Source organism: Gopherus evgoodei, unplaced genomic scaffold (assembly GCF_007399415.2).
Source record: "Gopherus evgoodei ecotype Sinaloan lineage unplaced genomic scaffold, rGopEvg1_v1.p scaffold_31_arrow_ctg1, whole genome shotgun sequence".
NCBI classification, from domain to species: domain Eukaryota; kingdom Metazoa; phylum Chordata; order Testudines; family Testudinidae; genus Gopherus; species Gopherus evgoodei.
The window spans coordinates 4,911,056-4,972,115 of record NW_022059983.1 but is presented as its reverse complement, the minus strand read 5'-3'; the positions used below and the strand labels follow the sequence as shown (position 1 = coordinate 4,972,115).

The 61,060-nt window shown below is 49.3% G+C and overlaps 1 protein-coding gene and 1 long non-coding RNA gene across 2 annotated transcripts; both read left to right on the top strand.

The window, feature by feature from the left end:
• Positions 1-7,320: 7,320 nt before the first annotated feature.
• LOC115640505 (uncharacterized PPE family protein PPE10-like) lies at positions 7,321-27,044 on the top strand. Its single transcript, XM_030543331.1, has 12 exons — positions 7,321-7,460; positions 10,225-10,248; positions 10,699-10,755; positions 11,836-11,859; positions 12,312-12,368; positions 13,471-13,494; positions 13,946-14,002; positions 14,507-14,530; positions 14,976-15,029; positions 16,990-17,019; positions 23,865-23,894; positions 26,752-27,044. Exons 1-12 carry the CDS (start codon positions 7,341-7,343, stop codon positions 26,761-26,763), a joined length of 513 nt encoding a protein of 170 aa, XP_030399191.1. The 5' UTR covers positions 7,321-7,340; the 3' UTR covers positions 26,764-27,044.
• A 23,266-nt stretch (positions 27,045-50,310) lies between these two features.
• LOC115640513 lies at positions 50,311-52,117 on the top strand. The gene is made up of 3 exons (XR_003997889.1): positions 50,311-50,481; positions 50,950-51,015; positions 51,899-52,117. It is a non-coding gene; the product is annotated as an uncharacterized LOC115640513 (long non-coding RNA).
• The last annotated feature ends 8,943 nt before the right edge of the window (positions 52,118-61,060 follow it).

The following is a 61,060-nucleotide window of genomic DNA, read 5'->3' as shown; positions in this document are numbered from 1 at the left end:
CTGCCCAGAGGGGCTGTGGGAGCCCCAGGGAGAGCTGGATGGGAGCTGGGCCTGAACCAGGGGATGGGTGGCATGTGGCTCCGTGACCTTTCTGCAGTAATATCGCTGGGTGTCAGCATAGGGCAGTGGGACTCAGGCATCTCATCCAGAAGAAACATTGCAGAGAATTCCCGCTTCCCCCCAGGCTGCCCAGGTCAGAGGCAGAGGGGGTCTCTGAGACTGAGGGGTCCTCCGTGAGCTGAGAGAAGACACCCGCTCTCTGCTCATCGCCAGAAGCTCTGTGATCGGTGAGGTCAGTGCAGTCTCCATACCCTGCCCAGGTGTGAGGTCAGGTAGACGAGGCAAAGGGCAGCAGAGGGTAGAGCTTGCCAGTCAGCGAGCTGCAGCCTTGTTCCTCCCCCTGCCCAAGAGAGGCCGGCACAGACCAGGCTGCAGGGGCCAGATCATCGGAATCCAGGACGAGTCTCTGGAGACTGGGTCTAGCCATTGCTCAACGGTGGTGCCAGGGCCAGGTGCTCACGGTGCCTCTTGCCCTTGCCCTAACGCTCTTCCTTAGCACGGCCGATGCCTGCTTATGCCTAACCCCAGCTGTGAACAGGACCAGGCCCAGCTGTCAGAGCTGTGTGGGGAACAGTAATTCCACTGCAGGGAGGAGTCACTAGCTCAAAATGTAGCTTGGTTCCCATTTAGGACAGAACCTGAAATTGATGAAATTTGCCATGTAGGGGAAGGTCGGGGGGTCCATGAGACTGGAGCTGCCCTAGAGCCCTGGCGTCCATAACTCGGGGGCTGTGTGACGAAGCAGTGGGTTTTCTTGTTGTTTTCAATGGTTTACATGCAGAGGGTGTGGGACTCAGTTTCCCTGTGGGTTACTGGTTTAAGAAGGTGATGGGAGTGGGAGTTTGTTGTTATAGAGGGCCAGCGAATGGCCTGGAGAATGGATACCCCAGCGACTAGTGACCTGGTAACTGGGAGGCCCAACTCGGGAGTCACAGCTGGTTCTGGCCAGGAGGACAATGGCCTGGGGAGAGAGGACCCTGGTGACCTGACCAGCTGGTTCCAGCCAGAGAGGAACAAAGGACAAATGAGAGGAGAGGCTGAGAGAAGAGGAGGCCAAGGCAGCCTGTCTACCTGGACGAAAGACAAAAGACAGAGGCAGGACTTGGGAGATGGTGATATCAGATGCTCAGCTGGAAGGAGGAGGTTTTCTGGGCTAGGAGGAGAGAGCACCTAGAGCCCACCTGGAGGCAGGACAGACCTAGATGTATGGTGCTGAGGGAGGCCAGGCCTGAGGCCCTGAGAGTTTCCTGTGCTGTGTTCAGATGCTCAGTAAACCTTCCTGTTTTAAACTGTCTGAGAATCGCTCTGGTCTAGAGAACAGGGTGGCATTATTCCCTCTGGGAGCGGAGGCCCTGGGTGTCCAGAGCAGGTGGACTCCCTGACGGGGCCCACAGCGAAAGACAATCATGCTGAAGGCTCAGATTGGGGCAGTTCCAAGAGTCAGAGGGCCCATGGCTTAATCCCAAGAGAGAGTGGATCCCCGAGAAGGGTGTCATACTGAAGAGGGTGACTCCAAGGGACTATGCAGAGCCGAGAGAGCACGAGTCCTGTGAGTTCGTGACAGGCTGCCCTAGAGAAGAGACCCTGTGTGCCCTGGGCTCCATAGATACCAACTTTCTCCAGTGACATTGGGTGCCCGTTCCCCCCCTGCACCTGGCCCTGCCCCAACTCAACCTTTTTTCCCACCTTGGCCCCGCCCCCATTCCGGCCCCATCCCCAAAGTCCCTGCCCTAACTTCGTCCCCTCCCTGCCCCTATTGGATCCCTTCCCCAAATCCCTACTCCGGCCCAGCCTCTTCCCCCAGCCCACCCCGTTCCCCCTCCCTCCCTGCTCCTTGAATCAGCTGCTTTGCAGCGCAAAGGCTGAGAGGGAGGGAGGAGAAGTAGGATGCAGTGGCACAATCACAGCAGAGGTGGAGGTGAGCTAGGGCAGGGGCAGGGTGCAGACTTGCCACTGGGTGCTAAGCACCCAACAATATTTTCCAGGGGTGCTCAAGCCCTGGAGCACCCACAGGGTTGGCACCAATGCTGGGCTCAGTGACTCTGAGGCTGTCCACCTGTCACGGTGCCCTGGAGGCCAGAGCCTGTAGGCCCAGGGTGCTATAGGGCTGCAAGCCTAGGAACCATGGCCAGTGCTGCCAGGGGAATTCTGGGCACATCGAGGGGTTTGGGGCCCTGGCAGGCAGAGGAGAGACTTCCCCATTTTATACCTCCCCTGTTGCACAGCAGCAGAGCGGGAAGGGGCATCTCGAACTCCGGGAGCTGAAGCAGCCTAGAAACATCGTGTATTGGAGCAGTGAGGCCATCTCCTTTCCAAGAGCAACATCCCACATTCCCCAGAAGGGAGTGGTTTTATAACTGCCAAGGCACAGATGGTTTAGAGTGTCCGGGTGCAGTTCCTCAGAGCTCTCAGAGGGGTGGGAGCAAAATCCCTTGGCACATTACACAGCTCGGTTCTGTCCCTCCCTCTCGCTCAGTTCCAGGGAATTCTGCAGGTGACTCAGCAGGTGACCTGGCCATGAAAGGAATCCAGAGTCGCACACAGCCTGTGGGTGATGCATATTCTGCCTCCTTCACGCAGAGGACTTCACAGCCTCCCACGGACACTTCCTGAGCAAATGGGACCCTACTTGCCCCTTCTGCATCCTCAGCAGATGCCCAGGGGCAGGGGCTCTGGTACAGTCCAGGTCCTGGGGGCTACTCTGTCTCATGGACTCGTGGTGTCTCTCGGGTCATTGACCCAGATCCACACTGAGGCACTTGGTGCTGCCTGCCCACCACTCCGGTTGCTTCCTCTGCAGCTGCCGAACTAGATGTGCTCTGAGCAGGGCTGTCCCTGCCCCTGCCCCTGCTGGCTGCCTGCTGTGTGGCAGGGAAGGGCAGTGGGGAGTTGTGTTGACCCGTTGCTTGCTGCCCGGTGGGGCTGTGGGAGCCCAGGGAGAGCTGGATGGGAGCTGGGCCTGAGCCAGGGGATGGGTAACATGTGGCACATGGCCCTGTGACCTTTCTGCAATATTAACTCCTTTGTTTTGACCCCTAGATGAAGTAGCAAAAGACAGAAAATTAACTGCCAATTTATGATGGACAGATTCTGTTCACAGAGCCCGGCTTGCACAGTGTCCACAGAATTTTTTAATCCCTTTGTGCACCATGATAGAGGCTTAGACACAGATCCTCCTGCCTTTCTGGAGAAGGCTCTCAACCCAGGCATGTGTTTGCAGTTTTGGTGAGGAAAGGGTGCACCACAACCATGTCTGCCCTTGGCCCCTCCCTCTAGAATTTCTTTGGGTTGGACACCACTCCCTTATGAAGCTTCCCAAATGCAACGTTTTTCTTTCTCCAGCCCTGAAGAGGCAGTCTTATCTTTTACAAGGGTAGCAAGAACAACATTTTTAATGGTGTGCTTTGGACTGGTAAGATCCCCTCGGTTATCCCACTCTCTGTTCCCAAAAGGTCAGCTGGGAGAACTCTCCCCTCCAGGAGATCTTACTCCCAGTCTTCCCTTAAAACCTGACCCACAGGTGAGGGGTCTGGCATTTAAATGCAGATTCTTCACCCTCCTTCTGGGGAAAGGCCTCCCTACAAAAGGTGGGCAGACCCTCCTGTCTCCCCTCATCTTCCATCTGTACTTTCCTTTCTGTGCTCCCCTCTGACACAGACACCCCTGTGTCCTCCAAAAGGGAAGGTGACCCTGATCCAGCTGTGGGCTCACAGCTACCAGCTATGACAGACCCTTCATAGGCCAGCAAAATCCCTCCTGTTCACTCAGGTTGGGCTTGCTTCCAGCTACAGTGCCCTTCCCACCACAGAGGTCACCAGGACCCCAACTTCCATCTCCGGGATACATGTCTGTGTGCACCCCAGGGCAGAGCCTGTCCCCTGCTGACCTGCAACTTCCTGGCAGTCAGCAGTTGGGACGCCCTCCCTCCTATAAGGAGGAACATTCCCCTTCCTCCAAGGAGAGGATCACAGAAAGGAGCTGGCTGTATCCAGCCCTTCCTGCAGGGACCTGCCTTGAGCCCCAGGGCTGCAGGAACTGCTTACGACCATCCGTGCTGCTACCGAGGAATTAAAGAAACACTCTACTATTCCCCCAGCAGCACCTGTGACTTTACCCTCCCCTCGGGGATTTTCAGCACAAGATTCATTCTCGCTGCTAACAAATCCTGGGACAGATTCTGCCACATCAAAAACATCATTCCCCAGTAGAAACGGTACAAAAATGTGTGCCACCGCTGCAGCAGTCAGTTCAGCCTGCTGATTACCAGTGTCCATGCGCACCTTAGCTAAAGGTGCAAGGACTCTGTAACCTCCCACCAGTTCTAATTCTCCCATTTGTCCTGGTAACAAATCCTTCTCCTGGATCAGGTCCCTCCTGACCACAGAAATTTCTGCACAAGTCTCTCTCCATCCGTGGAGCACTTTCCATCAAGCTTAACAGCATGCATATGCTCACTGCTTGGCTGTGTAGAAGCAACCTTTACAAATCCTGCCTGGAAAGAGGCAGTAGCCCAGGATACCCCTGTGCTCTGGGAAGCAGCAGCTTCATGTGTTACCTGCTGCCTGTTCCCACTTAGCCTCAGACATTTATTCCTCAGGTGCTCAGTGGACTTACAATGATAGCACCTCTTGGGCTTCTCTGCTTGTAGAGGAGACTTGGAACGAGTAACAGGGGAATGGAGGAGGTGAACGTCCAGCCTCCTTTTTCCCGGGGTGAAATGGTAATTCTACTTTCCACCAATCCTCTACCCCTCTGCCAGTGGTTTATGTTTAATTGCAGTTTGTGACTGCTTGTAAGAGTCTGCAAACTCAGCTATTTCCCCCACTGCACCCACCTTTTTCTCCCACAAATATTGTTTTACATCATCACTGCACATATTCAGGAACCATTCCTAAGTATCAAAATCACACATTCTTCAAAGCTTGTGATGCCTTTTCCCTTTACCTACTTGTCTAACAAATCTCTCATTTCATTTAAATAGGCCACATTACTTAATACAGATCCCCTCTTAAGACTCCTGAATTTAACCCTGTAGGTTTCAGGTGTAATCTGAAACTGTTCCAAAACCAGTTCCCGAAATTTACCATAGTTCGAAGCGTCTGCAATAGGCATCTTATTGAATATGTCCAGAGCTCTCCCAGTCAATTTTGCAATTCAAGTAGTCATTTTTGATCTTCAGGAATCACATGGAGAGTGCACGGTCTCTCAAAGGTGATGAAATATTCAGCAATATCACTGCATTCATCATACTGCAGGCATAATCGTTCCCAGTGGTGGATTTTGGGGGGAAGCAGAGCCAGCTGCTGAAGGGTACGTCTCTTCACCTCCATTACAGACAGTTCATGCTTCTGGGTCTCAATTTGGGCCTGTAGTTCTCTGTCTTTTAGCTCCAGGGCTAGCTGCCTCTCTTTCCTTCTCCTCCTGAGCATGTTGCCTCTCCCTTTCCTTTTCCTCCTGGGCAGCTTACTGTGCCTCAATTTCCTTGTCTTTTAAGCCCATGGCTCTTTTGTGAGCAGCTTCCTCCCTGGCTGCCTCTACTTCTTTTTAGCCTCATTTGAAACTCACAGTCCTTTGCCTTCTCTTCCGCTTCCAGTCTGGCCAGCTCTAGTTTTGTAGCTGTCTCACTGGTAGTCGTTTTCTTGTGCTTATTTCACTTACAAGAAATAAATAAACCGAAAATAATAAACCAGTAACCACTTTGTTTGTTCTCCAGCCACCACACTCAAAACTCACTTACAATCACTACCAGTATCTCAAAGTAATCAGCTGTGCACAGATCCTGCCGACTATGTCACTGTCTCCTTGGGACTGTCTCCTGATGTGCTGAGACTACCTCTGAGCCCATTTTCCCTGTCAGTTCAGGCCTCCAGAACCCTGCCTTGTTGAGTCAGACATGCTACCCTGCTGGAACACAGACCCAGGGTCTGAACAACACCTCCAAAGCTGCAGACTTAACTGAAAACGGCTTAAGAAGGGCTCCTGTCTCCAGCACCCAGACACTCAGCTACCAAGGGGATCCAAACCCCAAATACATCTGTTTTACTCTGTATAAAGTTTATACAGGGTACACTCAAACTGTCCACACTCTATAACACTGATAGAGACACATGCACAGCTGTTTGCTCCCCCAGGTATTAATTACTTACTCTGGGATAATTAATAAACAAAGGTGATTTCATTAAGTATAAAAAGTAGGATTTAAGTGGTTTCAAGTAATAACAGACAGAGCAAAGTAAGCTACCAAGCATAATAAAACAAAATATTCAAGGCTAACTTAATACACTAAGGCTCTAGTTACAAATACTAACTTCTCATTCTAGATGTCATCTCAGGTACAAGCCTTTTGAGGCCAACGTTGTAGTTTATTGCCTGTATCCAGCAATCACTCACACACCCGTACTTGCAGTCCTTTTTTCTAGTTTCTTTCAGGCATCTCTTTGGGGCGGAGAGGCCGTGTCTTGAATCAGCTGAAGACAGAAATGGAAAGGCTTCCAGGGCCTTTTATATTCTCTCTCTTGTGAACGGAAATCCCTTTGTTCTTTTGTGCAAGACCACAGCAACAAAATGGAGTTTGTAGCCACCTGGGCAAGTCACATGTCCATGAATGATTCAGCGTTTTGCAGACTGACGCCACTGTTTACATATTAGGTTGAACGTTCCCAGGAAATCTCAGATATTGATTGGCATCTCTCCAAGTTCATTGTTTGTTAAGCACTCCCAATACTTGAATTGTCCCTTCACAACATGTTGGCCAAACCTCCCTTATGTATACCCTAGAGCAAACACTACAAATACAAGCATGGAGCCAACACTCCTAACTTCAGAAACAAAAACGATACATACCTACAAATAGGAAGAATATAGTCAGTAGATCATAACCTTTGCAAAGTTGTACCACTTCAGTTATATCAACACGAAGTGCCTGGGTGCCTTAAAAACCTACCTCCCATTTTCAGATGTCTGCTCCAGGCCAACGACCACTGGGGTTGTGACTTGTTTCCTACGGCCTGACCTAGCTCAGCCTCTTTTGAGTCACAAAAACCTGAGATTGCTGCAGAGTGAAAAAGTGAGTATGAAAATCTGGGCTACAGAAGGATGTGATGGAGGAAAGGGTATGAGGATGTGATAAGAAGGAGGAATGGGAGGGTCTAGAGGAGGAGAAGGAAGCAATTGGCTCTCACTGCAATCATGTTATCAGGGCTTCGAACAACGAAGTGTGCAGTGCCCAGCCCAGCATACAATATAAATACAGTGCTCAGCCTTGCCATCTCCCACAGAGCATGCCAGACCAGAAACAACTCCGCAACAGAGTGAGTAAAGACGCAAAGATGAAGGTGTTGTACGTGGCCACTTTCCTCATCGGGCTCCTCTCCCTGGAGAGCACCAGAGCAGCTCCGTTGGTGAGATGATGTACCTATTATTTATATTACAGTAGCACTTAGAGAGTCCATCTAAAATCAGGACCCCATTTTGCTGGGCGCTGCCCTGACACAGGAGAGACAGTCCCTGCCCACACTCTGGTGAGGATTTATTCTGCTGGGTGTTCAACAGACAGAGAGCGAGGGACAAACGTGGACCCAACTGGAATCAAGGCCCCTTATGCCGGGTGCTGCAGAGACACACCATGAGAGTAGCATTGCAAAACTGGCCCATGTAAGAGGCAGGATACCAGACTAGAGGGGCCCATTCCTGTTTCAGCCTCGGCAGTATATCAGGCTACGCTGGCCCATCGGTCTCATCTAGAGCAACAGTTCTTAAATTACTGCATGACGTGACCTCTGGTAGCCTGGTGGGGGCTGAACAGCATGCACTCCTAACTTTTCTTTCTCTTGTTAAAGAAAAACCAGTTGCGGTCTGTGGTGAGTATCAGCTGTCCTCTTTGCTATCAGAGTTTCTTGCTTTGCCTCAGCAGTATCCTACATCGCTGCTCACTAACAGCACAACCATATTCTGGGAAAACCTTCTAGGCAACTGCCTTCCTGCCCTGCTTTATCCATTAATCTGGTTTGGTGAAACAAATTATGCTGCCTTGGGATGTCTGGGGTTTTTTTCGGAAGATCATCTCTAGATTTCCAGGAGTGGATGGAATGATGTTGGGAGCAGGGCCAAGCTGTTGTAAATGCCCCATAGACCTATTGGAGTCAATGTGACCAGCTCCCCCAGATGATATAAATTGTCTGTAGCTCCATTTGGTCAATGGATAATCAGGAGGGGGCCTCTAGAAGTTACCATAAAACACATAGAATCATAGAATATCAGGGTTGGAAGGGACCTCAGGAGGTATCTAGTCCAACCCCCTGCTCAAAAGCAGGACCAATTCCCAACTAAATCATCCCAGCCAGGACTTTGTCAAGCCTGACCTTAAAAATCTCTAAGGAAGGAGATTCCACCACCTCCCTAGTTAACCCATTTCAGTGCTTCACCACTCTCTGAGTGAAAAAGTTTTTCCTAATATCCAACCTAAACCTCCCCACTGCAACTTGAGACCATTACTCCTTGTTCTGTCATCAGGTACCACTGAGAACAGTCTAGATTCATCCTCTTTGGAACCCCCTTTCAGGTAGTTGAAAGCAGCTATCAAATCCCCCCCTCATTCTTCTCTTCTGCAGACTAAACAATCCCAGTTCCCTCAGCCTCTCCTCATAAGTCATGTGCTACAGGCCCCTGATCATTTTTGTTGCCCTCCGCTGGACTCGTTCCAATTTTTTCATCTCCTTCTTGTAGTGTGGGGCCCAAAACTGGACACAGTACTCCAGATGAGGCCTCACCAATGTCAAATAGAGGGGAATGATCACATCTCTCGATCTGCTGGCAACGCCCCTACTTATACAGCCCAAAATGCCGTTAGCCTTCTTGGCAACAAGGGCACACAGTTGACTCATATCCAGCTTCTCATCCACTGTAACCCCTAGGTCCTTTTCTGCAGAACTGCTTTCTAGCTATTCGGTCCCTAGTGCGTAACAGTGAATGGGATTCTTCCGTCCTAAGTGCAGGGCTCTGCACTTGTCCTTGTTGAACCTCATCAGGTTTCTTTTGGCCCAGTCCTCTAATTTGTCTAGGTCCCTCAGTATCCTATACCTACCCTCCAGTGTATCTACTACTCCTCCAAGTTTAGTGTCATCTGCAAACTTGCTGAGAGTGCAGTCCACACCATCCTCCAGATCATTAATGAAGATATTGAACAAAACCAGCCCCAGGACTGACCCTTGGGGCACTCCACTTGAAACTGTCTGCCAACTAGACATGGAGCCATTGATCACTACATGTTGAGCCCGACGATCTAGTCAGCTTTCTATCCACCTTACAGTCCAATCATCCAGCCCATACTTCTTTAATTTGCTGGCAAGAATACTGTGGGAGACCGTATAAAAAGCTTGCTAAAGTCAAAGAATAATACATCCACTGCTTTCCCCTCATCCACAGACCCAGTTATCTCCTCATAGAAGGCGATTAGATTAGTCAGTCATGACTTGCCCTTGGTGAATCCATGCTGACTGTTCCTGATCACTATCCCAAGAGTTTGGAGATACATGTTCATACCCACTGGGCACCTCACGAGAATTTCCCATGACTTCATGGGAAGATGATTTCTTCTACAAGTTCACTGGAGAGGCATGAAGTATCCCACAGTTCCTTTGGGTACCCACTAAATATCTCACAAGAGATCCTTCCAAAATTCCACGGAATGCACTGCTCTTGCCAACAGTCCTAGGAACTCAGGGTCAATTGTGTCCTGTCAAGGATACCTAGATTAACTCATTCCCTATTAGATTAATTTTGCCTCATGTCATCTGAGTGGGAATAACACGTGGCTTGTCTCTTGCAGAAGAAAAGAGGAGACTCAGATAAGAAATGAATAAGAAATGTACTTAGCTGTGAGGGGATCTAAGCATAGCATAAGAGTTAAAGTGCTAGATTAGCACCAAGGAGATATTATCTCTGTCTATAGCATTCATGAGGTTAGCAGTGGAATACAGGGCCTTTTAGGAGATAAGATTGGGGGGGGGGTCATTCCTCTGCTCCAGCTGGGGGAGGGACATCAGGGTAGATTGGCCTATTGGTCTAATCAGGTGTGGCTATTCTGAAGTCACTAGATGGTACAACGTCTGCTACCCTGGCGGGGAACTGAACAGTGTGCATTCCTAACTTCTCTTTCTGTTGTAGAAAAAAAACCAATTCTGGTCAGTGGTGAGTATCAGCAGTTATCTTTCCTATTGGACTAACACGCTTTGACTCAATAGCATTCTGTGTTGCTGCTCACTAACAGCCCAGCGCTTTGCTGGCAAAGCTCCCCACGCAACTGCGATCCTGAACCTTTTTATCCCATCAATCCAGCCTGGTATAACCAATTTACAGGCTTGGAATGTCAGAGCTTTACCAAGGATTCTCTCTTAGTTTCCACCAGTGGACGAGAATAATGTTGGGGTAGATCCTCAGTTCATGTAAATTTGCTGTTGTTTCATAGGAATCAACTGGTCCAGGTTCCCAGTGGTGTAAATTGTCCAGAGAAGCACTGGAATCAATACACCACATCCCCAGAAAATATAAATTCTTCATGGCCCACTGAGTTGATGGACTATCTGTTAGAGCCCTATAGGTGTTACACAATAAACATAATAAACATTCCCCATCTTTCAGGGCTCCGGTAGCATAAAGACTGGCAACGTGGGCAACGACAGCTTTAATGACAACAGCGTAAGTAGCAGAGATTCCCTCTCCATGCTATGTAGCTTCACATACAACAGTGAATGGACCCCGTTTCAGCTAGTTTGATGTCTGGTAACGTTTGTCTTCAAGGAGCATTGGCTGCATTTGCCCATGTTGCGAAGGCAGCATGGAAAGTCCTCCCACTCCACAGTGCTTATGAAAATCACCAGAGCCTGATACCAGGTTGACCTCCCTCTCCCACAGTACCTGTGTTAATAATGACAGATGCCAGATGAGGCTTTTTGATATCACTCAGAAGGCACTACTTCTGGGAGTTACCGCAGGTATGCACATATTTGGGATGCTAATATGAGATTGTCAGGTTTGATGGAACGTTGTCCTCACCACAATTCCTTTGGGCACCCATGAAATATCTTGCAAGAGGGTCTTTGACATCACCCACAATGCATTGCACCTGGGAGATATCCCAAGAGTTCTGGGATACCTCCCCATCCCAATTCGGGGTCTCATGGGAATTTCCCATGACTTCATGGGAGAATGATCTCTTCTCCTGCAAGTTCACTGGAGAGGCATGAAGTATCCCACAATTCCTTTGGGCACCCACTAAATGTCTCAGAAGAGATCCTTCTGAAATCACATGGACTGCAGTGCTCTTGGCAACAGTCCTAGAAACTCATGGTAAATTGTGTTCTATCACAGCTACCTAAGATGACTCCTTTGTTATTAAATTTGCCTCATGTCATCTGACTCAGAATAACATGTTTGTTTCTTGGGGAATAAAGGAGACCTAGATATCTATGAATAAGAAATGTACTTAGCTGTGAGGGGATCTAAGCATAGCATAAGAGTAAAAGTGCTAAATTAGCACCAAGGAGATATTATCTCTCTCTATAGCATTGATGAGGTCAGCACTGGAAAACTGGGCCTTTTAGGAGATAGGTCTCCAGGTGCTCATTCCTCTACTCCAGCCCTGGGAGGGACATCAGGGTAGACTGGCCTACTGGTCTGATCTGGTGTGGCTATTCTGAAGTTACTAGCTGGCACCACCTCTGCTACACTGGTGGAGAGTTGAACAGTGTGCATTCTCAACTTCTCTTTCTGTTGTAGAAAAATAACCTATTCTCGGCAGTGGTGAGTATAAGCAGTTATTTTTCCTATTGGACTATCATGCTTTGCCTCAATAATATTCTGTATCACTCCTCACTAACAGCCCAACCCTTTTCTGGCAAAGCTCCCTACACAATTGCCATCCTGAACACTTTTATCCCATCAGTAAGGCTTCGTATAACAAATTTACAGTCTTGGGACGTCAAAGGTTTACCAAGGATTATCTCTTGATTTCCTCCAGTGGCTGAGAATGATGTTGGGGCAGATCCCAAGTTCAAGTAAATTTGCCGATGCCTCATAGAAATCAATAGGGCCAGGTTCCCACTGGTGTAAATTGTCCACAGAAGCACTGGAATTATTATATCACATCCCCAGATACTATAAATTGTCCATGGCTCCACTGGGTTGATGGAATATCTGTTCAAGCCCTACAGGTGTTACCACAATACACATAATAAACATTCACCATCTTGCAGGGCTCCTGTAGGATAAAGATCGGTAATGTGGGTGATGGCAGTTTTGACAACAACAATGTAAGTACCAGAGATTACCTCTCCATGCTATGCAGTTTTACACACAACAGCGAATGGACCCTTTTTAAGCTACTTTGATGTCTGGTAACGTTTGCCTGCGAGGAGCATAGGCTGCGTTTGTCCATGTTGCAAAGGCAGCATGGAAACTCCTCCCACTCCACAGGGCGTATAAATATCTCCAGAGGCTTATAGGCGGTTGACCTCATCTCCCACAGTCTTCAGGGTAACAGTCAAGCATGCCAGAAGAAGCTTTCTGATATCACTCAGAAGGCACTTCTGCTGGGAGATTCATCAGAGGGTCCCCAAGAGAACACATATTTTGAAGGCTTATGTGAGATTGTCAGGGTTGATACAAGATTGTCCTCTCCACAATTTATTTGGGCACCCATGGAATATCTTGAAAGAGGGTCTTTGACATCACCCACAATGCACTGTACCTGGGAAATATCCCAAGAGTTTTTGCAATCATGCCTAGCCCCATTGGGGACCTCATGAGAATTTCCCATGCCCTCATGGGAAGATGATCTCTTCTTCTACAAGTCCAGTGGACAAGTATGAAGTGTCCCACAGTTCCTTTGGGCACCCACTAAATATCTCACAAGAGATCCTTCCGAAATCACATGGAATGCACTGATCTTGGCAACAGCCCTAGGAACTCAGGGTCAATTGTGTTCTGTCAAGGATACCTAGGTTGAATCCTTTGCTATTAGATTAATTTTGCCTCCTGTCATCTGAGTGGGAATAACCCAAGGACTTGTTTCTTGCAGAACAAAAGAGGAGACCCAGATATCTATGAATAAGAAACCTACTTAGCTGTGTGGGGATCTCAGCATAGTATAATAGCTGAAGTGTTAGAGGAGCACCAAGGAGATATTACCTATGTCTACGGCATTGATGAGGCCAGCACTGGAATGCAAGGCCTTTTAGAAGTTAGGACTAGTGTTGCTCATTCCACTCTTCCAGCCCGGGGAGGGTCATCAGGGTAGATTGGCCTATTGGTCTGATCTGGTGTGGCTATTCTGAAAGTACTACATGGTATAACCTCTGCTACCTTGCTGGGGAATTGAACAGTATGCATTCCTAACTTATCTTTCTGTTGTAGAAAAACAACCAATTCTGGTCAGTGGTGAGTATCCATAGTTATCTTTGCTATCAGACTATCATGCTTTGTCACAATAGTATTCTATATCGCTACTCACTAACAGCCCAATCCTTTGCTGGCTAAAATCTCTATGAATTGCTGTCCTGAACCCTTCTATCCCACCAGCCAAGCTTTGTATAACAAATTTACTGCCTTGGAATGTCAGAACTTTTCCAAGGATTATCTCTTGGTTTCTGAAAGATGATGAGAATGATGTTAGGGCAGATCCCCAGTTCATGTAAATTTGCTGCAGTTTCATAGGAATAAACGGGGCCAAATTTCCACTGGTGTAAATTGTCCAGAGAAGCGCTGGAATCACCATGCAACATCCCCAGATTCTACAAATTGTCCATGGCCCCACTGAGTTGATGGAATATCCATTAGAGCCCTATAGGTGTTACTACAATAAATATAAGAAACATTCCCCATCTTGCAGGGCTCTGGTAGCGTACAGATCGGAAATGTGGGCAATGGCAGATTAAACGACAACAACGTAAGTAGCAGAGATTACTTCTCCATGTGATGTAGCATCACACACAACTGTCCAAGGAACTGAGGGGAAATTGTGTCCTATTACAGTTACCTTGACTGACTCCTTTGCTATTAGAATAAATTTGCATCACGTCATCTGCGTGGGATTAACATGTGTCTTGTTTCTTGTGGAACAATAAAGAAGACTCAGATATCTGTGAATAAGAAACCTACTTAGCTGTAAGGGGATCTAAGTATAGCATAAGAGTTAAAAATGTTCAAGTAGCAGGAAGGAAATATTACCTTTGTCTATCACATTGATGAGGCCAGCACTGGAATACTGGGCCTTTTTGGGAGATAGGACTAGGGGCACCCATTCTTGTGTTCCAGCCCAGGGAGGATCAGGCAAGATTGGCCTCTTGGTCTGATCTGGCATGGCTATTCTGAAAGTACTACATGGTACAACCTCTGCTACCTTGCTTAGGAATTGAACAGTGTGCATTCCTAACTTCTATTTCTGTTGCAGCAAAACAAACAATTCTGGGCTGTGGTGAGTAGCAGCAGTTATCTTTCCTATCGGACTATTATGCTTTGCCTCAATAAATTCTGTATCGCTGCTCATTAACAGCCCAACCCTTTGTTAGCAAAGCCCTCTACACAACTGCCATCTTGAACCCTTTTATGTCATCAGTCGGGCTGGGTATAACAGATTTGAAATCTTGAGATGTCAGAGCTTTACCAAGGTTTATCTCTTGGTTTCCACCAGTGGATGAGAATGATGTTGGGTCCAGATCCCCAGTTCATGTTAATTTGTCGTAGCGAATCAACGGGTCTAGGTTCCCACTGGTGTAAATTGTCTAGAGAAGCACTGGAATCAATACACCCCATCCTGAGATTCTGTAAATTGTTCATGGCCCCTAAGGGTAGATAGAATATCCATTGGAGCCCTATAGCTGTTACCACAATACATATAATAAATATTCCCCATCTTGCAGTGCTCCGGTAGCGTAAACTCCGGCAACGTGAGCGATGGCATCTTTGACATCAGCGTAAGTACCAGAGCTTACCTCTCTATGCCACGTAGCTTCACACAAATCAGGTGAACGGATCCTGTTTCAGCTAGTTTGATGTGTGTCAACATTTGCACGCAAGGAACATTGGCTGTGTTTTTCCATGTTACAAAGGGAGCATGAAAAGTCCTCCCGTTCCACAGGGTTTATCAAAATCTCCAGAGGCTTATAGCAGATTGACCTCCTCTTCCACAGTCCGCAGGGTAGTAATGAGAGATGCCAGAAGAGGCTTTTTGATAATACTCAGAAGGCACTTCTGCTAGGAGTTACCTCAGAGGATCCTCAGGTGAGCACATAATCAGAACAACCCATAAACTGCACCTCAGTCTTGCTTCTCCAAAGGACACGGGTAAAGGGACACATTTATAAAAGGGCTTAGAATAAAATAAGCTATATTGAGCTCCAACCCCTTCCATTGGTTTGCCACCCTCATCCACCCCTCTGGCCTACCTCTGACTATCACCATCTATCCTTCCCATGAGACACTGAATCTTTTCCCCAAAAGACATTAAGGCTGCAATTTCTCAAAGTAGTTAGTGGATCTGGACCCCTACTTCACAGCCCCTTTGAAAATCACTGCAATAGAACAATGTGTTTTGCAAACAGATGGGTGCAGGGCTGCTCTTTTGGATTATTTTAATAGGAGCAATATCAAACACTATCAGAAATACATGTGGTAGCTGCTTCCTGAACCCCCTTCCTGAAGCGTAGGATGCTAGATGACCGTGAATGCAGAAGCAGTGCTCTCATACTACTTTTTAAGTAGCCACAACAAAATTTTGCCGGAAAAGCTGAGGTCCATCATAAAAATGTAAAGAAAATGCAGATGTGATTCACACTTAGGGTGACCAGATGTCCCGATTTTATAGGGACAGTCCCAATACTTAGGGCCGAAGACAACAGAACAGCAGCAGTTTACACCAGAATAGAATTGGGCCCACTTGAAAAAGAGTTTCCTAACATGGCAGATAACGAAGCATGCAAGTGGGGACATCTATGAGATATTTCAGTACAGGGTGTCATAGGGGGATATCCCAGACGGGGGTGTCAGAGTTAATCCAGGTGTTCTTTGCAGTGTCAGTTCTCCCATTACCCAAGTAGCCAGTTTGTTGGGCTTCTGTAGGCTCTCTTCTTTACAACCATGATAAGAACCACTTCCCAGCGGAGTCAGACACACTGGCAGCTACGATTTCACTGGAAATCCTCATTCTGCACATCTGGACATCACAGACAATCATATACATGGTCTCAACTACACCAGGGAGCAGCTCCCCAGAAGATGTAAATTGGTCACGCGCCACTAAAGTCAATTGAGAAATGTCAGTTTACATCAGACTAGAATAAACCCCATTTGAAAAAAGGGGTTTCCTAACATAGAAGCTAGTGAAGCAGGCGGAGATGTAGAAGATATTTTAATAGAAAGGACAGTGGAAATCAACCAGGAAGCTGGGAAATTTCCCATCCCAGGAGCTGCTTGGCTGAGCCACTGTCATAAAACCAGCACCATTTCAATGATATTGGAGAAAGAGCAGCACTAAATAACTCCTGCCTTTGTCTGCCTAGTGGTTTGGGGGCACATTGAGCCCTGCTGGTGGTGCTCTCCAAAGACAGTTGACTCAGAGTTTGAAAAGTGATTCTGGTGCATTTGGCTGTGACCGATCAGACTAAATGAAGGAAGGCAAAGAGAAGAAAGAAAGGCACAGAGAGGAGAAGCAACACATCTAAAGTTACTGGGAAAGTCAGCAGCAGAGCCCAGAACAGATCCCCGAGCTCATCTCCCAGCCCAGCTCCCTTTTTACCAGACCACACTGGCTCCCATTTCCCAACCAGCAGCCGTTTGAGTCCAGTTCCTTTCAGGACATCATTTTCATTTTACCGCTCCCAGAGAAAGAGCAGCAACAAGTAATTAAGGTTTTAGTAACTTATTTTTTTCCTGTAGGTTGATGGAAGACTGGGAGGAGGCATGTCTGTGAGTATTCATAATTTACTCTCCTTTGGAGCTTTTACATTAGCCTAGTACCTGTAAATCAGATTTTAAATCAGATTAAACATAGGAAGGCCATTGGCCTCCAGAGGTGGGCTCAGAGGTTAGGCTAGCTGAGAGAGCCCGGGGAGTCCAAAAAGAAGAAGCACAATCTATTTAGTTTACAACAGAGACAGTTAAGAGGTGACTTAATCCTGGTATACACGTATCTGCAGGGGGAAAAGATTTCTGATGGGAGATGGCTCTTTAATCAAACAAAGGAAGATGAGATTCAATAATCTAAAACTGAAGCAAGCTAGATAAGTTGAATCAAGAAATCAGGTGCAAATGTTAACAGTATTTATTAACCACTGGAACAATTATTCTAGGAGGTGGCGGAATCTCTGACTATGTCTACATTAGAGAGCTTACAGCGGCACAGCTGTACCGATGCAGCTGTGCCACTGTAAGATCTCTCGTGTAGCCGTTCTATGCCAACAGGAGAGAGCTGTCTCACTGATGTAATTAAATCACCCTCAATGAGCGGCGGTAGTAATGTCAGTGGGAGAAGCTCCCTGAAAATCTTTAAATCTAGATGGAACACCTTTTTTTAAAGTATGCACTAAATAAAACAGAAGTTATGGTCTGGATGCAGCAAACACTGGGTGAGAGTCTGTGCTCCGTTATGCAGGAAGTCAGTCTAGATGATTCCAATGACCCCTTCTGGCCTTAAGATCTAGGACAGGGGTCGGCAACCTTTCAGAAGTGGTGTGCCAAGTCTTCATTTATTCACTCTAATTTAAGGTTTCGCAGGCCAGCAATACATTTTAATGTTTGTAGAAGGTCTCTTTCTATAATTATAGAATATAGAACTAAACCATTGTTGTATGTAAAGTAAATAAGGTTTTTAAAATGTTTAAGAAGCTTCATTTAAAATTAAATTAAAATGCAGAGCCCCCAGGACCGGTGGCCAGGACCCAAGCAGTGTGAGTGCCACTGAAAATCAGCTTGTGTGCCACCTTCGGCACATGTGCCATAGGTTGCCTACCCCTGATCTAGGACTATTATTTCTCACCATGGGATGTCAGATTAAATAAAAGAGATCTAGTTCTCATAGATTCTAGCACTTAATTCTGATGGGAAGAATAATGGGAAGGTGGAATGTTTCTAAAACCAAAGTTTCCTGCCTGCACTGGGAGGAAATTAGCTTTGTTTGGATGATAATGCAGAAAGAGCAGGATCACTTCATTCTGGCTTGATTTCCTGTCAGATAGTAGGGATATCCTTAGTGCCCTGCCAGTGATTATTAAGAAATTACTTCGCTGTCAGGAATATTATATTATCGTGCTGTCTCTAAGAAGCCCAAATCTTGAACCCAGTGTTTGGCTAGAGTAACCTGGGCAGTCAGTTATTATCTGTATGACAGTACTGCCTGTACAGCTCTCCTGACTCATGATCCACTGACCTAGCCACTGAACGACACTGCCCCCGAGGAGTGCTGGGTGCATAACTGCTCACTGTGTTTTTCAAAATCTCCTCCTAGCCTATGCGAGAGTCCAGGAAAGACCCTCATCTCTCCTCAGGAGAAATAAGGTTCAATAAAAGAGCTTCTGTCATAAACAGATAAGTAAGAGTTAATAGAACAGAAGTACTTCATGTCTCTTTTGCCTGTAAAGGGTTAACAAGATCAGTGAGCCTGGTTGTCACCTGACCAGAGGACCAATCAGGGGACAGGATACTTTCAAATCTTGAGGGAGGGAAGTTTTTGTGTGTGCTGTTAGTGTTTGGTTGTTGTTCTCTCTGGGGGCTCAGAGGACCAGACATGCAACTAGGTTTCTCTCCAATCTCTCCGATACAGGCTCTTATAAGGTTAGAATAGTAAGTACTAGGTAGATAAGGTGAGTTAGGTTTATGGTTGTTTTCTTTATTTGCAAATGTGTATTTGGCTGGGAGGAGTTCAAATTGGTATTTTGCTGAAAAGTTTTTAATTTGTACTTGTATACTTAGGCTGGGAGGGTATTCCCAGTGTGTAAAACTGAAAGACCCTGTAACATATTCCATCTTAAATTTACAAAGATAATTTTTACTGTTTTTCTTTCTTTAATTAAAAGCTTTTCTTGTTTAAGAACCGGATTGTTTTTTAATTCTGATGAGACCCCAAGGGACTGGATCTGGATCCACCAGGGAATTGGTGGGGAGAAAGGAGGGAAGGGGGAGAGAGAGGCTAAATTCTCTCTGTGTTAGGATTACTTTCTCTCTCAGGGAGAGTCTGGGAGGGGAGAGAGAAGGAGGGGGGAAGGTGGATTTTCCTCTGTTTCAAGATTCAAGGAGTTTAAATCACAGTGATCTTCCAAGGGTAACCCAGGGAAGGGAAGCCTGGGAGAGGCAACGGTGACAAAAAGGGTTTACTTTCCTTGTGTTAAGATCCAGAGGGACTGGGTCTTGGGGGTCCCCGGGCAAGGTTTTGGGGCGACCAGAGTGTACTAGGCACTGGAATTCCTAGTTGGTGGCAGCGCTACAAGTACTAAGCTGGTAATTGAGCTTAGAGGAATTCATGCTGGTACCCCATCTTTTGGAAGCTAAGGCTCAGAGTGGGGAATTATACCATGGCAGCTTCTAAATTCATCTTTTTCTTCTAGTTTTAAAAATAGCCCAGAGAATGTTATTGGTTTCTTGACTGAAAAAGGGAACCATCCAGTTTTGGTTTTCAAAAACATTTTGAGAGTTTCAGTAAAAATATTTAGTTTTGGAAAACCAAAAACAACATTTTTCACCTAATTTTTTTAGATTCTTAATTTTTCATCTAAAATTTTTTTCTAAAAAACCTTGGCTGAAAAACAACTTTTAAGTTGAAAAAATATTTTGATGAAAAAATTTCAACCAGCTCTAGTGAACCAAACATATTTTTTGGTCAATATGAAAAGTTTCATGGAAAAATTTGTGTCTTCCAATTTCTTCTGATTTTAACACAAAGAATGAAAACCAAAACACGGCGAAAGCTTTGGTTTTAGATGTCCCGCCCTTGTCAGTGGAAAAGTAAAGGGGGAAAATTTTCAGTTTTTTATTAAAAAAACAGAGTTCCAAAAAAATTTTCATAAATGCTGAAATTCACCATTATTTTTTAATTTCTAAAAACAAACAACATTTTCCGAGCACCTCCAGAAAAAAGGAAATAATGGGTGAAACGAAAAGGGGGAGTGAGAATCATAAATGAAAAATCTGCAAACAATTTTCATTTCTGAGTTTGTCCAAAGAATGAAAAAAATTGAAAAAACAATGGACAATATATTTATAAAAATTAATTTGGAAAAATTTCAACCAGCTCTAGTTCTTATTTTGAAGACTAGGGAAACTGCCAAACTCTACAGGTTAATCCCAGCACTGGGAGAGAATGGCAGTGGGAATATTGACTATCTGAGGCCTTATCTACATACAGACTTCTGCTGGCATAGCGGTGTTGGTCTGAGGTGTGAAGATGTTTGATCTCTGACCGACACGGATGTGCTGGCAAAAGCCCCCAGACACAGTTATAGCAGCAAAACTCTGCTTGTGCCCATACATTTAGTTCAGAATGCACTGGAGTAACCTACAATTACAAAAGCGCGCTAGTGCACTGGGATAGCTACACTGACAGGGTGCTCCTAGTGTGGCCATGGTGGGGTTATGCTATTGACAGTGGGAGGGAAATAGCTATAGTTTGATGATACTGGAGAAAGCGTAGCATCAAGTAACTCCTAGCTTTTTCGTTGCAGGCTGTGGGGGGCATAGATAGGAGAGTTCCTGGGGTGAGCGTTCCAAATTTGATTTGCTGTCAGGCTATCTTATATTACCACAGGACCTTTTAGCATGCCCAAATCCCGAGCCAGTGATAAGTTGGAACAGTCTGGACAGATGTGGAAGGATTGGGGCAAAAGACAAAGGATGGTTTTCTAAATCCTAAAGGGGAGTGTCAGCAGTGGTGCAGATAAGCCAGTACGGTCAGGTACACCGTACCAGTAAGACAGTTTTTGCCAGTACACCGTACTGGAAAGACATTTTCAGAACCGCAGGGCTCTCCCGGGAACCACAGTGGTGAAAGGAGGGCCATGGGGCCACCACTCCCAGGACATCTTCCCCAGGGTCCTGGGTGCAGGGACGGCCAGGGACTCTGTATGCTGTCCCCAGCATGAGTGCCAGCTCTGCAGCTCCCACTGGCCGGGAACCATGGCCAATGGGAGCTGCAGGGGCGGCGCCTGCAGGTGGAGGTAGCAGCAGGGCACAGAGCCGCCTGCCTTACCACACCTCCGCCTAGTACCCAGAGGGAAATGTCGCTGCTTCTGGGGAGCCGCCCGAGGTAAGCGCCGCCTGGATCCCACACCCCCTCCCACAACCAAACCCCCAACCCCAGCTCTGAACCTGAACCTTGCAGTGGGGTCTGCAGCTTTTTTTTGGAAAAGATTCGGCTTTGATTGAACATCCATTTTTCAACTGAAATCTTATTTTGATGACAAAATTTCTATCAGCTTTAGTCAACCAAAAATTTTTTTTTGTTCAAAATGAAGATTTTCATGGGAAAAAAATGTTCTTCCAATTTTTTTCTGATTTTTTAATCCAAAAAATCAAAAATAAAAAAAGGAAAGGAGATTTAGTTTTTGATCCGCTGCCCTTCCTTTCTTTCCCTTTTCCCTCCTTTATCAGTGGGAAAGTAAAGGGGGAAATTTTAGTTTTTCCTTAAAAAAAAAAAGTTTAAAAAAAACCTAAAATACGGACACCCACAAATGTATTTATTTATTTTGGATAATTTCACCAAAACCAATCATTATTCAAAAACATCTGCAGAAAAGGGAAATAAGGCATGAAGTGAAAAGAAGGAGCTGGGAAGTATAAATGAAAATCCTGCAAACATTTTTCATGTCTGATTTTGTCCAAAAAGGGAAAAAATTGAAAAACAAGGGGTTTATCAGAATTAATCCAGACATTTTTTGCAGTTTCATTTCTCCTATTATAATAGTAGCTGGTTTGTTACATCTCTGTGGGCCTGTTCTTTATAACCATTTTAAAAACCACTATCCAGTGGAGTCATACATACTGGGAGCTGTGATTCGCTGGGAATCCTGTTCTGCACCTTTGGAGTGGGAATAATAGTATCACCACAGACAGTCATATACATGGACTCAGTTACATGAGGGAGCAGTAAGGAAATCACTAAACTCTGGAAGTTAATCCCAGCACTGAGAAAGAAGGGCAGTGGGAATGCTGCCCCCCACAGAGCTGTCTGGAGACATGTCTACACTACAGACGTCTCCTGGCATAGCAGTGTGGGTCTGAGGCGTGAAGACATTTGGTCCCTAGCTGACATGTTTATGCTGGCAAAAGCCCCTAATGTAGACACAGTTAAACTAGCAAAACTGTTCTTTTGCTTTCATAACTTATGTTTCTCAGGGGGGAATAGAATAAGCTACAGCAACAAAAGTGCACCAGAATAGCTATATTGACAAGGTGCTCCTAGTGTAGCCATGGTGTGGTTCAGCTATGGACAATCTGAGTGATTTAGTTAAATTTTGATGGTACTGGAGAAAGAGGAGAATCAAGTAGCTCTCAGCAATTTCCTTTCAGGCTTCTGGGAGTGTATCCAGAAGCGTCTCTGGGATGAGTATTCAAAGTTGCTTTGTGGTCCAGCTGTCTTACATTATTGCAGTGCCTCTTCTCAAGCCCCAGCGCTGAGCCCAGTGGTCAGCTGGAAGAGCTGAGGCAGATGTGAAAGGATTAAGGCAAAAGACAGAGCAATGGGCTTCTAAATCCAAAAAGGGGGTGTCAGAGTTAATCCAGTATCAGAGGGGTAGCCGTGTTAGTCTGGATCTGTAAAAAGCAACAGAGTCCTGTGGCACCTTATAGACTAACAGACACATTGGAGCATAAGCTTTCATGGGTGAATGCCCACTTCATCAGATGCATGTTAATCCAGGTGTTCTTTGCAATTGCAGTTGCCCCATTATCCAAGTAGCCAGTTTGTTGGTTCTCTGTGGGCTCTGTTCTTTACAGCCATGATAAGAACCACTTCCAGTGGAGTCAGACACACTGGGAGCTGTAATTCAGTGGGAATCCTCTCATTCCACACCTTTGGACTGGGGATAATATCAACATGGACAACCATAGACATGGTCTCATCTACATGAGGGAGCAGTTCCCCGGCAGATGTAAATCAGCCTTGCATCACTGAAGTCAATAGAGAAATACTAGTTTACACCAGAATAAAATTTAGCCCAGGTGAAAAGGGGTTTCCTAACATGGAAGCCAATGAAGAACATGGAGATCTAAGAAGTATTTCAATACAAGAGAGAGTGGAAATTGACCAGATGGCTGGGAAATTTCCCACCCCAGGAGCTGCCTGGCTCAGCCACTGCCATGAAACTAGTCTGATTTCAACGATATCAGAGAAAGAGCAGCACTAAATAACGCATATCTTTTTCCTTCTAACATTTGGGGGCATGTTGAGCCCTGCTGGTGGTGCTCTGTCCATAGATACTCCAGAGGCAGTTGACTCTGAGAGTCTATAAAGTGATTCTGGTGCATTTAACAGTGACCAATAAGACTAAATGAAGGAAGGCCAAGAGAAGAAGAAAGGAAAGCACAGAGAAGGGAAGCGACTCATCTATCACTCGGCAGTTCAACAGCAGAGCCCAAAACAGATCCCTGAACTCTTATCTCCCAGCCCAGCTCCCTTTTTACCCGACCACACTGGCTCCCATTTCCCAACCAGCAGGAGTTTGAGTCCAGTTCCTTTCAGGACATCATTTTCATTTCACTGCTCCCAGAGAAAGAGCAGCAGCAAGTAATTGATGTTTTATCAACTGTTTTCCTTTTTCTTGTAGGCTGATGGAAGCCTTGCAGGCAATGTGTCTGTGAGTATTCAGAATTTACTCTCCTTTGTGCTTTTACATTAGAATTTAGGATTAAATTAAGCAAAGAAAGCCCATTGGCCTCCAGAGGTGAGCTCAGAGGTTAGGCTAGCTGAGAGATCCTGGGAAGTCCAAAGACAAGAAGTGCAATCTATTTAATTTACCACAGAGACAGTTAAGAGGTGACTTGATCCTGGTATACATGTAACTGCAGGGGGGAAGAGATTTCTGATAGGAGATGGCTTTTTAATCAATCAAGGGAAGATGAGATCCAATAATCTAAAATTGAAGCTAGCTAGACAAATTGAATCAAGAAATAAGGTGCAAATTTAAATAGTATTAATTAACCACTGGAACAATTAACCTAGGATGTGATGGAGTCTCTGGTTACATCTACACTAGAGAGTTTAGTTGAGAGGTTAGTTGGAATAGCCTGGACAGATGTGCAAGGATTGGGGCAAAAGACAAAGAAACGGGTTTCTAACTCCCAAAGCTGTGTCAGAATCAATCCAGATGTTTTTACAGTGTCAATTTTTCTATTATACTAGTAGCCATTTTGCGGGGAATCTGGGGTCTGTTCATTATACCTATGTTAAGAACCACTCCCTAGTGCAGTGGTTTTCAAACTTTTTTTCTGGTGACCTACTTGAAGAAAATTATTGATGCCCGCGACCCAACAGAGCTGAGGATGAGCGGTTTGAGATGTGGGAGGGGGCTCTGGGATCAGAAGGGGGTCAGGGTTCTGGGCGGAGAGTACAGGCTCTGGGGTGGAGCCAGGGATGAGGGGTTTGGGGTGCAGGAAGAGGTTCTGGTTTGGGGGGGTTCAGGGCTGGGGCAGGGGTTTGGGACACGGGGTTACCTCTGGCAACCCGTGGTCAGCGGCACAGGCAAGGTGCAAGGCAGGCTTCCCACCTGTCCTGGCAAGTGGACTGCACTGCACACCGGAAGCGGCCAGCAGCAGGTGTGGCTCCTAGGCAGAGGTGTGCAAACAGCTCCAGGCAGTTCTTACCTGCAGGCACCACCCCCAACCCCGGCGCTTATTGGACAGTTCCCAGCCAGTGGGAGTGCAGAGCCGGTGCTCAGGGTAGGGGAAGTGTGCGGAGTCCCGTGGCCCCCCTGCCTAGAAGCCAGGCCCGCTGCTGGCCACTTCCAGGGTGCAGCACGGTGCTAGGCAGCACTGCCGACGGGACTTTTAACCTCCTGGGGACGGTGCTGACCAGAGTAACCCAGTACATTACATGCCATGACCCAATACTGGGTCACTGGTCGAACTTTGAAAAATGCTGCCCTAGTGGGATCATACACACTAGGAGCTGTGATTTGCTGCAAATTCTGCACCTTTGGAGTGAAGAGAATAGTATCACCATGGACAATCATATACATGGTTTCACCTACACTCCTGGTCCACTAACCCAGCCACTAAACGACACTGTCCCCTACAGTGCTGGGTACATAAGTGTCCATTGCGCTTTTGAATCTCCTGCTAACCTAAGTGAGAGTTCAGAAAATATCCTCATCTCTTCTGAGGATGTGTCATAAGACTCAGTAAAACAGCTTCCAGTTCTTCTTTTTCTTCTAGTTTTAAAAATAGACCAGGCCTTTTTTTTCCCTTTGGAAAAAACATTGTTGTTAAATTTTTGAGGTGCTGACTTTCTAATGCGCCAGGGGTTGCTCAACCCTCAGCTTTGCCCCAGTCGCTGCCCAGGACTGGCGCTACAGTTTTTCACGCCCTAGGCGCATGGCCATTTCGCCGCCCCATGTGCCGCTCACGCAGCTCCGGTGGAGCTGCCGCAGCCATCTCTGCGGAGGGTCCGTTGGTCCACAGCTCCGGTGGAGCTGCAGCACCCGTGCCTGTGGGAGGTCCACCGGAGCCGCACGGGACTGTCCACAGCGGACTGTCCACAGGCATGCCTGCGGCCAGGGCTGGCGCTACTATTTAGGCAGCCTAGGCAATCACCTAGGGCGCCAGAATAATTGGTGTGCACCGTTTTGCCGGAGGGGGTGGCAGGCGTCTCCAGTGGAGCTGCCACAGTGGTGCCTGCGGAGAGTCCGGTGCTCCGTGGCTCCGGTGGAGCTGCCACAGTGGTGCCTGTGGATGGTCGGCTGCCCACGCGACTCCGGTGGACCACCTGCAGGCATCACTGCCGCAGCTCCACCGGAGCCACGGAGCACCGGACCCTCCACAGGCACCACTGTGGCAGCTCCAGCGGAGCTGCGGGACCAGCACGCGGGACAGCGAAATTGCCATCCGCCTAGGGCGCTCAAACCCCTAGCGCCGGTCCTGCCTGTGGCAGCTCCACCAGAGCTGCGGACCAACAGACCCTCTGCAGGCATGACTGCGGCAGGTCCACCGGAGTCGCCTGCCGCCCCCCCTGGCAAAATGCTGCCCCCCCAAAATCCTGGCGCCCTAGACGATTGCCTAGTTCGCCTCAATGGAAGCGCCAGCCCTGTCCCTACCCCCATTCGACACCTTCCCCCAAGGCCCCACCCCCACTCTGCCTCTTCCTGCCCCCTCCCTGCCTCTTCCTGCCCCTGCTCCGCCCCACCTCTTGCTGCCCCATTCCACCTCTTCCCCCAAGCGTGCACCACCCTCGCTCCCACCCCCTCACCCCCAGCACCTCCTGCACACTGCTGCACACTGCTGTGGGCAGAGGGGAGGAGCTGATCGGCGGGGCTCTGACTCCCTTTTCCAGTCTATCAATAACACAGTTTGCAAAGGGCACTGATATAAAATGCACCCAGCTGGACAGGAATAGAAAGGGATGGAATTCCTTCAGGATATAGGGGAGGGTACTTGTCTAATTCCCAGTGGATTAGTGGGACCATAATTGCTGTTTGCCATCTCTCCCTGGCCCTGCAGACCCTGGAATGATTAATTAATAAGAGAGACGCTGATGAAACCACATTTGCTGAACACGGCGAGGATGCCTGCCATTACGCTTCCTGTGCTGCTGCCTCTCACCTCTCCTGACCAATCAAATGCCACGAGAATCATCAATCGGACTGATTGGGATTCTAACGGATTACTGTGCTGTTCATTGATTGTGGTGTCTCTCGATGTAACAGAGGGCAAAGAGCTCTGTCCCTCTGTTGCCCTGGGGAATGGCAAGAGCTTTGCAAAAATACAAATAAATGGAACTGCACAAAAAACTTCGGGATTGTTTCTTTTTTAAATGTTTCTCAGTAAATTAATTTGGCTTCCGGACTGGTGCAGGATTTGCTCCATTCTAAGGGCATGTCTACACTTCAGCCCTAAGTTGACCTATGTTAATAATTATAGTGGAGGCTGATGTCCACACTACTCAACTTCTGTCTGTGATGCGTGTTCTCACCAGGAGTGCTTCCACAGACTAAAGAGGGGCAGCGTGGGAGGCTCAGAGCCAAAGCTCTCAGTTCCCTGCAGCTCCTCTCCAGGAGATCACCTGCCTCCTGTCCTCCCTTTCTCTCCCGTCCCTGCTACTGCCAGCTCCCCAGTGGGATCGGGGTCCAGCTGCCCGAGGTTCTTGACTCCCTGAATGGGAAACGGGGAGCCTCCAGGCAGCAGTCTGGCTGGGAGTGGGGAACTGGGGGTAAGCATGCTCAAGACAGGAAACAGCCGATGTAAGTAACACAGTGTTTGCACAGACACTGTGTCACCCTAACTACACCAACAGAAGTGCTGCGCCTCTCGTGGGGTTATGATGTCGCTGTAGTAGGGCCCTTTCATCAGCAGGACAAGGCTGCAGTGTGGACACTGACATAATGAGGTTGAGGTGAACTGCCTCACGTTTAGACCAGGCCCAAGTCCTGTCATTTCTGTTCAGCAATTCTGAACTTTGTGCAGGTGAGGCAGGGGGAACAGGTTGTGCTCTCCAGTATCCTTCCCTCTCCCTCAGTTGGGAAGCACCGAGAAAAAATAAATAATCGAGCAACTCACAAATCCAATCAAGCAGGAAGGAAAAGGGTCTGTAAATGGAGCTCCAGAGCGACAGTTCCCAGGGCAGTGACTGGGAGAACAAGTGGCAATTTTCCTTTCAGGGTAGATGTTCCAGCACATACTCCCCAGAGGTCTGGAGATGTCTCCCTGCACTCCGTAAAACAAATCCTTTCCTGAACAATTACACTCTTTTGGCCTGAACATCACACAGGTATTCGCTGCCATCAAAACAACCCATAAACTGCACCTCAGTTTTGCTTCTTCAAAGGACACAAGTTATGGCACAAACTTATGAGAAGGTTTAATTTGTTCTAAATTGTTTTGGGATTCAGCCCCTTCCACTGGCTTCTCAGCCTCATCCACTCCCTCTCTCTACGCCAGGACCGGCACTATTCATCCTCCACAGGAAAAACAAAATCTTTTCAGAGAAAAAAAAAAGACATTAGGGTGGAATTTTTCAAAGGAGACTAAAGGAGTTAAAGGACCTGGCCACCTAACTTCCTTAGACCAATCTGAAAATCCCAGTCTAAAACAGTAGAACAATATGTTTTGCAAAATACATGGATGCAAGGCTGCTGTTTGGATCATTTCAGGACGGGCTCTGTCGAACACTATTAGGAAAAAAGTGGTAGCTCCTTCCAGAGCCCCTCTCCTCACTCTTCTGGATTGTGACAGAACAAGCAGCAACAGCCACACAACCTGTTAGGAAGCAGTGGCACAGTTCGGATTGAGCACCCCCTCTTGGCCACTCACCAGACTGCTATAGGGAGACCCAGCAGCTACCTTCCATATTTTAAGCCTCCAGAGTCTGAACAGAGCCCAGGCACTGCCCATCTTGAGGTCCCTATGCCTGCTCTTGAGGTGCTAATCCTCTATCTAGCACCCCCTGTTGAGAGTTGCAATGCAGTTCAACCCCCAACCCCCCCATCAGTGGTGCCCCCTTTACTTACGCTGCATCTTAAATACACCTTCTCCCAGAATCCCACTGAACACACAACACAAGCCTTACAATTTAACTCTCTCAGGGGGCCCAAGATAAGATGTAGCACATCACAAGAGTGATTAAAGGATTAAAACGCAGGCCTTATAGTGCAAGACTCAGGGAACTCAATATACTTTGGTTACCAAAGAGAAGGTTAAAGGATGACATAATGACAGATAAGTACCTACAAGGGGAACAAATATTTAACAACGAGCTCTTCAATCTAGCAGAGAAAGGTATAACATGATCCAACGGCTAGAAATTGGCACTAGACAAATTCAGATCGGAAACAAGGCATACATTTTTAATAGTGGAAGTAATTATCCACTGGAACAATTTTTCAAGGGTCATGGTGGATTCTCCATATCAGACAAATTTTAAATCAAGATTGGATATTTTTCTGAGAGATTTGCTTTGGTAATTATTTTGGAGGAGTTTTATGGCATGGGCTATATAGGTGGTCAAACTAGATGATTACAATAGTCCCCTCTGGCCATATATATAACAGACAGACTTGGCATAGGATTCTAACACACTATTGCCCTTTACTTGAGCAGGAAAAATACACAGAGCAAGCAGATTATATAGAAAACCTCCAACATCCTGAACACGATGACCCTCACTCTGGCGCATCCCCATTGTGGGAGTCCTTTGGGGACCATCTGTGTTCAGCTAGGCAGAGTTGCCCCTGCCTTGTCAGGCTCCTGCAGCAGCCCCCCTTGGCTTGATCTGGTGACAACGGCCAAAGACCCCAAACGGATCAGCTCCTGCCTTCCATTCCCCCTGTCAGGTGACTCCTGGATCTGCCTCCTTGAGTGGCAAGTGAGCACTCCCCTGACAAACTGGTTCTCCTAACTGGGAGCCAGTCCACTCTCTAGAATGTTTGTGTTTGAATACAGGCCAATCCCAAATTAACAACACTCTAGGGCAGGGGTCCCCAAACTTTTTGATGAGCCATGGAGGACCATGGTGGTGGACGAGCATCCGCCGAAATTCTGCCAACAAGCAACAACATCAATAGGTGTCGCTGCCGAAATGCTGCCCACAAGCAGTGTCATCCAGAGGCGTCACTGCCGAAATACCGCCGAAAATCAGTGGCATTTCGGCAGCGACGCCTCTGGATGACGCAGCTTGTCGGCAGCATTTCAGTGGATTCTCATCTGCCAGCCAGTACACGGGAGCACTTAGAAGCCCAGGCGGGCACCATGGCGCCAGCGGGCACCATGGCGCCAGCGGGCACCATGGCGCCAGCGGGCACCATGGCGCCAGCGGGCACCACGCTGGGGACCCCTGCTCTACAGCAATGATACTCAGACCGAGGATCAAAAGCTGTAAGTGGCTCTTTATCGTGTCTCCTGCAGCTCTTTGCAGCGCATGATATTAAAACACTGATTTAATTATTAACCAAGCTAAGTTAATAACCAATCAGGATGCTTTTACTATGTTATTAACCAGTTAAGTTATTAACTTATTTGCAGTGAGAATAACATACACCTCTACCCCGATATAACGCAACCTGATATAACAGGAATTCGGATATAACACGGTAAAGCAGCACTCTGGGGGGTGGGGGGGCTGTGCACTCTGGCGGATCAAAGCAAGTTCGATATAATGCTGTTTCACCTATAACGCGGTAAGATTTTTTAGCTCCTGAGAACAGCGTTATATCGGGATAGAGGGGTGTGTGTGTGTGTGTATATATATATATATATATATATATATATATATATATATAAATTACAGTACCTCCTCACTTAATGTCATCCCAGTTAACATTGTTTTGTTGTTACATTGCTGATCAATTAGAGAACGTGCTCGTTTAAAGTTGCGCAGTGCTCCCGTATAATGTTGTTTGGCAGCCACTAGAAAGAGCAGCCCATTGCAGCTAGCAGGTGGGGGCTTGGAACCAGGGTGGATCAGCAGCCCCCTGTATCAGCTCCCCTAAGGACCCTGTGAGGCAGCCACCCAGGAGGCTATCTATTGCTGGACAGTTCAGCTGTCCGTACCTCACTGTAGGGTGACCAGATGTCCCATTTTTAAAGGGCCAGTCTCCCTAACCCTGTCCCGTTTTCTCCACAGTTGCTATCTGGTCACCCTACCCCACTGCCATGTGCTGCTCCTGCCCTCTGCCTTGGAGCTTCTTCCAGGAGAGCGGGGTGAAGAGGGGTGCTAATGTCAGGGTGTCCTCCTCCCCCAGCTTCTTTACCCCATCTCCACTGAGTAGGGTGACCAGACAGCAAATGTGAAAAATCTGGACAGGGGGTGGGGTGGGGGGTAATAGGAGCCTATATAAGAAACAGACCCAAAAATCTGGACTGTTCCTATAAAACCGGGACATCTGGTCACCGAACCACAGAGCAGGGAGGGACACAACAGGGCTCAGAGTGGAGGGAGCTTGCTGGCAGCAGCTGCTATCTCAACTTGCCGATCTACTTAAAAAGTCAATGTACTTAGAGTTGGGTCAGTGTACTTAAAGGGGCAATGTGCAGCTCTCTCACACACAAGGTGTGTGTCTGTCTCTCTCTGCCATGCTGTGTCTCCTCCCTCCATTCTGTCTGCCTTTCAGCATGTGAGGCTACATTAACAACGTGTTAACTCTTGAGGTCTCAGCTGAGCGCTATTTCGTCATTTAACAGTAAGGCATTCCCTGGGAAATATCCCACTCTTCCACCCTTTGACTCCACCACCTCAGCCAAGCTTCACAATCATCATTGCTGTGTACAGTATTAAATTGTTGGTTTAAAACTTATTGTGTGTGAGTGTGAGTATTTTAGCCTTTTGTCTGGTGAAAAACATTCCCTAGAACCTAAACCTCCCATTTACATTAATTCTTATGGGGAAATTGGAGTCGCTTAACATTGTTTCGCTTAAAGTAGCATTTTTCAGGAACATAACTACAATGTTAAGCAAGGAGTTACTGTACCTATTTCCCCCATCATGCTGTTTAAATCTTAATCTATAGTACTATAGTAAATGAAACAATGAATTCTCACTACCGTGGCCTTTTTGGGTAATGTTCATCACCAGTTTGGCTCCTGAATCACTGAGGTCTGAGTATCACTACTCTAGGGTAAGCGCTGTATCATTACATATTGAAATTCCAGTCTAACATGGAGGCATAGAGATCACAGAGAAGGCCCCCTGCCCCCACGTTCAAAATGGAGTTTGCCATCTGATAAAGATACATATGGACAGTTCATAAGCTCTCCCAAAATTCATAAACTGTATGGACAGATTCCCAAAGCATCAAGAAGCCATGCCAACGTTTTGCCTACACAAGCTAGTGTCCACAATCAAATCTCAAGAAAATGCAGGTGTAATTCATCCCGACCCACATGGCTGCGTGCCCTCTTGCAGCAGGACAACATAGAGATTTATTAATTAGCTACTGACTTTGAGCTAAGTGAGACAGCTCTTTTAGCACAGGCAGTAGAGACTCATGCATTTAAGGTCCTATAGACAGGATTCAATCCCCAGTGATAACTCCTTACCCAGTATCAGACGGGGCGCTGTGTTAGTCTGGATCTGTAAAAGCAGCAAAGAGTCCTGTGGCACCTTATAGACTAACAGACGTATAGGAGCATAAACTTTCGTGGGTGAATACCCATTTCATCGGATGCCTTACCTAGGTGAGTTGCATCACAAGTGATGGCACATATCAGAATCTGTGTCATGCTGGACCTCAAAATTGGGATAAGCGTTCACAGCCAGGGGACCTTTTGAATTATGGGTAAGCGGGCAGTATCACTAGTATTATTATACATTGCAGGTCTCTGTCCCCTCTACCCGCGAGACCACTTACAGAAGTTTATGAGTCCATTATTGCCATTAACTTATGGAATCTGAATTCCTTAAGGACACTTGCTTTCAAAGCCAGAGGTCCTGGGCTCAATCCCCATAACCAGCAACCCAGCCAGGGCATTGCATTGCAAGTAAACCATAGGGCCGGCCTGAGGATTTAAAAGGATGCATCTCTGCTGCAGGATTGTTAGCCGAGGGGCTACTAGTTCAAAGCCAATAGCTGACTCAAACTCCAGCCACCAGTGGAGAACACAGAGCCACGCAATAGAGTACAGGAGTCAAGGGAAGAGTGATCGGGGATCCATTTATTGTGTCTACACTACACACGATAAATCAATCCCTGGTAGATCGATCACTACCTGCCAATCCGGAACTAGAAAGGCTAGAGCAAACTGCCTAGCAGCAGCTTCCCTCATGGTTCTGCGTATATATGGAGATGGCAATAATTGCATTACCCACGAGGCAGCAATATCCATCTGCAGGGCTTGGATCAGGGTTGCTGGTACAATTTTCTGGTCCAAGAATGCATCACTGGACACTATGGGACAAATTTGCCCCTAAATTCCTAGCCATTTTAAGGCATATACATGCTGGGAGCCATAACACACAGTGTTCAATGAGATTTTCAGGAGGGCAATAAAAATTGTAGCCTAAGGGGCTGATTGTCAGTGACACTCAATATAACTGTGATTTAAACCCACATTAATGTAACTTTACACTAACAGGGCATTTTAAAGTGCCTTCTATGTAACTTCTTAATAATCGGGCCATACATTTTGAAAAGGAACTAGCAATTTTGGGATCCACCATTCTGAGGAGTCAAAATTGAGACACCATCAAAGAGGGCTGATTTTCAGAAGTTGGATGCTCTGCAAAAGGCATTTAGAGTTGGGCTTCCAAAATCATTAATAAGCGACGGTCACACAAACACCACCCTATGCCGGAAACCTACTGACTGCTATACTTACCTACACACCTCCAGCTTTCATCCAGACCACATCACACGATGCACTGTCTACAGCCAAGCTCTAAGATACAACCGCATTTGCTCCAACCCCTCAGACAGAGACAAACACCTACAACAGGGGTTCTCAAACTGGGGGTTGGGACTCCTCAGGGCATTGCGAGGTTATTACATGGAGGGTCGCAAGCTGTCAGCCTCCACCCCAAACCCCGCTTTGCCTCCAGCATTTATAATGGTGTTAAATATATTTAAAAGTGTTTTTAAATTTATAAAGGGGGTCACACTCAGAGGCGTGCTATATGAAAGGGGTCACCAGTACAAAAGTTGGAGAATCACTTACCTACAAGACCTCTATCAAGCATTCTTACAACTACAATACCCACCTGCTGAAGTGAAAAAACAGATTGACAGAGCCAGAAGAGTACCCTGAAGTCACCTACTACAGGACAGGCCCAACAAAGAAAGTAACAGAATGCCACTAGCCATCACCTTCAGCCCCCAACTAAAATCTCTCTAGTGCATCATCATCTTGGGAGACCAGCCAGTCCTTGCTTACAGACAGCCCCCTAACCTGAAGCAAATACTCACCAGCTACCACACAGCACACAACAAAAACACTAACCCAGGACTCTGTCCTTGCAACAAAGCCCGTTGCCAACTCTGTCCACAAATCTATTCAGAGAACACCACCACAGAACCTAATCACATCAGCCACACTACCAGAGGCTCGTTCACCTGCACATCTACCAATGTGATATATGCCATCATGTGCAAGCAATGCCCCTCTGCCATGTATATTGGCCAAACCAGACAGTCTCTACGTAAAAGAATAAATGGACAAAATCAGACATCAAGAATTATAACATTCGAAAACCAGTCGGAGAACACTTCAACTTCCCTGGTCATTCAATTACAGACTTCAAAGTCGCAATACTCCAACAAAAAAAAACTTCAAAAAACAGATTCCAATGAGAAACTGCAGAATTGAAATTAATTTGCAAACTGGACACCATTAAATTAGGCTTGAATAAAGACTGAGAGTGGATGGGTCATTACGCAAAGGAAAAACTATTTCCCCATGCTAATTTTTCCCCTACTGTTACTCACACTTTCTTGACGACTGTTGGAAATGGGCCATCCTGATTATCACTACAAAAGGTTTTTTTCTACTGCTGATAATAGCCCACCTTAATTGATTACTCTTGTTATAGTTGGTATGGCAACACTCATTTTTTCATGTTCTCTGTGTATATGTATATGTAAGCAGAGTCAGGATGAGCTCTACCCTAGCATCTGGTGGAAGGAATTTCAGAGTGTGTATTTGCATAGGCACGCCTACCCCATCCCATGCTGCGGGACTGCTTTGTGACAGAAATGACTCAACCTCAGTTGAGTGGTACTTGCTAGACAAGGGACATGGGTTCCAAAACCCAGTGAATAGAGAGAGGCTGGGGACAGGTATCTGTGCCTGGCGGTGCAGTCTCCTTGTGGAGCCAGAAGCACCAGTTCCACCCCCTCCTCTCTCCACTGTGGAATGTCAGAGTTGATTTTTTTATTCCCTCAAGAATCTAAATACAGGTTACTGAGCTGAACTCACTTTGGGCTAATGGTGCACTAGCACTGGGGCTCCCCTACTAAGAGCTGAGATCACTAAGAGTTGAAATCACTAAAGAGCTGAAATTACTGAGCTGAGAGCACTGAGTACTGTGCTAACTAGTGGGGGAGCCTGAAGCTATACTGTGGAAAAGAGCAGCTGGCGGAGTGGAGCAGTTTGTGGGGACGGCTGGAGCGGATCACGGGACAGCTGGTGGCAGTGGAGCGGCTGGCAGAGCGGAGTAGCTGTGGGACGGGTGGAGCGGCCCACAGAGCGAGCGGAGCCGAGCAGTTTGCGGGGAGAACTGGAGCAGCTCATGGAGCAGAGCAGCCGGTGGAGCGGAGCAGTTTCTGAGGACGGCTGGAGGAGCAGAGTGGAGCGGCTGGTAAAGCGGAGCAGTTCGTGGAGAAGGCAGAAGCAGAACCCACGGAGAGGCAGGGCAGTTGGCCCTGGACCACGTAAGGTGCCCCTTCCTACCGAGGCTGGGGGGAGGGACCTCTACAGATAAACTCTCGAACTCTGGGGTGGCATTGACCAGAGACTTTTGGGTTGTTGGACTTTGGGGTGATCGGACTTAAAACCCTAAGGGGAAAAAGGACAGTGCCAAACGTACTTGGGGGTGGGTTTTTGTTTATGGTTTGTGTTATAATCCTGTTTGTGGTGTTTCTCCAATGGGATGCCGCATTGATTCCTTCCTTTATTAAAAAGATTTTGCTACAGTCAGACTCCGTGCTTGCGAGAGGGGAAGTATTGCCTCCTAGAGGCGCCCAGGGGGGTGTGGTATGTGAGTGTCTCAGGTCACTGGGTGGGGACTCAAGCCGGTTATGCATTGTGTTACTGAAACGGAACCCCTGGATACTGAACCCGGCCCTTGTTGCTGCCAACTCAGAGGGGCAGAAGGGTTTTATATATATATATATATATATTTCCTATTGTATTTTCCACTGCATACATCCAAAGAAGTGGGTTTTAACCCATGAAAGCTTATGCTCAAATAAATCTTTAATCTCTAAGGTGCCACAAGTACTCCTCGCTCTTTTTGCTGATACAGACTAACACGGCTACCACTCTGAAACCTGTCACCAAAATCACTTAGAGACTATGGCCATAAGAATGGCCATACTGGGTCAGACCAAAGTTCCATCTAGCCCAGTATCCTGTCTACTGACAGTGGCCAATGCCAAGTATCCCAGAGGTAATGAACCTAACATGTAATGATCAAGTGATCTCTCTCCTGCCATCCGTCTCCACTCTCTGATAAACAGAGGCTAGGAACATCATTCCTTACCCATCCTGGCTAATAGCCATTAATGGACTTAACCTCCATGAATTTATCCAGTTCTCTTTTAAATGCTGTTATAGTCCTAGCCTTCACAACGTCCTTAGGCAAGGAGTTCCACAAGTTGACTGTGCACTGTGTGAAGAAGAACTTCCTTTTAATTGTTCTAAACCTGCTGCCCATTAATTTCATTTGGTGGCCCCTAGTTCTTGTAGTATGGGAACAATCAAATAATGCTTCTGAAATATATATTTAAGTAACCATAAAAACAAATGCCCATCCAAAAAGCTCCAGGTGCCCTAACAACTGATTCAACTTACAGTCACATAATGATGGCTGCCAAGCAGGACTCTCATAAAGATAATAAATTAACTCTGCCAAATCAATAAATCAAAGTAACAAAATAGTCCATTAGTCCCTCCCCAGAAAGGAACCTTCAACCTTCCTCTAAGGCAGGGGTGGGCAAACTTTTTGGCACGAGGGCCACATCTGGGTATGGAAATTGGATGATGGGCCATGAATGCTCAAGAAATTGGGGGTTGGGGTGCAGGAGGGAATGAGAACTCCAGTTGGGGGTGCAGCCTCTGGGGTGGGGCCAAAAATGAGGAGTTCAGGGTGCAGGAGGGGGCTCCGGACTGGGACAAGGGGTTGGCATATGTGGGGGATAAGGGCTCTATCTGGGGATGCAGGCTCTGGGGTGGGGATGAGAGGTTGGGGTGCAGGAGGGTGGTCCAGACTGGGACTGAGGGGTTTGGAGGGCAGGAGGGGGATCAGGGCTGGGGCATGGGGTTGGAACACAGGAGGGAATCAGGGGTGCAGGCTCCAGGCAGCGCTTGCCTCTGCTTCTGGGAGCTGCTTGAGATATCCTTCAAGAGAGCTGGAGTGGGGACATGCTGCTGCTTCCAGGAACCCCACAGAGTGGGGCAAGCCCTTGACCCCACTCCCTGGCTGGAGCATCAGAGTGGGGCAAGCCTCAGACCTCGCTCCCTGACGGAAGCTCAAAGGACGGATTAAAATGTCTGGAAGGCCGGATGCGCCCCACCCCTGCCCTAAGTCCTGACAAATAAATGTAGGTCTATAAAGTTTAGGGGAGACAACATCAAACAGACAAGTTCTCCTGAAAAGCCTCGAAACCAAGCTTTCAAGAAGGTCAGTAGGATTTGCTCTCTACCAGGTGTAAATGGAAAATATGTCAGATTTACACAATATAGGTTATAGAGTGAATAACGGGAAGGGGGGTTAATGTGAAAATGGATGCCTTATTCTTGTTAGGTTATATACGGTACAGGAGATTACAAGAGTGCTGACACCTCAATCAGTTATCAATATCACCAGAGTATCCCAGAGAACCCACTAAAATGAGGCAAAAATGCATTTTTTTTTTTTAAATACCTGATCTACCTTTGCCAGATGTCGATGGCAGATGTTGAGGTTAAATGCAGGCTGCAGTCAGGTGGCGTTGAGGGCAGATGTTTCAGCCAGATGTTCAGACCAGACGTTGAGGCCAGATGTTTGAAGCAGAGACAGAAATCCAATGTTGCCACCAGGCATTTAGTCCAGATGCCGAAGGCGGGGAAAGGAGGCCAAGTGTTGAGTGCAGCTGCTGAAGCCGCAGATAAAACACTTCGCCTGGATGTGGAGCCCGAAGAGGAGAAACCGGGCCCTGAGGCCAGACATGGAGGTGGCTGGTGGGTTTATCTAGTGGCCAAGGACCTCCCAGTCCTAGGCCCCTCACGCTGTAGGAGGGGGCTTGTAACAGGGTGGACCACTGCTCCGGCCCTGAAAGGGTTAAAACAGCCCTGGATAAGGGCTGGGGCTGGAGAAAGCAGCCTTTTAGGCTGGCTGATTGGGGGAAGTGGCAGCAGCTGGGGCCATGCCCCAAACTGAGCGACAGGACCTTGTATAAGGCAGAGAAGCCAGGAGCGGTATCACTCTGTCTCTCTAGTTGTAGAGGGAGATGGACCTGGCTGTAGGCTGCTAGACGAGGTACCTAGCGTGGAGCAGGGCTGGGGAAAGGCAGTGGAGCTGGGGAGCTCCTGCCTGGAAAGCCCTAGGCTGTGGCCTAGGGTTAGGCCAAGAGGTACTGGGGTTGCAGGGTGCAACCCAGGGGTAGGTCAAGGCAGCAGGTCCAAACCCCTTTGCTGATGATGAGTTGGCTGATACTGCAGTCTGCCCTAGGGCGTGGGGCTAGACAATGGCTGGCAGTAGCCATACACTGAGGCAAGGTGGGAATAGAGGGTGGGGGTTCCCTCGGGAGGGGAGACCCTGAGAACAAGGGGTCACTGCTGGGGCAGCACCCTTTGTAAAAGGGCACCGGGGTCCAGGGAGGGACATGGGGCTAGTAGCTGGAAGGCGGATCACCAGCCTGCAGAGGGCGCTCTGGACACTGGACTGAGCTAATTCCAGAGGATGACCAGTAGGAGGCGCTGCAGGGGTGAGTCCACCTGGTTACAGAGCCCCTCAACCCCAAGGCTCAGAGGGGACCATGACGCCTCCCTGTGAGGGGAACAGGGCCATGGGCGCGAGACCCACCAATTCTGAGGGAGGGGTCACACCCCACTGTCCAGGGGTTGTCTCCCTCATGTGCCCCCCCCCCGTGTGGAGAGGAAGGGGGGGGGAGCTGCTCCCTTGTCCCCAGCCCTCAGGCTGTGAGGGGGCATCAGAAAGAGGCTGTTCCAGCGCCCCTCCCCCACGGATGATGCCTCCAGGCTGGAGGGAGGGGGCTGTTCCGGGGCGCCTCCCCCTGCTGATACTGAGGGTGGCGGCTTCTGGCTGTTGGCGCCTCGCGCTGTCCCGCCGCCTGTGTGCGCGCGCTGCCTCCCCCTCCCTTCTACCCCCGCTGCTGGCAGCGCGCGCCCGCCTGGCCGCGCACACGCAGCGCGCGCTGCTGCCTCGCGCGGCGGCCGGGGCGGCCGAGGGTGAGACACGCTGGGGCGCGGGCACGAGGGTCGCTGCTTCGCTCGTCCCCCTTTGGGGGGGGTACGGGGGCTCCTGAGGGGTCACGTTGGGGGGCTGTGAGGGGGGGTTATGGGGGGGCTCCTGAGGGGTCACGTTGGGGGGCTGTGAGGGGGGTTATGGGGGGGCTCCTGAGGGGTCACGTTGGGGGGCTGTGAGGGGGGTTATGGGGGGGCTCCTGAGGGGTCACGTTGGGGGGCTGTGAGGGGGGTTATGGGGGCTCCTGAGGGGTCACGTTGGGGGGCTGTGAGGGGGGGTTATGGGGGGGCTCCTGAGGGGTCACGTTGGGGGGCTGTGAGGGGGGTTATGGGGGGGCTCCTGAGGGGTCACGTTGGGGGGCTGTGAGGGGGGGTTATGGGGGGGGCTCCTGAGGGGTCACGTTGGGGGGCTGTGAGGGGGGGTTATGGGGGGGCTCCTGAGGGGTCTCGTTGGGGGGCTGAGAGGGGGGGTTATGGGGGGGCTCCTGAGGGGTCTCGTTGGGGGGCTGTGAGGGGGGGTTATGGGGGGGCTCCTGAGGGGTCACGTTGGGGGCTGTGAGGGGGGGTTATGGGGGGGCTCCTGAGGGGTCACGTTGGGGGGCTGTGAGGGGGGGTTATGGGGGGGGCTCCTGAGGGGTCACGTTGGGGGGCTGTGAGGGGGGGTTATGGGGGGGCTCCTGAGGGGTCTCGTTGGGGGGCTGAGAGGGGGGGTTATGGGGGGGCTCCTGAGGGGTCTCGTTGGGGGGCTGTGAGGGGGGTTATGGGGGCTCCTGAGGGGTCTCGTTGGGGGGCTGTGAGGGGGGGTTATGGGGGGGCTCCTGAGGGGTCACGTTGGGGGGCTGTCGGGTTATGGGGGGGCTCCTGAGGGGTCTCGTTGGGGGGCTGTGAGGGGGGTTATGGGGGGCTCCTGAGGGGTCACGTTGGGGGCTGTCGGGTTATGGGGGGCTCCTGAGGAGTCACGTTGGGGGGCTGTGAGGGGGGTTATGGGGGGGCTCCTGAGGGGTCACGTTGGGGGGCTGTGAGGGGGGTTATGGGGGGGCTCCTGAGGGGTCACGTTGGGGGGCTGTGAGGGGGGGTTATGGGGGGCTCCTGAGGGGTCACGTTGGGGGGCTGTTGGGTTATGGGGAGGCTCCTGAGGGGTCACGGGGGGCTGTGAGGGAGGGTCATGGGAGCTCCTGGTTTGCTTTGTTTTGAAACAGAATCTGGACAGAAACAAGTAAATCCAGGGCTTTTCCTTGCAGGTTGAAACATTGCGGTGGGAAACACTGGTCCTTCTTGTGAAAGGCTTGCTGCTGTTTGTCTGCTAAGCCTCAGCCTGTTGGCAGGTGTTCATCGTGCTTGGACAAGGTAAGAGGGTTCTGCTGACTCTGTGCTTTCCAGCCCTCCAGGACTGGCCTGGAGTCTCCAGGGATTAAATCTTAATTTTTAATGAAAGATTATGTCATGTGATTAAATCTTCAGGAATATGTCCAACCGAAGTTGTCATCCCTAGCTGACTCACTGAACCAGGTGGCACATTATCCCCCCTGGATATAAGGGAGGTGGGAATAGCTCACTGATGAGCTAGAGCAGAGAAAATCTAGGGCATGGGATGAGCAGTCTTGAAGGGATGAGCCTGGAAAGCAGTCAGACATGGGAGGAAGACAAGGGTTTTAAAGAGCTCAGGATTGTTGTTTATATTCTGATCTGCATTACAGCAACATGTAGAGGCCCCAGCTCTGATCAGAGTCCCACTGCTCTGGTCTGCACAGCTACATAGAGGTAGTGCCTGCCCCAGAGGATTTACAGTCTTAATAAACAAAGGAAGGCTTGTTATCCACATATTACAGGTAGGGAAACTGAGCCACAGAGAGATTAAATGATTTGTCCGAAGTCACACAATGAGTTTGTGGCAGAGCTGGGTGTAAAACTCGTTTTCTGAATCTCTGTCCAGCACCTGAATCACAAGCCATCTGGGGTCCAGAGCGAGGGGATTCCCTGAGGGGGCCAAACGCAAGAGACAGGCGTGCTAAGGCTCAGAGAGATGCAGTTCCAGGAGGCAGAGGGACTTAACCCCTAAGAGAGAGTGGACCCCCGAGAAGGGATGTCACACTGAAGGAGGTTCCCCCCCAGAGACCAGACACACTCAAGAGTGAGCATGACCTGGGAGTCTGTGCAGAGGGGCCCTCACTTTGCAGTTAGGGCTGACCCACTGCACCAGTGTGGCCCTAGGGGGTGCTGTGTTGCTGGGAACGGGGTGGGGGCTCTGCCTTGACAGGGCTGGCCCTGATGCCCCAGTGTTGTGCTAGGGGGTGCTGTGCTGCAGGGAGCTTTGTTGGGGGGTCTCCTGTGGCAGTCAGGGCTGGCCCTAATACCCCAGTGCAGTGCTAGGGGGTGCTGTTGTACTGGAAGCAGGTCAGGTACATCCCCACAGGGAATGGGTGACAAGCACATTGCACGTGAGAATAAAGAGGCAAAATCAGAGCCCCTGGCATTAGGGAGCAGGTGGGGGGTTTCAGGAAGCCTGAAAATTGAGGTGGGCACCCATGGAGCAGGAGTGCAATGCATGCACCCTGCAAAAACAACACTGTGCAACCCTCTACTAGTCCTCTAAACAGAATAACCTCCAACCTCCCGTCTCTGTCAAACGAAATAGCTGGCTTCAAGACTAAGATTGAGGAGTTTATGGAGGGGATGGTATGATGGGATAGCCTAATTTTGGCAATTAATTGATCTTTGATTATTAGTGGTAAATATACCCAATAGCCTGTGATGGGACACTAGATAAGGTGGGATCTTAGTTACTACAGAGAATTCTTTCCTGGGTGCTGGCTGGTGAGTCTTGCCCACGTGCTCAGGGTTTAGCTGATCGCCATATTTGGGGTCAGGAAGGAATTTTCCTCCAGGGAAGACTGGCAGAGGCCTTGGCGGTTTTTCGCCTTTCTGTCCAGTGTGGGGCACGGGTCACTTGCTGGAGGATTCTCTGCACCTTGAAGTCTTTAAACCACGAGTTGAGGACTTCAGTAACTCAGACGTAGGTTAGGGATTTGTTACAGGAGCGGGTGGGTGAGATTCTGTGGGCTGCATTGTGCAAGAGGTCAGACTAGATGACCATAATGGTCCCTTCTGACCTTAAAAGTCTATGAGAAGGGAGTAGGGGCTTGGCTGGCTCAGGGAATGGGACACAAGGCTGCTTTCATCTAGGAGGCAACGTCTCTCATCCAGCTAGCTCCGAGGCAGGGACTGGGACAGGGGAATTTTTGCAATTTCAGGATCTTTGCAAGTTAAGCTGTGAGCATCCAGGAAAACTGGCTGCTGGTGAAAATGACGGGGCTGCACTAACACTTCTGACCACCAGGGGGTGATGTGGCATGGCAGGCGGCTGGGGAGTCCAGAGCTCCCAGCACAGGGCTGTTCCTGAAGGTGTTTGTCCACTGGTCAGACTGGGAGGTGATAGTGATGCCAGTTATTGATCTTTGCAGGGAGTCAAAGCAGGGAGGAAGCAGTGCCTCTTCTACAATCCTTGTAGTGGAAAGCAGCGGGGTCTAGTTGGTTATTGCGGAGGGAAGGGGGGGCTGGGAGTCAAGACTCCTGGGTTCTCTCCTCGGCTCTGGGAGGGAGTGGGGTATAGGGCATAGAACAAGGGTGACTGGGACTCTTCCATTGAGAGGCGTTATCTCAAACAAATTTCTTAAACTCTGTGTACTTGCAGTCAGTGGCCTTGTGAGAGGGGCCTTCATTGTGTAGTCAGTGCTGGCCCACTGCACCAGTGTGGCACTAGGGGGCACTGTGCTGCAGAGACAGGGCAAGTTGGGGTGGGGGATCTCCCCTGGCAGTCGGGCTGGCTCCAGTGTGGTGCTTGGGGGCGCTGTGGTGCAGGGAGTGGGGTCGGGCACAGCCCCACAGGGAATAGGTGACAAGCGCATGGCACATGAGAATAAAGACACACACTCCACATCTAGGCAGACACTTTATTGGAGTTGAGCAGGAGGGTTAGTGTCCATCCTTCCTGAACCCAGTCACTCAGTGCCAGGCGATTGCGGCCCCAGGCTGGCTTGGATCTGCTCCCGGGCAGGGCTGGGGAGTGTCATGGCGCCCACAGGGTGACCAGCAAAGGGGGTCATGAGGAGCAGCAGAATCCAAAGCCACCATTCCCAGGACAGCAGTTATAGCAGAAGCGACAAACGAAATCCTGAGCTTTCTGGAAGAGATGGAGAGACTAGTGAGGCCTCCCCTTAACTGACCCCCCCCAACTACCTTCTCCCAAGCTGCTTTCCCCTCTGAGAGCTGGGAACACAACCCAGGAGTCCTGGCTCCCAGCCCCGCTACACTAACCACTAGACCCCACTCCCCTCCTCTCCCAGATTTTTCCCAAACTATTATTCCCATGTCGTGTTAGAGGCACCTTTTGATCTGGAAGGGGAGCAGTTAGATCAAGGGTTGCGGGAAGCAGGACTCCTGGGTTCTATTCCTGACTCCCAGCAATGAGTGAGTACTAAAGGGTTTTGTTCTCTGCAGGATGTCAGAGTTAATGGATGGACCACCACTACCCTCTGCTGGGCAGGAGAGATGCTTATTGGTGGGATATTATTGAGATTAACCCATACAATAGTGTTGGTCTTAAACGGTGGAACTCATTGCCACAGGATATGTTGGAGTTGGGACTTCCTACCACAGGGTTTCCTGGGGTTAGCCTGTGGGACTCCCTACCACTGGATATTAATTCAGTCAACATAGGGGACATTTTAGACAAATCTTTTGAACTTCCTGCCACAGGATTTTACTGAGGTTAGCTCACAGCATCCAGCATAGTCCTCCCCTACCCCCATCAGTCCCAGGAGTGACACAAGCGAAGCCACCTCCCACTACTCACCGCTTCTCTCTTCACCATCACTTTGGACTCGCCTTGTCCTTCCTCAGAGTGCTGGGACTCCAAGACCTATCAGAGCGAGAGAGCAGGGAATCACTTCTGCCCCACATGTTTGTTTGACCAGCAGTCGCTGCTCCGGAGGGATTATGGGGAATCTAACGCCCATCTTTAAAGCAAGTCCTGAGAGGACTGTGTGGGCTCTGTCCCCAGCTCTGAGAGAGGAGCGGGGTCTAGTGGTCAGAGCAGGGGTGCAGGAAGTCAGGACTCCTGTGTTGTATCCCCAGCTCTAGGAGGAGGGGGAAATCCACTGCCTTAGAGCAGCGGAGAGAGAGGAGGGCGAGGGTGGAGTCTGAGAGGCAGGACTGCTGAATTCCCAGCTCTGCTGCTGCCTTACTGTGTGACCAGGAGAAACTCACTTCCCCAGGCAGTGCCTCAGTTTCCCCTCCTACCCATTACTGCATTGGAATCTCTTTGGGGCAGGGTCAGCCTCTCGCTGTGTGTCTGGGCAGCTCCTGGCACACCAGGAATGGAACAGGGTCCCCCACTCACCCCAGCCAGGGATGCTCCATGGATTCCCTCAGCGCAAAGGAGGGACATGAACAGGAGCAGGACAGCCAGCATCTGGACTCTCATCTTCTCTAGGGGTTGGGTCTTCTCTGCGAACAGCTGAGTGGAGCTGGGAGCTACAGGGGCCTGTATTTATTCACTAGCTCAGAGCCCTCTTGGCCAGTCGAGTTTGTGATTGGCAGGGGAGGAGAAATTCCAGTAAGAATGGGGCTGAATGAACAGCTGTTTACCTACGATTCACGTCCATGGGTAAAGACTCTTGTGGTTACAAAATATGGGATGTTTTTACCAAAATGCTTCCATCTCTAGCCAGGTGACAACACCCTCTGCCAGTCAGTCCTGATTCTCAGCCCCCTGCTCTGACCTGCTTGACCCTCCAAAAGGGGTGGGGGGTAGAACGAGGGTTGCTAGTTTTGGTTGAACATATTCCTGGAGGTTTCATCATGGCATAATCTTTTATTAAAGCTTAATCTTCAATTCCAGGAGACATCCTGGAGGATTGGGATCCCTAGAGAACCCAGGAGTCCTGGCTCCCAATCCCCCTGCTCTGACCCATTACACCCCACTTCCCTCCCAGACCTGGTGCTGGAACCGAGATGACTTCACTCCAATTCCCTTTAACACCCTTTCACACCATTCCACAATCTGACCCTCTAGTTTGGAGGACACAGGCCAATATTTTCAGACTTTGGCCAGAGATTTTGACTGATTCCATGTTCAGCTGGATCAGCTTGGAAAAGATTCCTGGAGTTGCTGCTCTCCCAGCCTCCAGGGCTGTGGGGACTTGTCATTAGCTATATTACAGATGTGCCCAGATAGACCCTAACAGATCAGAGTTGCATTGGGCTGGGTGCTGCCCAGACACAGCACGAGACAATCCCTTCTCCACCTGAGGAAACTTTTTGAAGCAAACAAATTCACCTCATTTCAGGTCATTCCAAAATTTCTCTTTGAAATTTCCATTGGACTTGCGTTTTCTCTTTTGTGTATATTTTCCCATTTGTTTTATTTCAGCTCTGTTGGCTATTTCAGATCATGCCCCTGGCAACGGGGCCTAATATGCACTAGACTCCAAGATTCCAAGGCAGAAGGGACCATTGTGATCATCTCATCTGATGTCCTGTGTCACACAGGCCAGGGAAAGGCCCCCAAATAATCCCTAGAGCAGCTTTTTTTAGAAGGACGTCCCATCTCCAACCCCCTTGATAAGATATTCCAGTGATTCATTATCCTCACTGTTAAAACTCCACCCCTTTCCCATCTCAATATATCTAGCTTCATCTTCCAGCCACTGGATCACGTTAGACCTTTCTCTGAGAGATTGAAGAGCTCATTATCAAATATGTAATTCTTCCAATACTCCTCGGAAACCACAACAGGTGCTTATAAATTACTTCGGGCATGTCACTATGTGACCGAACAGAGCACAGGACAGATTCCATTCTGATAACATGACACAGTAGCTGAACTAGTCCATTCGTTTTACTTGATTTTGTTCATAAAATCTGTCAGAGCAGCTACTGCTCAGTGCTGATGGGACACCCAGCCTCTTCTGTCACTTGGAGTGGCTGCGCTCTGTTCTCAGCACGCTCAGCTGGGGACAACTCTCCACGAGTACGTCTTGTCCCGCGCTTTCTAGGCCAGCACACACAAGGGGCCTTAAAGCCAGGGGTAGAGAATCCAGGAGTCCTGACTCCCAGCCCCACCACCAATGGATCCTCCCAGAGCTGGAACTAGTCCAGACTCCCAGCCCCTCCCTGACACCCAGTGTGGGGCATTCCCAAATTTGCAACCCTAGAGCCGGGATCTTGGTCTATTATTGGAACATGCCTGGTTAACGATTAACCCCTGAACCTGCCTGGGAGCCAGGCATGGGCCAGGGGCTGGATCTTTGCTCTCTGCCCCTCACTCACTCTCCGCAGGGTGTCGGAGAAGTGGGGCGAGCTGGCCTTTGAATGTAGGGGTGTCTAGAGATCTGGGCTGTCTTTAATCTAAAGCCTAAGGGGTGAATCCGACCCCCCCACCCCAGGCTGGGCTGGTAGGGGAGTGGGGAGCACTCTTTAAGACACTCCATGCTCTGGCCTTCTTGTTAGCAGGACACAGGGCAATGTTTTCAGGTGGATCAGCTTGGAAAAGATTCCGGGAGGTGCTGCTCTCCCAGACTCCAGTGCTGTGAGGACTTGTTGTTAGTTAGACCGCAACAGATCACGCCATGTTGTGCTGGGTACTGCCCAGAAACAGCCAGAGACAGTCGCTCTTTCAGACACGACTCCTCACAGGGATTGGATCCCATCGGGTTGGCAGAGGAAATGCTGCTCATCCCCCAGGAGTGTTGTCTAGGTCCGAGTTGTTGTGGCCGAGCGCGAGATCCCATCCAGGGAGGTGGTGGCTCAGAGATTGCTGCAGTCAGGGAAGGGTCTAGGTGCAGCTGGCCCTGGTCTGCCTCTGTCCCCACTCTCATGTTCATACTGCAGGGGCTGTGCTGAGCTCACTCTCTCTGAGCGAATCTAGACGGCCCGGTGCTGTGACAGCTCGGCTCGAGGTCTGACTGATAAACAGCCCCAGCCTGCAGCCCCGCGTTGCAATTCCCCGGCCCTTCGGCCTGGAGCTCGGGCACAGACTGATACAGTTATTGAAATGCTGAGCAGCGTCTTTGCCTGCAGTGCTGGGCCGGCACGGGGCCTTGGAGTGCGCAGCAGTGACTGAGCTCAGGGTGACCTGCCATCCACACCCAGATTTCAAGGTCTGCTTCTGTGTCTTAGGGGGTTAACCCGTGGGACTCCCTGCCACTGGGTACTAGAGGGGTTAGCACGTAGCACTCCATTCCAGTGAGTGTTGCCAGGGTTAAGCTGTGGGACTCCTTCCCACTACATTTTGGTGTTGTTAAATCGCAGGACTATCTTTCTTTGGGTATTAGTGGTGGTAACCTGCAAGACTCCATGTCAGTATGCACTGGTGCTGTTAACCGGTGGGATCCTCTTCCACTGAGTATGAGTAGGTCACGTGACTGGATATGTGTAGTGTTAACCTGTTGGACTTCCTGCTGCTGGGTATCAGTGGGGTTGACCTCTGAACTTCCTGGATAGTAGCAGGGTTAACTCATGGGACTCCCTGCCCCTGGGAATTAGTTGGAGTACACCAGGACTCAGACTAATGCCATGTACAGAGGTGATATCACAGCCTGCTTCCCATTGACCGCTTTTAGCTTTGGATTAAAAACAGGCCAGATCCCTAGACACCCCTAAATTCAAAGACCAGGTCACCCCGCTTCTCAGACACCCTCCGGGGAAGGGGTGAGGGGCAGAGAGCAAAGATGCAGCCCCCTGGCCCATGCCTGGCTCCCAGGCAGGTTGAGGAGTTAATCGTTAACCAGGCATGTTCCAGTAACAGGCTGAGATCCCGGCTCTGGGGCTGCAAATCTGGGAATGCCCCACACAGGGTGCGGGGGAGGGGCTGGGAGCCTGGACTAGCCCCAGCTCTGGGAGGGGAGTGGGATCTAGTAGAGGTGGGGCTGGGAGTCAGGACTCCTGGGTTCTTGACTTTACTCGTTGATTCAAGACTCCTTGTGTGCTGGCCTAGAACGAGCGGGGCCAGCACTACTCGTGGTGTGACCCCTCTGGTATCAGCAGGATTGTCAGTGCCTGGTAGAGCTGGGGGCTGCACGTCCCCTCTAAGGCAGGACCCCGATTTGCATGGCCAAACCCACACATCCCATGCTTTGCTGTGCTGTCTGCGGAGGGGGCTGATCACATCTTGTCAGGGTGTAAATCCAGCACTCGCGGCTCCGCTTTATTAGCTCAGGTCTCTGACAGCCTGCGAGGTAGAGACAATCGACATGGGCTTCTCTATGCTTCCTGCCCCCACCAGCTCTGCCGGAGCCCCTCACTTCTGACATACACCCCCCATTATACCATCCCCAGGAACTCGCAGTTGGCCACTCCAATTGGTACCTAGACAACACAGCCCATTGCTCTACTGATCCACCTGGATCCAATTCCTGCCAGGCGACTGTCATGGGAATTTTGTGTCAAAGCGACCCACTGGTTCACTGCAAAACAGAACAGGAAACATTCTGGGGAGTGGGGGGATCCCCGCTTGGAGAGCCGTCCCCACTCGAGCACTGAGAACAGAGCGCAGCCACACTGAGTGACAGGAGAGGTCGGCTGTCAGATCAACACCAAGCAGCAGCTGCCCTGCTGGAGTTTAAGAACAAAATCAAATAAGACGAATAGACGATTTCAGATACTGTGTCGTGTTATCAGAATAGAATTCGTCCCGTGCTCTGTTCTGTCAGATGGTGACATGCCCAGAGTCGTTTATAAGCACCAGGTGTAACCTCCGAGTAGTCTTGGAAGAATTAGATGTTTGATAACGAGCTCTTCGATCTCTCAGAGAAAGGTCTAAGGATGCAATGGCTGGAAAGTGAAGCTAGATACATTCAGATGGGAATGGTGTGGATTTTTAACAGTGAGGATAATAAAGCACTGGAATATCTTAACAAGCAGTGGGGGTGGGACGTCTTTCTAAAAGATCCACTCTAGGGATTATCTGGGGTCCATTCTCAGGCCCGTGTGATACAGAAGATCAGACAAGATGATCACAATGGTCCCTTCTGCCTTTGAATCTCGGAGTCTAGTGCATATTATGCCCCGTTACTAGTGGCATGATCTGAACTAGCTGTCAGAGCTGAGATAAAACAAATGGGAAAAATACACATATAAAAGAAAAACCAAGTCCAATGGATATTTCAAAAATTTCACTGAAATGGAGGGAATTTGTTTGTTTCAAAATGTTTCCTCAGCTGGGCAGGGACTGTCTCTCACTGCGTCTGTGCAGCGCCTGGCCCAAGGGGACCCTGAACTGTTGGAGTCTTTCCGGGCGCCTCTTAATGTAACTAATGACAAGTCCCCACAGCCCTGGAGTCTGGGAGAGCAGCACCACCGGGAATCTTTTCTAAGCCAATCCAGCTGAACATGGAGTCAGCCATTATCTCTGGCCAAAGTCTGAAAATATTGGCCAGTGTCCTCCAAACAAGACAGCTAGACTGTGGAGTGGTGTGAAAGAGTGTTAAAGGGAATTGGAGTCAGGACACCTGGGTTCCAGCACCAGGTCTGGGAGGGAAGTGAGGTGTAATGGGTCAGAGCCGGGGAGCTGGGAGCCAGGACACCTGGGTGCTCCAGGGTTGCCAACCCTCTAGGATGTCTCCTGGAACTGAAAATTAAGCTTTAATGAACGATTATATCATGTGATGAAACCTCCAGGAATAAGTCCAGCCAAAACTGGCAACCCTCATTCTACCTGACTTTGAGGAGCTCGAGCAGGTCAGAGCAGGGGGGTGAGAATCAGGACTGACTGGCAGAGGGTGTTGTCACCTGGTTAGAGACGGAAGCATTTTAGTAAAAAAATCCCATCTTTTGTAACCACAAGAGTCTTTTCCCATAAAGACGTGGATCGTAGGTAAACAGCTGTTCATCCAGCCCCGTCCTTACTGGAATCTCCCTTCCCCTGCCAATCACTGACTCCACTGGCCAAGAGGGCTCTGAGCTAGTGAATAAATACAGGCCCCTGTAGCTCTCAGCTCCACTCAGCTGTTTGCAGAGAAGACCCAACCCCTAGAGAAGATAAGAGTCCAGATGCTGGCTGTCCTGCTCCTGTTCGTGTCCCTCCTTTGCGCTGAGGGAATCCGCGGAGTATCCCTGGCTGAGGTGAGTGGGGGACCCTGTTCCATTCCTGGTGTGCCAGGCGCTGCCCAGACACACAGCGAGAGGCTGACCCTGCCCCAAAGAGATTCCAATGCAGTAAAGTATGGGAGGGGAAACTGAGACACTGCCTGGGGAAGTGAGTTTCTCTTGGTCACACATTAAGGCAGCAGCATAGCTGGGAATGGAATTCAGCAGTCCTGTCTCTCAGATGCCCCCTCCCACTGCTGCTCTAATGAGGTGGATTTCCCTCCCCTCCCAGAGCCAGGGATACACCCCATGAGTCCTGACTTCCAGCACCCCTGCTCTGACCACTAGACCCTGCTCCCCTGCCAAAGCTGGGGCAGAGCCCAGCAGTCCTCTCAGGATGTGCTTTAGAGGTGGGCATTAGATTCCCTGTGATCCCTCTGGAGCCACGACTGCTGGTCAAACAAACACGGGCTCAAGTGACTTCCTGCTCTCCCGCTCTGACAGAGCTTGGAGTCCCAGCACGTGGAGGAAGGCCAAAGCGAGTCCAAGGTGATGATGAAGAGAGAAGCGGTGAGTAGGGGGAAGTGGCTTCACTTATGTCACTGCTGGGACTGAAGGAGGGAGGTGAGGGGTATGCTGGGTGCCATGGGCTAACCCCTATAAAATCCTGTGGCAGGTAGTTGAACAGATAAATGCCTGAAATATCAAATAGTTTAACTGCATGAATATCCAGTTGTAGGGAGCCCCACAGACCGTCAGGAAAGCCTATGGGAGGGCATCCTGTGTGTTAACTCCAACATATCCTGTGGCAATGAGTTCCACAGTTTAACACCTATACTATTGCATGGGTTAACCCCAATAATATCTCATGGCAGATTCCTACCAACAAGCATCTCTTCTGCCCAGCAGAAGGCAGCAGTGGTCAGTCCGTGAACTCTGACACCCTGCAGAGAACATAACGCTTTAGCACTCACTCATTGCTGGGCATCAGGAATAGAACCCAGGAGTCCTGATTCCCAGCCTTGTCCTTCCTCTGCTCCCGCCCACTCTGGTCTAACCACTAGACCGTACTCCCCTCTCAGAAACCTTAAAAAAATTAAATTCTTCTATACAGATCAAAAAGTGTCTCCAACACCACATGGGAATAACAGGTTGGGGAAAAGCTGGGAGCCGACTGGGAGCCAGCACTCTAGGCTTGTCTCTCCAGTTCTGGGAGCAGAGTGGGGTCTAGTGCATAGTGCAGGGGGGGCTGAGAGCTAGTACTCCTGGGTTGTGTTCCCAGTTCTGGGAGGTGAATGGGGCCTGGTGATTAGCGAAAGAGGGGGCTGGGAGTCAGGACTCCTGGGTTGTATTCCCAGCTCTGGGAGGGGAAAGTGGCTTGGAAGAAGGTAGTCAGGGGATCAGTTCAGGGCAGGCCTCACTCTAGTCTCTACATCTCTTCCTGACGGCTCAGAGTTTCGCTGGATGTCGCTTCTGCTGTAACTGCTGTTCTGGGATGAGAGGCTGTGGGATCTGCTGCGACTTCTGACCCCCTTTTCCCGTCACCCGGTCGGTGCCTGGAGGCTCCCCAGCCCTTCCTGGGAGCAGATCGAAGCCAGCCTGGTGCTGAATTTGCCTGGGTTCAAGGGGATGCTAACCCTCCTGCTCAGCCCCAATAAAGTATCTGCCTAGACATGGAGTTTGTGTCTTTATTCTCATGTGTCATGTGCTTGTCACCCATTCCCTGTGGGGCTGTGCCCGACCCCACCCCCTGCAGCACAGCGCCCTCTAGTGCCATGCTGGGGCATTGGGGCCAGCATTGACTGTCAGAGGAGAGTCTCCATGCAGCACAGCGCCCCCTAGGGCCGCCCTGGGGCATTGTGGCCAGCAGTGACTGCATGGGGAGAGCCCCACCCTGCTCCCTGCAGCACAGCGCCCCCTAGTGCCACACTGGGGTACTGGGGCCAGCCCTTTCATTTGGCCACTGACTGCAAGTACAAAAAGCTTAAGACATCTGCTGAGATAACGCCTCTCAATGGTGATTCTGGTAACACAATGGAAGAGTCCCAGTCACCCTTGTTCTATGCCCTACACCCCACTCCCCTCTCAGAGCCAGGAAACAAAGCCAGGAGTCCTGGCTCCCAGCCCCGCCCCCGAGCCCGTTCTAACCCACTACACTCCTGCTTCCTGCCCTAGCCACTCTGACTCCCTGCAATGATCAATAACCAGCATCACTATCACCTCCCAGTGTGACCAGTGACACCACCCCCAGGAACAGCCCTGTGCCGGCAGGTCAGGAATGTTAGTGCAGATTACGTTGGATTAAAATAGAAATCAATGTTTGTTTTAATATGGAAGAGCATAGTTTAAACCAGGCCCCAAGCTGAGCTGACTATTAGCAAGAGATCTGGTTCCCAGCTAACACACAGAGGCTGCACTAATTAATATAAATGCCTCTCTGTAAAATTTACAGGGTCGATGCTAATTGTACCAGCACATCCCTAGACAAAGAGTCTGTTCTGAGAAGTGATAAGGACTTTGTAAAAACAACTGTCCTAAAAACAAGTGTCCTCCAGAACACACCAACAAGATTTGTTAGTTCTCACCCTTGATGCTCTTTTTCTTGCTTGTTTTCTTTTCCTGTGTAGCAAGCGGTATGGACAGATCTATTGAGGCGTGTCCTGCTCCAGTAATTATAGAAGGGTTATGTTAAAGGAAGGATAGGTAATAAAATAGAGATGTAATAAAAAATATGTTCAGTGAAATAGAGGGTAAATGTGAATGTCTGTTTGAACTGAATGGGTGATAAAAGGGTAGAAGTGCCAGCTTAATGATTACAAGAGGAGAGGGGTAGCTCAGTGGTTTGAGCATTGGCCTGCTAACCCAGCGTTGTGAGCTCAATCCTTCAGGGGGGCCACTTAGGGATCTAGAGCAAAATCAGTACTTGGTCCTGCTAGTGACGGCAGGGGGCTGCAATGACCTTTCAGGGTCTGTTCCAGCTCTGTGAGATAAGTATGTCTCTGTATATTATAATACACCTTGGCTGAAGAATGCATGGAGTGAAATGACCAGGTGACCCTAAGGGCAAACCAGAATCCACACTTCCTGGGGGCAAAGAACAAGAGAACACCAAGCTGTCACAAATGCACCATCTGCTGATTAAACATCACTTCAGAGGTGGGAACAGTGATTAATTATCACTTCAAACATAAAAGCAGATTCCATAAACTCCTATAGGAGTAAATTCCTATAAAAACAAAACCTAAAAACTAAGAACCTTGAGTCTGGTTCTTGCAACCACCCTCCAGGAGCATCAGATGCACATCTGATAAGACTCAGCTCCACCCTCGTGTCCAGGCCACCTGGCCAGTGACTTGGCACAAGCAACTCCTAGGGGTATGGCTACGCTTGCACTTCAAAGCGCTGCCGGCAGCGCTTTGAAGTTTCGAGTGTGGTCGCAGCGCCAGCGCTGGGAGAGAGCTCTCCCAGCGCTGCACGTACTCCACATCCTCTACGGGTGTAGCTTGCAGGCTGCGGCACTGTTTACACTGAGGCTTTACAGCGCTGTATCTTGCAGTGCTCAGGGGTGTTTTTTTCACACCCCAAGCACGAAAGTTGCAGCGCTGTAAAGTGCCAGTGTAGCCATGACCCTAGGCTAGTAACTATAACAACTTTGCAGAACGTGTGTGACTGAATGAGATGTTATAGCTACAACTGATTGCTTACTCTGATTCTTTCTGTATTCATAATAAACATGGCATTCTGCCTTATCCTCTTTAATACGATCCTGCTAGTTTTTATTTTATTGGTGTAACACCTTGTCACTTTCACCAGCAGGGCTACTCTGAGTTTAACGTTTGAAGATCTCAAAATGTTTCAGTTTAACAGAGATGATGCTTTGTCCAAACGGAATAAGGAACGGGAGAGAACAGGGGCTCTCAACCTTCCAGACTGCTCCAGCCCTTGCAGGAGGCTGGTTGGTCTTGCGTACTCGCGCTGTCAGCAGAACGTGTATAGCTCTGTGCGGTCTGACACCTCCCTCCCCCTGCACAGAGCTTGTGTCAGCTCCAAAGCAGATGGGAGGAGGTGGGTGGTGGAGCGCCCCAGGGGACGCACAACTCGAAGAGCCTCAGTTACTGCACAGGGGAAATAACTGTCTCTTCTCCTGCTCCACCACGGGTGATTAGAGAGCAGGGCCCGAGATGGGACGGCTGGGCCTTCGGAGCAGCATCTCCCGCCAATGACGGGTTACAGAGAATCCACTAATTTAAACATGCGAGCGACCTGGGGCCCATGCTGCAGGGGAAGGCGAACTCCCCCAGGGTCTCTGCCAATCTGATCCAGGGGAAAATTACTTCCCTGCTCCAAGTGCAGCTCCCAGCGAGACCCTGAGCAGGTGGGCGAGATCCACCAGCCAGACACCTGGGGAAGAATTCTCCATAGGCAGCCCCATCGGACCATCCCCTCCATAAACGTATCAAGCTCAGTCTTGGGATTAGTCGATATTTTGCCCCCTTTGGAGGCTGCTCCAGAACTTCACTGCTCTGATGGTCAGAAACCTTTGCCTAATGTCAAACCTAAACTCGCCGGGTGTATTGGTTGATCCCAGGATGTTTCTGAACCTGTGGCCGTGAAAAAGGCTCTTGCAGACCTAGGATGTGTCCGGTGAGGTATTTCCAGTAGCGACAGGGAAGTCTTAGGAGGAGACAAGGCACTGGCGAGACCCCTCTGGAGCACTGTGTGCAGTGCTGGGTTCGCAGGGTTAAGGAGGATGAATCCAAACTGGAGCAGGTGCAGAGAAGGGCGACTAGGATGATCGGGCAGAGGCTGGAATTGGTTCTAGCCAGACGCCTTTGTCTTCCAGGTCTGTGAGGAACCGCGTCTTGATGCCAGCAGCAGGCTGCAAAATCTCCCAGTGAGTGCCAGAGTCGTCTCCTTTCTCCTTTGCAGGGGTGGGCGCAGCTGCCAGGACTAGAGTCATGTTGCCTTGTTTGGTGCGGACAGGGAGCAGATCTCCTGAACTGGGCAGCGCTGGTGTCAGCCGAATTGGGCTGGGGCCCTTCTGGTCCAGGAGCCCAGAGCTGCTGCTGCTGCAGAAGCAATTCTATGTGAGGCACAATAGTGCCCCCTTCTGGATAGAAACCGATCTGATCTTGTGTGTGTGTTTGAGCAGGGAGGCAGGGCTGGAAGTCTGGACTCCGGGGTCCTATCCCAGCTCTGGGGAGGGGGGAGTGGGGTCTGGTGGGTTAGAGGACGGGGGGTCTGGGAGCCAGGACTCCTGGGTTCTATCCCCAGCTCTGGGGGGGGGAGTGGGGTCTAGAGGGTTAGAGGAGTTGGGGGCCTGGGCGCCAGGACTCCTGGGTTCTTGCCCCAGCTCTGTCACTGACCTGCTTTGTGATCTAGGGCAAGGAGACGTCCCTGCTTTGTGCCTCAGTTTCCCTCTTGTGCAACATGAAAAAACCATATGCAGTACTTGGAAAGAGTTATTCACACTGGGTTAATCCAAGATTTGGCCTTAATCTATTGTCAGTTCCCCGGAATACTCTAATGAACTAACAGGTGCTATAGCTCCATAAAGAGAATTTTCTCTCTCCCAAACTTCCTACACCTTTAGTCAACACAATTTCAACACATAAGGTTTAGGGCTGGTGGAAATTGCAATAATGACACGAGGTCAATACTGATTTAAACTATGATTTACACATGACTAGGGCTCCGAGGGCCTATGGTAACACAAATAAGAATAATAAACGCCAGTGGAGCAACGGCCGATTGACATCAGCTGGGGGTCTGGCCCCATTGACTCCAGTGGAGCTATGGCCAACTGATACCAACTCGGGGTCTGGCCCCACTGATTCCAATGGAGCAACAGCTAATTCACACCAGCCCAGGATGTGGCTCGATAAATCCGGAATGATGCCACTAAGTTATTTGCTTTATGTTTGAAGGAAATTGCATTTAGGTCTCAAGGAGAGGTGTGGCGCCGTCCATCTGTGTGGAGTCAGAAATGTTGACGGGTTTCTCTTTTTTGCTGTTCCCCAGAACTGAGGGCAGGTTGTTCCGTCTGTGAAAGGTGAACCGAGGTTATCATAGACGATGCCCCCTGTCTGATTCCTGGACCGGTACGAGTTCCATGGAATGGCTTTATCAGGAGTGTCTGTCTGGCAGGTGGCCTGGCCACGATGCAGGACGTTTATCTTTGCGACGGGCCGTTTCCTAACACCTCCTCAGCACCAGGACTTGTCAATAAATGAAGGCAGTGACACCAGTGGATCACAGAGGGATTTGGTGCGTAACCTGGCTGCCAGCCAATGTCCACAAACACATGGGCCCAGGTCTTCAAAGTTACTTTATGCTCCTAATGTCCATTGATTTAGGGTGACCAGATAGAAAGTATGAAAAATAGGGACAGGGATGGAGTGTAATAGGTGCCCATATAAGAAAAATTCCCCAATATCAGGACTGTCTCTATAAAATCAGGACATCTGGTCACCCTACATTGATTTCAATATGCAGTGTTATTGTAGCTGGGTTGGTCCAAGAGGGACAAGGAGGAGAAAGGAATAGCTTTTCTTTGACCAACTTCTCTTGGTGACCAGATAGAAAGTATGAAAAATAGGGACAGGGATGGAGTGTAATAGGTGCCCATATAAGAAAAATTCCCCAATATCAGGACTGTCTCTATAAAATCAGGACATCTGGTCACCCTACATTGATTTCAATATGCAGTGTTATTGTAGCTGGGTTGGTCCAAGAGGGACAAGGAGGAGAAAGGAATAGCTTTTCTTTGACCAACTTCTCTTGGTGAGAGAGATAAGCTTTCAAGCTACACGGAGCTCTTCTTCAGGGCCGGGAAAAGTACTCAGAGTGTCACAGCTAAATACATTGTTTGGCATGAGGAGTTAACACACAGTTCAAGGCCCTGCCTAGGTTTCAGAGACCAAGCTCCAGCCCACGCTAGAATGTCTACATAGCTATTAGCCCCATAGCACTAGCCCCCCAAGTCTGCAGGTCCAGGCTCGCGCTCCGCTGTGACATAGTGTCAGGGCTGGTAGAAAAATCCACACTGATTTCAATTCCCTCCTCAAAGCCACCTTTCCTGGAACACATCTAGGAAGCTGCAACCCGATGACAGCTGAGCAGATGGCAGAGCCATGCTAAGAATTGTGCACAACTGTCAAGGTTCCTCCCCCACTCTGAACTTTAGGGTACAGATGTGGGGACCTGTATGGACACTTCTAAGCTTAATTACTAGCTTAGATCTGGTAACACTGCCACCATCCAGAAGTTAGTGTCTGGAGCACTCCCTGTCCCCCCAAAACTTTCCCCTCCCTGGGTTGCCTTGAGGGACTTCACCAATTGCCTGGTGAATACAGATCCAAACCCCTTGGATCTTAAAACAAGGGGAAATTAACCATCCCCCCACCAATCCCTGGTGAATCCAGATCCAATCCCCTTGGATCTAAAAACAAGGAAAAATCAATCAGGTATTAAGAAAAAAAAGGCTTTTAATTAAAGAAAAGAATGGTAAAAATCATCTCTGTAAAATCAGGATGGAAAATACTTTACAGGGTAATCAGATTCATATAGCCCAGAGGAACCCCCTCTAGCCTTAGGTTCAAAGTTTCAGCAAACAGAGGTAAAATCCTCTCAGCAAAAAGGGACATTTACAGGTTGAGAAAACAAAAATAAAACTACTCCACCTTGCCTGGCTGTTACTTACAATTTTGAAACATGAGAGACTGATTCAGAAAGATTTGGAGAGCCTGGATTGACGTCTGGTCCCTCTTAGTCCCAAGAGCGAACAATCCCCAAAACAAAGAGCACAAACAAAGACTTCCCTCCACCCAGATTTGAAAGTATCTTGTCCCCCTATTGGTCCTCTGGTCAGGTGTCAGCCAGGTTTACTGAGCTTCTTAATCCTTTACAGGTAAAAGAAACATTAACCCTTAACTATCTGTTTATGACAACAACCTATCCAGATTATTTGTCACCTTATCTCTTTCATTCCTCCCTGGGGCTGGATCTTCGTCCCGCCCACCCGTCACAGATGGATGTTTTATATCTGTAAGCGCATTGGGGCAAGTGCTGCGGTTTATTATATCATCTCTCCTCTGCCTTGCATGTCAGTTCCCTGTTAGATGAGAAATCAGTCTGGCCATTGGTTGGTTGCCGTTGTTTATTTGCACTTAAAGCTTTTTGTTTTCAGTTTGTACTGATTCTTAGAGAAAATTCCTGGGTTTTACAAAAGCTGTGACCTGGTGTTTGCCGATTTCCACCTGAATTTTGGACTGCTCCGGTACATGAAAATACTGATGATATTCAGCAAAGCCAGTACACGATGTCAGGTCAATGTGTTGATGTTAATAATAAGTAAGGCTACGTGTACCTACGGGAGTGTCTATTAAAGTAAGGCGATGTAGCGGGCAATAGTCGTGTATACGCGTGTGCCTATGTGTACAGAGTGTTAATGTCCAGTTCATTAAGTAAACCATGGCATTAAACTGCTTGACTTCCTTGGAAACCTTTTCTCTCTTTGTTGCTGTTCTCTGTTCTCCCATCTCCCAATCTTAACTCTGGTATTTACCCACAAAACTGCAAAGATTTTTTTGCATTGATTTTCACCTGTTTTTTCATTTTTATAATAACCACTGATATATTTTCAGGATGTTTTCAATAAAATAAAAACTGAAAACGAAGGGCCTTTGTTATGATATATACCGTAGCCCTGGAACAGAGGAGACACAAACAGCATGCAGGTGGCCCCCCCTCAGTAATCCCAGCCCATACACCAGTGCTTGGTTTCCAGGGAGCAGCCCTGCCTCAAGAACTGACTTCGGTTAGAGAGATTAAGGCAGGGAGCAAACTCTTTACTGCTTGCTACAGCTCCCTCCTGAAGTAAACCCCATCACAAAACGAACGACAACGCAGAATGGCTAAGGAGAAGGACTCGTGAGACTGTGAGTGACAGCACCACCTGGTGGCTCCTGATGTAATGTGTGTGCACAGTGCCCATCACAGCCGAGTGGGTCCTTGTGACAGATGGGAGACCTTGGAAGCATGTAAAGATGTGCCAGACGCTCTGTGTCCCTGGGATATTGACAGCCTTTTGTACCAGGCTATGGTCTATGTATCTGTGTGTTCCTGGCTCAACGGGTGGGTTTCCTGTGGAAACTGGACTCAGTAACTGTGCTCCCCCAATGCTGATTATGCTGATCCCCCCGGCCCAAACTGTTTAACGGGGCAGACGGAACTGACTCAGGACCCTCGTTTGATCCTCCAGCTGACGTAAGATTTTAACCAAAAGGGCAATGTCCTACTGGAAGGGTTGGAAACCCGTCAGGGCCTCCTTGGGGATCCTGGTATAGAGCTGCCAACAGTCCCTTATTATAAGCACCATCATCACACCTGCACAGTCTACTGAGGACTCCTGCGCCAGCCGAGTGACCACAGTCGGTGTCGTTGAACCAGGGGCAGCGTGTTGGGAAGTTCCGTTCTGGCTCAATCCTGCGACTCCGTGGCAGCACCGCAGGCAGCGGCAGGTAGAGTCCGGGGTCGTGCCCCTTCCCAGGTCGACGGAGACTCTGAGAGCACATTGTGCTGGGCTGTTTTTGTCCATCCCGATGACCTGGCCGAAGAGTGCGCAACACCAGCTTTGAATATAGTGAGCAGCTGAAGGAAGGCCAGATCTCTGGGAAATCACCACAACTTACAGGTGCCCGACCATGAGTTCAGTCTGCACCATTGGACCGCAGGAAGGTTGCTCTTTCCTCAGTGACTTGCTCCCCTTGTGGCAGAAGGACCTGTGCACTGCCGACTATGGGGCAGGTGAGTCTCTGACAAGAGCTGTGTTGTACCCAGTACTGTTCAGGGCTAACACATTCCACTTGGCAGCATGGGACACACTCGTAAGGTCTGCTTGGACTTCCTATATTATAAGGGATGTCCCTTATTTACATAACAAATTGCCTGTTCCATAGTGACTCAGCACAGGATGCCTGTTACCCTGGAGTTCAGCCAGGGTTGCCTCATGGCCGGTTTTACAGCCTGGCCGATTGCTGGTGGAAACATGCTGTTGATTTTTGCTGTGGACCAACTGAGGTAACACTGGTCCCAGTGGAAAACCCCCCTGGGACATAAGCTGCATGTGTGCACAGCCTGGCAGTGATGCCGCATATCCGGCTGGGAGCGCGGCCGGCGTGGTACCCGGGGCCCTGCTCGTGAGTGCTGGACTCATCTCACGAGCCAGCAAAGAGAGATGAGGAGCAAAGTGGTGCTCAGAAAACTGTCCCATATGATTGACATACAGCGTTGGCAGCCCCAGAGATGGGGGGTTCCTGACGAGCCAGCATGCGCGCTGACTGGCTGCATGATCTAGTCTCTCTATAACGCTTTTGTCCTCAATCAATGTCCTGGGCCCTGGGAGAGCTGACTGGCCACTGGGAGCCTGTCCGTAAGCCCCGGCAGAGAGTGGCCCACTGGTGCTGGACTGAAGTCAGATCGGACTCAGACAGGTGACTCATAGCCAGGTGACAGCCGGAGCTCAGCAGATGGGAAGGGGGAGAAGGGAGTTGGCAGAGGCAGAGTGTGTACATGGGGGCAGGGGGAGGGCAGAGAGGTAGGAGGGGAGGGGCAG

What these genes read in the sequence shown, in the direction of transcription:
- LOC115640505 (XM_030543331.1), top strand. Translation starts at nt 7,341, where the DNA reads ATGCCAGACCAGAAACAACTCCGCAACAGAGTGAGTAAAGACGCAAAG. An exon ending in GCACCAGAGCAGCTCCGTTG is followed by an intron (nt 7,461 to 10,224) that starts GTGAGATGATGT and finishes TTTCTGTTGTAG; the next exon opens with AAAAAAAACCAATTCTGGTC. An exon ending in AAAACCAATTCTGGTCAGTG is followed by an intron (nt 10,249 to 10,698) that starts GTGAGTATCAGC and finishes CCCATCTTTCAG; the next exon opens with GGCTCCGGTAGCATAAAGAC.